Here is a 72,089-nt window from a genome sequence, read left to right as displayed (position 1 = left end):
GGAATGAATGGACTTTGGGTGGAAAAGTAGCACGACAGGACCAGCGGTTCGCAGGGTTTTTCCTTGCTGCCGGAGGGCATCGTTACTTCGGCGTAACAATTTGTTAAATGTGGCGTCTTTATGGAGTTCGCCGTGCAATGCCACGCGCCGAGGACGCGATAATTACGCCCAAGCTGGGAAGGAGAAAATGTGGCACTTTAAGGAAATGCCCATCTTATGAAGGGAATTCCTGGTGATTTAACAAAAACACATTCCAGACAGAAAATTTCCTTCGCGGCAAAAGCGAAAAGAGGAAACGAAAAAGGACATGATTCGATAAAGAAAGAGCGAAAAGTAGGCAACGATTGGACATGAATGAAGCAAAGCCTCATCCCCAGAAGTCTTTAGTGTTGCTTGGATGTTTTTTTTAAATTTTTGTTGCGTTCTCCCAAAAATTTTCCGGCCCACGAGCCCCCGGGCGCTTCAATGGAGTCGCTGCGTGTTGTGTAAATGGTGGAATTTGTTTTGCTGCAGTTCATTAAAATTCTGCACCGTGGTACATTTTGTACTTCGTTCGTTGATGTATTGTGTGAGTTGAATGCTGTGTTTGTACGTTGTTTGCGCTTCCCATTGTATATTGTTTGTGCTTTGGAAAAAACGATAGCGTCAATATTTGAGGAATGTTGGCAATAAGTGCCAGACATATTTTTAACGGAATAGGAATTTACTAGATCACAGCACATTTTTCATGATTTTAAGCCAGCGTGCTTGAATCATAAATAGACTGAATGTTTTTTTATTGTTGATTATTTCTTTTAACAAGATTTACACAAAGGATTAATAGAATACAAATCAAAAAACACTTTTTGTAATAAATGTCAAATGAAATTTTCTCGAAAACAATGAAATAATAGAAGAATAAAGTAGAATTAATTAAATAAAAGGAGAGATCAAAAGAACAAATGGGATAAAACATGGTAGAATTGACAACGTTACTCAAAACATCTCTACAAACATCATTTGATTAACCTTTAAAGGAAATGTATCGGCGTTAATTGCTGTCAGTATCAGATCGTTCCTCAACGGTCGGACAATTTTCCTAACACCAGAGCTTCACTAACAGACACTGCCAATCAGTAACACACCTCAAGCACAAAGGAAAGTAGGATACCTTAATCGGTTTCCACTTATTGGCAGAGTATAAAATAAACATTTCGTCTCACAAAATCCCAATTTTGTGCACCTCGGAAAAGTGGTAGGTTTCGATTGCAGATTCTCAGGCAGTTAAACAAACCGTTTACGAAAGATCCCGATGTGACCAATCTTACCCTTTCGGAGGTGAAAAGGGGGAAGAACCGTATGTGTCTCCTACAGAAGTCTGAAACCATCGATACCGGTGTGGAAAAAGGGGTGGAGAAAAAGAAAGTACTCCCTATGCAAAATGCTTTCGATTTTCCATCGTTAAACTGTGAAGGCAAGGGAAATTTGATGTACTATCAGCAAGCATTTTCCAACTGCAGCACTTTCCCTAGCATTAAACCATCGGGTTGAGTTGGTAGGTTCGTCTGAGGGAAATCTATCGGATGAAAATGCACCCAAATGGGAATGTGTCGTTTGCAGGCCGGAGATGGTAACTGCTGATTTCCGGTGAGTTTCCGTCTGGCCCGTTACGGTGTGTTGAGAATGAAAATCAATACCTCTGCTTCCCATTTTCCCTTTACATTCTTCGACATTTCCAGGACCAATGTGGAGGGCGTGAGGGAAAGATCGTTTGTCGTACGCTGCAGAATAACGATATCGGGCTTGGTCCTTGCTCGGTGCATTGTGAAGAATTTTCCCTAGGAACAACGAACTCGCCGGTGCTGGTGAGTCACGCAATGCCGAACCCGACGATAATCCAAACCCGGGTCGGTGATGATGGGCGTGAAAGTTTTCCCAACCCTTTCCGAGCGGGGGGTTTCATGCAGACGTGCTTCAGGAATGATTCGTGTTGCCATTCTTTAACAAAAAATCTGGCATGGGTTCTGCAACACGTCTTAAACAACACTCGAGCCTTTTTTTCAAGTGAACCGATGTGTACACACTGAAGAGGGTTTCCTTTTTCCTTCCGTATTTTCCCTCGGCCACTTCCTTCCAGGCCGACTGGCATTGACGACTGCTTCTCCCGCTTTTTCCCCACTTTTTTTTAAACTTTCCTCTTCCAGCCGGTCGAAACAGAAGTTGATTAAAATATGCATCTTTCATGATATTTACATTGGGCACCAGGTAGGGTACAGCGACTCGCTGGTGGCACGTAGATTTTCCACCGACCACGACGTTGAACCCGGGTTTTTTATCGGGGAGCGAGCGCACGCCCTGCACACATTGAACTGCCTCCTGCACTTTTGCCGGCGGTTCACCCGAAAGCCCAACACAACATCAACACTTGGCAAATGTGAACTCATTTGTATTACTAATGGGTTTGAGAGGTTCCTACTTACGTGCGCCGTCGGTGGATGTCTGTTCCGTTGCTCCGGTGGCTTCCTTTACGGCAAATATTGGATTTTTCTTCGTTGAGGTGGCGTTCGCGTGTCTTTCGAGTTTAACCCTTGATAGTTGAGGATAAATTAAACGTTTTGCATGTAGGTGTGATGTTGTATTCATTAAGAAAATTTCGATTGTTATTTGGCAAAATATTCATCCCAAAATATAACATACTTTTGAAGTTCAAAACGTTTTTGAAATTTGTCAGTTGGTTGAGTTTAATTAATACAGATATTGTTTATTTGTGAGTTGTTTTAGTTTTAAATGACACAAATAAAAATGAGGAATTTTTCTTCATTCTCTTTTCTTCTTTTTCTTCTTCTTCTTCTCCTTCTTCCTCTTCTTCTTTATATTTACTGTGCTTTATTTATTTCCTCCATCGCGGGTGTAAGAAGAAATTCTTCATATCAGTTTGTTCTAAAATTCACATTTTTTTCATTCTCTCTCTGAATGTAGACTTAGCTGGAAGGGTTAACGACCTTCACCCCAAGGACTGCAATAGGAAACCACCGTTGCATGCGTCGTTGGACCTAGGCTTGGTTTTCCCCAAATCCTCGAACGAAAGTCGTCCCCTCGCCAAGGTTCAGCCTTTGCTTGGTGATATTTGTGATGAATATTTGCTAAAAATAATTTGGGGCTGCATCCATTTCAGCTGCTGCACTTGAGTTGCCACGATGCAGGAATAGGCCCGATGGGTTAGTACGTGCCCCGAATATGGAATAAGGGACCGGGCATTGCATTGCATTGAAAACATCCCTTTTCCCGGATAAAGGATTTCTTTTTCGCACGTGAGCCCGAAATGCGTGGTTTCCTTTCGGGGGTTTTCCACATCCACGGCAAGGCCTCGTTCGGTCACGGGGCTTTTGTTCGGAAGGGTTGAAATATGAAAATTAGAGTATCATACAGACGATTGCAGTTGAAATCGGCGATGTGTTTCTTCCACACCCCAAACTCAAGCGAACCTTGCATTTTTCTGGGAGTGCCTCCCTTTTTTCATCGCCGAAGTTATAAATTGGACCACGTGGCCCGGGGGGGTAGGTTTTTGCAAGATTTATGCGAACCCCGAGGTGGTGATGGACTTGAGATTCGCTGCACTTGCACGCCCTTTCCCAGCGGGTAGGGGAAGTGTTTGGAAAAATCCATCAAGCATCGCTTTCTTCGTGGTGTAATGTTTACCCGACCCGAAGTGAGAGGCCTTCGATGGACAAAGAAAAAACACACACACATAGAAACACACAATTTTATGTTCGCACGTATCGTAGGAAAAAAAGGGGTGGATTAACATTGTGCCATAAGTGCCTGTTCGGCATTGAATAAATCATGGAAGTAGGATAAAAAAAAAGATAAGTTGAAAAACCAAATAGAAAAATGTTAAAGGGTTAAAGGGAAAAATATAATATCCCTCCAAACGCACATTATTACGCATGAAAAGGATTTCGATGCGATGTGCGTATCGCGATTAGCGCGAATAAAATGCGCCGTTCTCTTTGATCTTCTCAAAAGCGCGATGACGAACAAAGGACAAAGAACGAAGAGGAAAAATGTGTAGCAGGGTTGAAATACAAGAATCAAGTGTGAAAGAGACACATACACGTTCACATTCACACACAAATCTCTCGTATGAAAGGGTTACTCCACTTGAGAGGAACGGGATTTGTTTGGAGACCAACCGAAACCGACGACAGGATCATTGCCATAGGATTTTCCAAGTAGGCAGCGAAGCGAAACGGATTCAAAAGTACTTTAAACCCGCGCAAGAAAATCCCTTAACCCGTGAGTGTGTGTGGGTGTGCGTATATGAGCAAGAAAGGGGTTTCCTTTTCGGATATCCCGGTGCGTCATTAAAAGGGTGTATTGTCTTTTTGTTTTCCACCATCCCGGCATTTTTCGCGAACACATTCCCATCGTAATTAAACTGCAGTCGTTATTTTTCGCCTCCACGCTTTGGTTTGGCATTTCGATTGTTGATTTCACAATTAGGTCGGATTATTAGTGCGACACGCCCGGCGGGAAATCCGTGCCTCATTAGCATTATGGCGTGAAAGGGTTTGGAAAATCGGAACGGAACACCCGGGCATCCGATAGAATTGATTTGTAGGGTGGCTTTTAGTCTGCTTATTTTTTTATTTGTAGGTTGCCGCATCGTGAGCACTTTTTTGTGACGCTTTTGTGTCATACAAAAAGATGGGAGCTGAGAGATATAAAACTGATATGCACGAACACATTTTGAAATGGTTGTGGTTCAATAAAAAAGAGTAAATTCATGGACTTTATTTGTGAAAAAAACCATTCACATGCATCACATATTTCTGTGCATACAAAATAAATCCTCAACTTTCCTGCATCATAATTCTATTTTTGTATCATAAAACTTTTCTTTTCTAATAAAAAAATATACGTTCATATGCGATCAGAAGCACAACAACCATGGAATCAACGGAAGCATTATTTTGACAACCGAATGCGATCAGATTTATCAGCGGCGAATAACAAGTGACCCTTTCCATCTATACCACCCATTTTCCAGTCTACCAAAAAACAAAAAATCCTCCAAATTGGCTTCTATTCGTTTAGAACATTCACGCTTTTACACGAGAAAAAAAGCTGACGGAAAAAAACCCGGGGTAATGCAATCGTAAAAGGACGAATAAGTGGAAAACAAAATGCCAGCAAAACATATCTTCAAAAGCGCCGGGCAGAAAACAACCGGTCGTGCTCGTTATTTTCACGTAGCTGTTAACTGAAAGCGCCTCGCCTGGTTAGAGGGAAGGACGAGAGGGAAAGCGAGAAAAACCTAAACAAAAAAAAAAAAGATATAAAAACACACACATACAGCTAAGAGAAAAGAGTTGGAGAAAAACCCGCCGGAAGCAGGGCAGGCACACATTTAGGCCTCTGATGGTGGTTATTTGGTTCGACTTTTACGCGTTTTCCTTCCTGTTTTTCCAACCCCTCCCCTTTCCCAACGAACCCTTAAGGGCAGCCTCCGATATGGGGATGTTTGTTGTTTTTACTTCTGTTCGCTTGCTTTTGCGAGATCAACCCGCTGCAATTCACCCGTTAACAACACTTTCCTCGCGGCGGAAAGAAGGAGAAGTGCAAAAACAAGGGAACCGCAACGCGCCACCCCCAAAGTACTCCCCCCCCCCCCCCTCTGCGCTAACAGGGTGGAAAATAAAAAAGCACGAACGAGCTAAAAAGGCAAATCGTCAGCCATCATCAACCGACCGTTTTGGGGGGGCGAGGGCGCATCAAATTTATCCAATTTATTTTTATCTCCCCGGCCCAAAACCCGCCACGCTTGTTTTCGGCTTTGCCGGTTTTTCCGCACACGGGAAGGGATGATCTCCGGCTTGCGGCCAGCGGGAAAATAAAAGCGTAAAAAGTATGCGGATGCTCGTCAACGTAGCAAAGCCGTGTGTAACAAGTTGTGTCCTTTGTTGGAAACTGCGAGCTTTCCGACGGGTTAGGGGGGCAAAACAAAAGCGGAAACCTTTCAAGATCAGCACAAATCGTTGGGGGCGGGAGAAAACATGAAAACCAACCCCTCGTTTCGTGCTGGGGACAGAAGAAAAAAAAAAAGGTTCACAAGATGATGAGGTCGGCCTTCCCGATTGATATGATTTATGAAACTGATATATATATTTTCTGCCGGTTGCATCACCGTGCGGGTGTCCCTTGGATTTTCCTTCCTGGGGCTCCTTCTCGTCTTGCAAACCGAAGGATTTCCCCCTTTTTGAACAACGGTGATGATTTGGACGCCAACGCACGATCTTGTTGCTCCACTCGTTAGAAAAACAGACCCAGTGAAAAGGGGTTGTTTTCCTTTCCCCAATGTAGGGAGGAAAGCGGAAAATCTCTAAGAGAAACTTCGCAACGGATGAGAATGAAAATCATATTATGTCTTCATTAAAATGAATCAAAATAGCGTTCCCCGTCGCGTCGTAAATAATAATAGATGCAATGGAACGGTGGAATGAGTTGATTTTTCGTTCGTTCGAGGGAAAAGAGGAAAGTAGCTGATAAGTTGCTGCAAAGGAAAACGAGGGGACTTTTCTGCGTGGAGGTATACATCTTTTTTTCATATGATTTGGAGACTAAGGAGCATGGAAGGCAATAGACGACAATGAGCTTTGCAAAGTTGTATAAATTAAAGAAACGTTTTTGTTCGTTGAAAACATTTTCGTTGTATGGAAAATAATTCATGCAATTGAAACATTATAAAAAGTTGTAAAAATACTAAAATTCAAACAAACAGTTTAGGAGTTTATGTTTTTTTAATAAATATGTCGGTAGATAAAATTTGAACAATTGTGGAAAACAAAAACAAATCTTGTTTAAAAATAGTATGTATTGAATTTCAATGCAGATATGGACCAGAGTTTTAAACAGATTCAATCAAATGAACGGGGATTTAATGTTTGCTCGCTGGTGGTATGCGTCGGTGTTTTGTGGTCGGAAATATGTGGAGTTGAGTTTTAACCTCCACATCATCATCATCCTTTTTTTGTATTCCGTGCTCCTTTAATACCACAAACCACTCCAACGGCGTAATCAAATCATGGTGAATACTTCCTCAATGAAAAGCGCAGACGAGGAGAAACTCATAACTCTGCTCTTCCATCAATCTAACGGTTTTTTAATTTGCTAATGAATCGGTTGAAGCGCACAAAAGCGAATGTTTCACCCACGGCTGGGTGGTTTGGTGGTTGATGTTTTTCATTTTTCCGGTTCCATACAAGCACTGTGGAGTGATTTGTTCGTGTCTGTACGCGAAGGAAGGTTCGGTTTTTATCTGTCTATACAGGTAGCGAGTAATATTTTATTCAAATGACTTTCTCGGGATGCTGCGGTGTGTTTTTGAAAAATATCTAGATAGTGGCCATATTGATGCTATCCTTTCAAATCAACTCATCGTAAATTATTTTCAAGAGCTCATTCATTCCAGTGGATGAATTTGAGCAAATTAAAATCCCCCCCCAAAAAAAAGGTAACATCGCAAGAGTTAGACACTTTGAAAATAGCAGCATTATTTATTAATTTATTTATCAAGGATTATTTCAACACCACCTTAAATTTGTTGGATATCAATGTGTTTTTAAAAAAAAAAATCTTTAAACGAAAATTTATTTCAAATGGGTTTTGTTAAATGTAACTTTTGTTAATTGGATAATGACAGGGCAACTTTTCCTATAACCCAATTTCTGAAATTTGCCTTAACACGATGACTGCCATGGCTATCATTTTTGATAGCCAGCTGTCATTAGTTCGTAAAAGTTTTTGCCCCATAAATGAATGAAATTGCAACATAAAAATTATAGCAATATTTAATATCAATTTTTTATGAAGCTAAGTTTTCGCTTAACCTTCAAAAATCGTTGGTTTCATTAATGTTGTAAATGAACTTTATTAACACGTTGACTGCCATGTCACCCAAAAGTGGGTGACAGCAGAAATCAGTTCTAAAAGTTTATGACCCATAAATGAATGAAAATGCAACATAAAAATTATAGTAATATTTAATATCAATTCTTTGAGATGCTAAGTTTTTGCTAGCCTTCAAAAATCGTTGGTTTAATAAATGTTTTAAACAAATTTTATTAAAAAAGATTGTACTAAAAAAGTGTGCTAAAAACGCTTGGCAGCCAACGTGTTAAAAAAGATTATACTAAAAAAGTGTGCTAAAAACGCTTGGCAGTCGTGTTAAAGCTGATAGAAACTAGGTTTCGATGGAACGATCGAAATGGCTGTCAATTTTCCTCCACTCATACAAACGTGCACACACAGATTCGCTCATCATGGAGAAGATCCCGTGCCCGTTTTCGTATGCGGGAAGATAATTCGTGCTCTCCATCGTGGCGACGGTAACGTGGCGAGCGTGACACCGCTTCCGAGGTGACTCTAATGGGAATATAACGTTTTACCCGAGCGACTTCTGCCAAAAGCTAATTAGCCACGACGACGACGACGCCACGATAATCAAGCGTCAACCATCAGGCGCCTCCATCGGCAGAGAAAGATGGCGGGCGCATTCCTCGTTCCTCGAGATGGCCTGCGTGCCGCACGCAGATGGGGGGAATCTGGCGTTGTGTGTGCCCTGTTTTTCCGGCGGCCCCAAAAGTAGGCTAAAAGAGTAGTAACTTCCTGGTGTTGGTATGAACTGCGCCGCGTAGTGGTAATAGTAACATCAGTAGCAGCAGCAGCAGTAGTTGGTTGGGAAATTCCTGTACATTATCAGTAAATTAATCACGAAGCAACAGCCAACCCCAAGCAGAAAGAATAGATGGTATGTTTTTCACCCGGGCCCCAAGAAAAGTGGCGCGAGCGAAAATCAAGACGCCCGAAAGAAGATCCAACGCCGTCGCCGCCTTGGAGGCTCGGGAAAGGGATTACCAAGACGGGGTAAAACTAGGACCAAAGCGCGCGGTGTAGTCATAAATATTTCAAAACGCAAACCGTGCCTCCCGGTAAGGAAGATAATTAAAATCACTTAATTAAAGATAAAGACGCCACTGCCGGGGTCCGCTGGGAAATGTCCTGTTTTCCACCGGTAGCTGGTGGGAAATGTAACCGAAACGGTGGGGGTAAAAAGGGGCGGCACTCGTTTTAAAAGTATCGGCCCTGCAACGCGGCTAGATAAGCTGCGGCAAAACGTGACACAAATTTCACGCAATCGCGAAATTAGACCATGCCTGAGCGAGGGACCACTCTCCCCTGCTCTCCAACGAGGAGTGTTGCCTGGCGTTGGCTTTCCCACCATAAATCATCGCGTGCGTTAGGGCGTGCGGAGGTTGGAGACGGGGGGAGTGGAATTTCACGGCCATACGGAAGTGGCAATTCGTGTAAATTTCTGGCACGGATGGCATTATTGGGAGGATGGGACTGCTTTACAAACTGCTCCCCTGCCCTCGTCGCGGTGAAAAGCTTCACTTTTTGTGCCTCTCTACGGCGAGGAAAAACATACACACGAACCCAGGCTTCCGTTCTTTCGAATCCATCATCTGTTTTGTGTGTCAGCGAGAGTTATTTGTGCGAAAAACCGTTCGCTCGCCATTGTTCGACGGAAAATTGGTCACATATTTCCCTTCTTCGGTGAAGTATTTTTCCCTCCTTTCGCATTCTTCGAGCGTTCGACGCAATGGAAGAGGTAGAAGTTTCTTCGTTACCAGCAGTGTGCGCTTCCTTACTTTTCGTTGTATTTTATTTTTGAACCTCGCTCATTGAATGACAATCGTGGAGAATTTCTTTTGTTGTTACAGCAAGTACATCCCTCGTTCGTTTCAGGGGGGGACGCAAACCTTTCCACCGACCGGAACATTGTTGTGCTTCCACCCCGGAAAGAGTATGTGCAGCATATTTTATGCTAATATTCACTCCCCTTTACACGCTTCTCTATCCCCATTTCAATGTTCACCAGGAGAAGCTTGATGGCGAACGGAAAACGATGTAGGATGGAAAGTCTTCGAACACCAGTGCAAGCGATGAAGATGCACATTGGTCGTAGCGAAAAGAATGGAAATAAGAAAAAAATTAAAATGATCGAGGAGAAGAAAATATGCAAGCTGCCTTGACATCACAGGTTTCCGGACACGAGAGTGAATGCAATAAAAACCAAAATGCACTTTTCAGTATGGAATTTTCCCTTAAAATGTAAAATGTGATGCTTCTTATCTGTATTTTCATTTCCTCGTACGAAGAAAAGGAAAAACTATGAGGAAAATTGTTTTATCTGCGTCGATCATTGGAATGCTTTGATGGGTCGGGGCATCGACGCAGCTACATTCAAGTGATTTCCATTGTGAGAAAAGAAAGACTTATATTTTGAACTTAATTTAACTAATTTAATCACTTAGTGATTAAATAAACATTAAATATAATATTGATTTGTAATATCTTTGTGGCAAGAAGTAAACTACGTGGAGTGGGTTTGTATTATAAACATAAAAGTTGATCGAATCTATTTTAGGAGTTGTAAAAAATTGTTTTAAATTGATTCTAGTAGGATATCAATAGCATAACAAACTTTCTTACTTTTTGATTTGATAATAATAATGGTGCAATGAATGTTACGACCACAAATGCCTTTGGTTACCTCATGCATACCAAAATGTGGTGTTCATATATCATCTAAAACCCATACGAAAACTTCCGCACGAATCAAATATTGTTTATGACCCTTTCGAGAATCAATACGGTCAAAACAAAGCCATTTCGGTGTTTATTTGCCGGAAAACATTGCGCGATTATGTTGTGCCTCCATCGCAACCTCTGAGTGTCCGGAACCACCGAGGAAATAAATAAGAAAAACAAATATGGCATTTTCACGACAGCTCCGCGAAAGAGCGGTGAGAGATTTGGGGGTTCCGGAAAAAAAGCTCTGGTTGAAAACAATTCAAATTTAATTTGCTTTTCCGTTTCGGTCCGGCAGGCATGACCCTCAACCTTCGACTTCGGATACTTTCGGCTCGATCGGTGTTTGTAAGGGTTTGCAAAACGACCGACTCCTTCGAAGTTCTTTACATTTGCCTTCTTCACTTCACTTGCAGGGTGATTTTCCACGCGGGAAAACCCCGTCCATAAAGTGGCGCACGTAAAGCGGTAAACCATTTTCGTGTCACATTTGCATGCAGTAATGTTTTCGTTCCTTGCGTTCTGCGTTCTGCTTCTTTCGGATGTCGTGGCGTCGGGGAAAAGCGAATCTCTCCTTTTTTAGGGAAAGACTTCCACCTTTCGTGCAGTACTATCGACCAAATAAAGTGCCGCTCACCCGAACGGTCATATGCATGATAGCATGGAACGTCGCCGGGGTTCTGCAGATGGACTGGAAATTTACTACCACCTTCCCGTTGAAATGAAAACCTCACGTGTGTGCCTGCTTTCCTCGCCCCCGGTTTCCGGTTACAGAAGCGATACAATTGCCATTATTTGGCGGCGGAATTTATTAGTCAAATCAATCGTCGTAACGCGCGTTTTTATATGCACATTAAAAGCGATGTGTTTTTTCACCTTTCCACACCGTCTTCGTGAGGCTTTTCGCTGTCTGCAGCGTGGAAAATGGTATCCACATGGTTTATGTTTCTTCCCACCCTCCAAAAACCTGGTTACGCCGTCCATCATCTTCTTCGAAACAGAAACCCGTTGAATGGAATATAAAAAGAATCAATTTAAGAAATGCACAATTTTGTCACCCCTGTTGGAGGTTGAAACTGTCTTTCCTTGTTTGTCATTTTCTTTCGCCAAGCATTCGATTGAAAATGTAGAACAGATAAATGGCAGACATAAATAAGCCTTCAGTATACATTTTAATAAACCTTCAAGAAGTCGATGGTTATGTCACTCAAAGTATAAGAATTATTAAGTGATAAAAGCTGGTTTAAAATGAACGATTTTTAATCGAGGAACTTTTAGCTAATGTTAGAGATAAAGTAAAATAGTACATCAATTAATTTCTATAAATGTTTTTAGTACTTCATTTTTTTAAAAAGCTAAAAGCATGTTGAACATAAGGATGACATTAAAAGGCACAATTTTTCCACAACACTTCAAGGGTTAAGGATTACATTATGCATGTTTTCCTGGTTTATTTCTTCACGTTCCGAATAAGCCCGTTTAATATGTATTTATTTCCTCATTTCGTCATCCACCAACCATTCCGGAATCCATTTCACTTGCCCTTCGCCCCCTTTTTCCTTTGGCCTACAGATGTGTCCTTTATTACATCCTTCAGTATCCGCTCCTTCGTAACGTGTGCTATCCAACCTTGTGGGGTGTTACGTTTTCGTTTTCTCTCGCCGCCAACCGCATTTCGCTCACTTCCGATATTATTTCACATTTTATTGCACCTCCACGCATGTTGATGGGGACCGTAAAATCCTGCAGTTTAATGCGTCGACTTGATGTAGTATTTATCCGGCCCTTTCCGGTCGGTGCCGGTCCGCACGGCTTGGGCTCGCGTGCGATTCTTCTGCACGGTGAAGGAATAAAAGCCCACCGACGGACTCATCTATGAGCCGAAACCGGGTTTTGCTGGGTAGTAGCAAAGGTTGGTACATACATATGGGGAAGGCGTTTTTTTTAACCGTTGCTGTTGGCTGGTGGTTTCTATCAGGAACGAAGAGGCAATGTTGGCGAATAACTTCCATTACAGGTGTCGTAAACCAGGGGTAAGAAAGTTTCATAAACGACACCAATTGAGTTCTAATCTACTACATACTTTTTTATGTACGGAGTTCTATGTACACTAAAAACTCGAAAAATATTGAACTGTAAAAGCTGAAACTTTTCACATATATAGTTTAAGCACTGCAGATGTTGTTGAAGGTTTGTTTGATCACTATTTTTCGATAAAATCATCTAAATTTTAAAATTAAGACTCAGTTTTACTAACACAAACAAAACAAGCATGTAAACAAATGTCAAGATGTATGGTTTATACATCACGGGGAAATTGAACAAATATCAAACATTTTAAATATGCCGTTATTGAAACTATTAAATTAAATCGAAATTTCAAGTAAAGAGTAAAACCATAACTCTTTTCTCAACCTCTTCTTCACCGAGTAACGCCGGGGCGTCAAGTTGGTTTCCAATAAAAATAAGGATCTCTAAGGATATAAATAGATTAGAAGTGAAAAAAAAGTTGTTTCAAATGTCTTCATTTTGAATTGCAAAGTCATTTGATTTTCATGAGAATTTTGAAAAATCATTCTCAGAATAAAACGAAAATCTCCCTTTTCCGAAACTCGTCTTTCGGGGAAATAAAAAGTTTCCGAACCCTGTTCACAACCCTCCAAAAGGTTTTCTTCTCTGTAAATCCTGCCACGGGCTTAATGTTTGCTCGAGTTTTTCGCCTTCGTAGGTTTTTCCGCTTCGGCCGATGATGCTTTGACTTCATTAATAATTCTAGCGTTGTGACCCCCGCACCTCCCGCCCGATTCAAAGGTGTTCTGCTCCAGCTTCCGCCAAAGAGTGTTCCGTTCTGTAACAAACGAGCCCACGGCATGTAGAGTTCCACGTTAAACATGCTGCAGGGAGTTGCTAGTGCTCTGATGCGGTTTACCTCGACCGATTCCCGCCTCCAGTTCGGCAAGCCATTTTTCCTCCTGTACCAAAGAAGAAGCCAGTAGGGAATCCAAACAGAAGCCACAACACGGACATGCCTAGCAAAGGACTCACCGCAAAAGCATCGACGGACAAGCATATGAGTTCCCCGCTCACCTCCGGAAGACAACTGGAGAGATGTGGAACAGGATTTTTGCATCTTATACCATCCATTGGGGCCGGGAAAACCTGCGGGAAAGCGTGGCCTCAAAGTTCCAAACTGGTTGCGCTATTTGAGCTGCAGATGGTTCGCTCCAACTCTTCAACGTGACGTCCTTTCGAACGAGTTTTGCAATTGCTAGAAGTACGCCATTGTGTGCCATAGCTCTACCCTCCTCCTTTCCCTCACCTCCCCACCAAACCATCTCTTTATCCCTCTTGTAAGCATCACACATGTAAGCATCATACATTCATCACAATTTGAGGTTAAGGAGACAAAATGTAGCAACAGTTTTAAGGGTACACAGCGGAAAACCCCGACCAACTTCTGCTCCGCGGGGTTCGTCATGGTTCGTGAGGTTATTGCTGGAAATTCTCATAATCCTCTGCGCGCTTTTCCCCCCACTCTCCCCCTTTGCCGAGGTGGATGCAAAAAAAAAGAAAGACAACCCAAACAACAAACTATAATGCACAGATGTTGGTTTTCACATGGCGCACAATGGTGGTGGTTGTCATTTTTGGGGCGGTTTTAATTCGCGAGCTGCTGATGCTGCATACATGGTGATAATTTTTGGAGCGCACGGCAAGTGGATTGTGTGTGTGTGTTTTCATTGCTGTGCGCGAGAAAATATGGAGCAGAGTTTGTCTGCAGGTGGATCGATTTCCGCGCTGTGTTAGGACACGGTTTAAAACTGCTTGGTAACCATGTTTAGGAGTTCTTTTACGTATTGTTTTGTACCAGGGTAGTAAACTGCATGATATTAGTTGTTGAGAGTGAAAGAGTCAAGAGTTATGAAATCTATTGCATAATTTCATTTCATTGATTTATTATTTCAGCTTATGTTGTTCTTACTCCCTAAGGGTTTATCGATATTTTTGAACATTGATACAAATTCATTTCTGAGAAAAGTTCTTTATTCAAAAGCAGAAACCGTTCGGCATGATAAAACAACACAAATCTAAATCCTCACAATCTTGTCCCAATTATCCAATTTGGATGAGGAAAAATACTTGGGTAGAAAAAAAACATCTCAACTTAAAAAGAGAAAGTTCATTCATTTGACGGTGAAAAGTTTCTGCTTTGAACTTGTGGTCGAACCAATTCGTTGTACGTGCGTTGCATGCGAAAGAGTGAAGAAGAAAAACAGAAGCCAGGTGGGGAAGGGGATGCTTAATTTCCCAACCAGAACGAGTCCGATCGCATATAACAGGTTGGCCAATTCTTTTTCCTCCACTTCAGTGTCGATGGTAGACCGGGTTGGAGGAAATCGAAATTAGGTTGATTAAAGTGGAAAAGGAGCAAGGTGAAAAAAAGCCTCATGGAAAGGAAAGGAAAGTCGACGTTGCTCGACTTGCTGGGAAAACGATAGAAAACAAAAAAACAAACAAAGTACACTCCTTCCACTATGTGGAATTTTTCTGTCTGACACAAGCAGGGAAAGATATTTCAGATGTATGTTTGTTTCTTCCTGTTGTGGAGTTGTTTTTTTTTTTTAATGAAGAAAATAGCAGCTTGAAACATATCGCTCAAGCGTTACCTTAACATTTCGTTCCTTCCCTTTGCCAAAAGCAGGAAGAGAATTAATTTAATCACGAAATAAAATTCAATAATGGAAAGCGAACTTTCACTCTTTGCGTTGGGAAAGGAACGAGTCAACCAGTTGAAGTAGAATGAAATGAAGAGAATAGAACAATGCTTCACATACACTGAACAGTTGTTTATCAGTGTTGTTAGAAGAGAAAATGGAGAAAAAACGATCAACGTTATTTGATTGGCATTGTCGTTAGCATCGTTGTTGTTTTTCATACCATCCAATAACATTCCTTTTTCCTTCCTAGGAAAGGTAAAAAGAAAGAGATCTCGACTACAACACATCGTCATTTGGAAGGTCTAATTCCTATTTTATTGAAATTGAACATAAAAAATCGATTTTCCTACTTATTGGCATTCACGAGCACGGGAATGTTTGTGTTTCGATTTCCGACATTTCATTCGACGACCAATCGCAACCGGAAGCTTTCCAATCCATTTTATTTTGTTTCATCTCTATATTTAATTTTACACCAGAAAAATTCGCTTGCATGTTCCGGTTGGCAGGAAAAGGGAACCCCGTTTTCCCAACCCAGCGCGACTTAAACAATGTAGGTTCGGGGGGTTTTCCTGGCGAATCCTTCCCAACGAAAGTTCAAACCATCGATCGTTCGTAAGTTCTGCTTTGGGGTGTTTCTTTTCCTGCGATGGTCTTTTGATAAATTAAGCTTTTCCAGCTGGAAGTGGTTCCGGTGCGTTTGATCTTTTTCCCTTCCCTCAATCAAAGCTTCCAAAACAATCCTGTCCCTTCAGTACCCGATGGAAACCCGATTTCCCGATCCTTTTTTTTCCCGTCCAATGGGGAAAAGGTTGGGGAAAACCCCCCACCTTTCCCGAGCAGTCAGTGTGCGTGAAGCAATTTTAATGAGTTTTCACGCTCCAAATTTTTACTTCGACTATCGACGTTTCGATCGAAAACGGTTTCGCAAAAGTTGATGCCTTTTGCTGTTGAGTCGTTGAGTTTTCGTTCGCTTTTACCTTCGCCCGGTACACTTTTACATATTCTCCCCCACGAAAGGATCGCCGGATATTTGGACAGGATTGCTAATTCGTTCAGGGTAGGGGGGGGAGGTTTGAGAAGAAAACAAAGAGAACCGGGCTCCGTCACAGGTCATTTGGAACGGTTTTCGCTAATGCTTGTTGAATTTCGATTGATTAATTTCGAGCTTGACTGGTGATGGCGTAATTTTTCATCCTCGCTGTCAATTTTTCCCATTTTGGAGTTGTTTGATGTTGAGTTTTTGAAATGTTGTGCTAGTGTAGTGTTTCTTTCGTTACGAATATTGCTGGAATAAGTTTTCTAACATCATATCACGATTTAATTTAAATTATTTAAAAATCTACCAATCTAAATCTCTCAAACTAACAGATGTTTAACATGTTTCATATTTATGATTTTTCTCTCTTCAAAACCCCTTCTCTATTCACTTCAAATGATACGGCATCAGACAAATGTCAATTTCCTCTTGCGTGCGCATATAAATTGCAGAACTCATTGCAAAGGGTGTCGCCTCATACACTAATAACCTTTCACTTGCCAGCACCGCCACCGTTTTATAAAGAACATCGCCTCGGGTTCATCGATGCTGTTAACATGTTTGACACCGGAGTGCATCCATCGGTGCGGAGTTATCTCCCAGCGGCGACCCCTTGCGGCCCATCTTCCGGCAAGGTGTCTTATAAATATTTATTAAATCAGATAATCTGTGACTAGAACATCCTGCCTAGCAGTAGGTAAGATTGGCCGCGATTGCCACCGGCGCAGAAGAAACGACCCTCCGTCGTCGGTGAGATTATTTAGAGGAAAACCGCGAAACTTATGCCGTCCGTAGCGTGGATGGAAAATCGGTTTTGGCAAGGAGGGACGCCGGGTCGAGAGATCGAGAGTCAAAGATTAAACGTCGGTTTTGGGGAGTCTAATAAGGCAAATCTGTTTCATGTGGTTGGTCTTTGGCGAGGGATGTGTTTGGTTGTAGTGCGATGCATCAGTTGCGAATGGGTAGAATGGTTGAAAGTTTACCTTGCATTTTGTTTTAAATTTTTCAAATGAAAGTTTAGTTTTATTTTGAAGTTAAATGTTGTTGAGTTGATTTCCAACTCTTTTTGTATCATTTCTTCTATTTGTATTCTTAAATGTTTTAAATATTTTTCAATGTCAACTTTTGCACTTTACTCTGTTTGATCAAAACTGAAAATTCCTAATTTAAGATTTAGTGAAAAAATACCTGTGTGAACTTTTGAGTAACTTTTTAATTCAGCCACTAGGTGAACGTCCTCTTAATGTATACATCAATTCCCCAGGTACAAGGAAATACTGTTCGCAACGCCTCCAACCCCCTCCCCCCGGAAAGTCGGAGCTGGAATCTGTCACTGATACGGGAAGCATCCTGTAGGCTGACTTTCCCCGATCCACCCCGATGTCTTTCTGCCCCATTTTCAGTCGACTTTTCCACCGCACACGGAAGCAACATCCTGTGGTTTTTCGAAGCGAGACAAAATGCCGAGTCGTCCCGCCATTTCCGAGGTTCGTTCCTTCCATTCTGCGATGCGCGATTCTTTCCTCGTGCGGGAGGGATGGAAACGCATCTTCCAACCTTGGGAAAGCGGGTACCGTCTTGTACATTTTCTCCTAGCTCGACTGGAAGATTTTGCGTGTGCGATTTAGACAAAGTATTATGTTCATTACACTTTTATGCGCCCGAGGGGGGTTTAGGCTCGAACCGGAGGCTCGGCAAAGCGGGAAGAAAAGCGTTCCCTCGGTTTCCATTAAAGGAATATCCTCCTTTGCTTGTTCGTCGACTTCGTTCCTGACTGGAGGGAGCAGGTGGATGCGCCAAGAAAGACGACGGCGAAGTTCTGGACGGAGTGTCATGTTGTTGGCTTTATGCTGCTCGGGGGCACATTACTTGTTTTTCCGCATTTCTGCGTGCTTCCTTTCGCGTCGCCATCTCGCTTCATCTTTTCCGTAGCCTTATTCGTGAGTCAGTGGACTTTGGGACGCTTTTCGCCTAATGGTAGAAGAAAAACCTGGGCATCAACCTGGAGATAGGAGCATTGGCTTGTGTGTGCGTACATTTACGTGATGCATAAATGTAATGGTTTTTGCTCTATCCTCCGGTTGACTCCCTGTCTTTCATTTTATTGCTCCTTTTTGTTCCTACTTCATCCATCCAGTAGGGTATGTTTGGTTGAAAGACACACGGAGATCATCTTTCCCCGTTTTACTTTTTGGACTGGAATAAGTTTCCGGGTGAATGCTTGATGCCTCGCGAGGATGCGATTTTGCGTCCTTCAGTCACATGTAAATCCAAAAGAAATGGTTACAGGAATTTCGCGGAATATTGTAAAGTGCACTCGAGGCGGAAATGCCTATCGGGGTCGAGCTGCGTGAGCAATGCTGATAGATGCTTTCCTTAACGTGCTGTCCTCTTTAAACGCGAGCAAATAAACGCTTTCCTTCGTTGTGCATTGAAAAGAGCAATCTACCTAGAAAGTAGGAAAGTTTCCGGGTGGAATCTGAAACAGATGATAGCAGTAAGGTTTAACCACTTTTCCGTATGGTCATTCCGGGTAGCTTGGTAATTTTATTTCATTGCTCTTTCCTGGACGGAGCTTGTGTTCCCGCGTAGGCCCGCGTACTATATTAAATGGAAGGAGGGTTTATTACCAAGCTCTTGCTATCATTCACTATTTCAAGCCAATTTTGATATTGTTTCTTTAAAACATTTTTTTTAACTAGATTACTTGATAATTTAACAGTACAACATTTTTAAATATAATATATTTTACCATCAATGTAGGCAGTTTAATAATTCTGAGACATAATTTTCTCCATCAATATTGTCACTTAAGATCCGTAAAAACAAAGTGGACACCAGAAATGGAACCCAAAACCGAAAATATTAACAACTCGATCAGCTTAAGAAGAGGTAACCGGGAACGTTTGTGGATTTATGTGCGTTTCCATTTGTTTGTACAACAACAGCTATTCTATTACTCTTGAGGATTGGATGCAATGAAAAGGATAGTATGAAAAAAACCAAACATAGAAAAGCCAGAGATTATTACTTTGCTTTTACTATTTATTTCTCATACACTCAACATGATAGAAAAGTGGTATGAAAACTCTACTTTAAATAATCGTTGAAAATTTCTTATCAAATATATGAACAAAATTAAGCGTGTTTTTAACAGCATTTAAAGTAACTTACACTGCACGTCTGTCTGTTTATTACACTGTTTCTGGTTATTGTTTCAGTTATGATTAGATAGAGCGGTACAGTTTTTTCCGCCCGGAGCGTCGGGATTGAATAAGCAGATTGTGTTCTCCGAGCAATCGCCATTGTTGAATGCACAAGGGTTGTAGGAGTATGGGCACTTGCCAGTTACGAGTGTGATACGTGCAAGTAAATCTATATATATTTTGACATTTGAAGGTATTGCGATGGATGGCTGACGTTCTCCTTCCATGTTGACGCTCTTGATTAATTTACTCCTAAGAAAACAGATTATGTTTAGAATATTTAATTATGTATAATATATAATAATTAAAGTAAACTCACCCGTCTAAAGGCACCCAGTAAAACAATGAATCGGTCGCGGTCAATGAGTGCATGGATTCGTTGGTAGTGGCTATTGTGCGATGCTTCTTTCTGTATCCATCAATGCACCATATCTGACTTGATCTGTCATTCGAATAGCAGAGCTCTCCAGTTTGCATCAAAACCGTGATAGAGCTTATATAACGCTTCAAGTCATGACCGAGTAGCGTTTCGCGGTTTGTACCATCTAAGTTGCTCCATTTGAGTAATGTTTCTCTAAAAGTATCTAATCGAATTTCCATCCAGTAGAGCTTCCCACGATGCGGGTCGACAACCATATCTTCCACATATTCCAATTGGGAAATCAGCACCGTGCGCTTGTAGGGGTCATCCAAGCTGGTCACCTCTATCGTACGTTCCCTATAATTACTCCAGTATAATCGACGTCCGATCCAGTCCACAGCCAAACGAGAGATATAATCTTCACTCCTGATAAATTCCTTCCTATCCTTACCATTGTGATCAACACTGAAAATCACGCCATGGTTCTCAATCCCATAAATGCGTCCTTCTTTGCAATCAAAAAACGCATCCCTCCCAGTTGGAAGATGCCAGTCATAATTATTTCCACTGCTAAGTGCAATGGGAAACATGCCATCAGTTCCACCCAATAACAAGAAATCCCTATCGATGCCATTATCTATCGCGTTTAAGGTGGTGAACTTTATAATCCAGGAAAGATACTTGTTGACATCGGTGAACACAGTGGCTTTTGAGTTTACACATGAACCATCATGCAGTGGGCTTGCATTGAAGGAAACTATTCCTCTCACAAACCAAGTTCCATTCCGCCTAAAAAACATCCCACCCCCGCTGTCGCCGTTGCAGGCGCTGACACCAAGCCTTCCACGAGAACAAAACATGTTACTCGTCAAGACTTGTGATACAAAACGGCGAGCATCCTCGAGACATTTGAGTCCCTCTACTACGGTAAGGTTTGCTTCTTGCAGGTATTCGGACACTGGATCATTCTCGGTCTTTCCAAAACCAACGATAGTCCCTTGTTTGCCAACGATGTAGTGCTGCGCTTCATCCTCGGTCCAAAGACACGCCGGTTGCACAAAATCGGTCATCTCAATGTTGGAGCTTAGCTTTACAATCGCTATATCGTGTGATACATTCTGCTTGCGATACTCAGGATGAGGTAGAAGTTGTACCGCTTTTAACACTTGCACAGTACCAGATGTTGTGTTCAGGTGGTCTCTACCAACATGAACTGATACTCGATCTGCTGGTAACGGTTGACTAGTAACAAATAGACAATGAGCAGCTGTCAAAAAGAAGTGCACAGATGAACACTACGCTAGGAAACCAATCATACCAATCAAACTTACCTGTTAGTATGGTATTTTTATCAACTATCGTTCCTCCACAAGCATACAAACTAACGTTGTTTAATGTGTGATAAATGGCAGCATGCCACGGCCATCTGCTTATGTCGGTAGCCACACCGCGTGTAATAGTATACTGGTAAGGAAGTTTTCGTTTTCCACAGTCGAGGAAATTGTTGATAGCATAAATTTGCGTGAACATAAAACAAAAGATCAGCACAAATGTAAAAAGCACAGTTTTAACACGGAACTTCACTAAAAATGACATTGTTGTACGAACTGTCCGGGTAACGAAACGTTTGTCCAAAGTGAAGAACCAAACACGTATGATGATTCCGCCCAGCATACATCGAGCACAGGGAGCAACTTGCCAGAACGTGGAGGGTAATTCCAAGCAATAATCGCAACTCTCTGTGGTGATAAGGCGAATGGACGTCTGAAACAAAACTTACAAATGTAAACATCGATAGCAGGCCTACAAATGGTGATAAGAAAAATGAAGACCGGAAAGAATTCTGGTTAATTGAAGTCAGAAAAACCACCATGACGTCACAGAAATTAAGAATCGACCACCAAACATCCTAGACTCTACGGCGATATGAGGGTACCGCGTGGCATCTCTACCGCAAGTAATGTCCATTATCAACTGTTAATTTCAGATGAAAAGCAAAGCGGAAGAAATTGGGGAAGTACTGGAGTTTAGAACCGAAAGCATAAATCAATATGGTGGTTATTTATTAAATGACTTCATTTCATTAGATTTGTGTTTGATTTGATTTTCTCAACCCATAAAAATAAAATGCGATGAAAGTCCAGTAGTGCTTACGCAATTTATTCTTATTGTTGCCCTCTGTAATGTTTCTCTTCTATTGAGAACACATTGCATTTTATCTCAATTCGTTGAGTTTTAGAAAGAACGATTTCTAAAAACAATATTAAAAAAGATAAAAAATCACGACAAGCTTACTTATAGCGTCGGTGTTAGCGCCACTTGTTCTCTACGCTACAACTTGCTACTACATCTACGCTACAAGTGCGAGGTAAGATTGTGCAAGATTCCGTCGGTCAGCAACGGCTGGTTTTAATGCATGTTATCCTGCTTAACATACTCCTATCTCCAACCGGTTCCAGCTTCATCGTATGTCGTCCAGAAAAGACCAAAATTGCAAATTTGACCAATTTCGAGCGAGAACGCCAAACAGCCAGCCGTTGACCCAATTAGGGCAACGTGTTGCCCACTCAGCATTCTTGTTTTACTTTTTCTCCGTTTATTTCCGACGGCCTTATGTGTGTTGCCTAACGTGTTCTGGTACAGATTGGACACATTTATATCTCTGTCGTCTGACCACTGGCTTTCATGGACAACGAGTCATTCTTCATCTCTCGCTGTGTCACATGAGTTTTCCAGCTTATTTTCCTGCCGGGAAAACGCTGGGCAGGGCAGGTGGAAGTTAATAAGAAAGGATACTGCTGACTCAACGATGATCCAACGATAGCGATCTGTGTGTTGGCAGTGTTGGGTGAGTTTTCTTCCAAGTTGGGGATACTCCGTAGTTAACATGCGATTACTAGGAGCGAGAAGGAACATTTACATGAGAAGACATCTCAAAGCAGAACACGAAAAATACAAAAATAAGTAAAGGAGGTATTGGCAAATATTACAAATAAAAGAAACTTCATAGTGGAGGATAACTGGGATCCTTTTCCAGATAATGATAATTTAGGGAAAATTAAATCAAAATATACAGTTTTGTGAAGCTGGTCATAAGTATGAAAATACTTATTTAACTGATACTATATTATAAGAGCAATCACTTCTTTTCTAATTCTAAGAGCGAATACTGAACAAAGTCGATACTATGCGGAAAGAAACACATTACTCTTACTAATTAGTATTCAGTGGACGAGGCTTCTAAAACAGTACCGTAAGCCTTTTCTTCCGTATTTTCCAACAGGGTAAACGGGTCGTACTCCTCATTTCAATAGACCACCGAAACTCTAGATATGACAAGAAGGGAAACCAGCAGCTGCAAAAAAAATGCGAAGAAATTCCTGGCCTAAATGAAATGTTTCACGAACATTTTCATAATCATAATAACAACGCCAAAGTTGGGTGAAGAAAACGTGCCAAGCGCAAGTAACATCTCCATATGGAGAGTCATCATGATCCCGAAGACTTCGTCGAGACTGGCCTTCCTTCGTCGTCGTTGGTGTCATTTGGACTCTATCCTCTCCCGTGAGCCCTATCATACCGGAGCTTCCCACGAGTTTTAGCAAGATAACAGAAATCATATCGTAGGCAAAATTTGTGCTGCAAATTACAAGCGTTTCGGGGTGAAAAAGCGGAGGACTGGTAGACAAGCCTCGGTGTGTAGCCCAATCCCAATCTCCTGCTCTGCTTCCGGCACTGAGTGGTAGCTCCGGACTGAAGCAGGGCATCAGCCTCGGTACATTTTTTCCCTCATTTAGTATGCGTGAATGAAGTTGCCACATTTTTGAGCTGGCGTGAATTGGATTAGGAGCCAGTCTTTTCCTCTCCACGTTTTTCCTTCCGCAAGACGTTGTTCTTCTTCGGCGACTCCTCAGAACCTCTAAGGCACAAGCTTTGGGAACCAGGCAATGAAAGGATATTGTTTTGGATTTTGGCGAAGGGGCGAAGAAAAAAGCTTCAGCACGCTGGATGAAGTTAACACCTCCGCAAGGGTTCTCACGTCGCGAAAACTGCTGGCGTAAGGACGTATAAAAAATGATTACATCATTAGCGCACTCGCGGAGAAGCGAGCCTGGAAATGAAACCACTTTGGTGGCGTGGATGAGTCAAGTAGATTTTCAGTTTCGTCGAAGGGGAAAACGGGACGGACGGAAACTGATCCAACTCCCGGCGCTCGATTCCACTGTCAAACCATGTTGAGAAGCTGTAATCTATCAATGCTACATCCTTCTGGCAGGTTAGCCTTCGCTTTTACGAACCCTCTCTGTTAGGTTACAACATCGTACAGCAGCGATTACGCGTTGATGGCGCATACGATGCTGCTGATGATGATGATGATGGAGCTGATTATGATCGGGTGTGGATTACGTGACGGTGATAACAAAGTATATGTAACAAACATACTCGTGTTCCGGAGTGGACTGGGGAGGGTCCTGTTTTGGAAGCTGTAACGATTGTTGTATGATCGATGGATGCATCCTTCGGCATCGTCTGGGCATGCGCCACGAGGTTTGATGGGGAAGACACCCGTTTCGCTCGCGTGAGTCACGAGGGAAGAAGGAAGACGGAAGGGATCTGATGTATCATTGTGCTTAAGATGCTGACTAATGCCGATTTTTAAAGGAAAATCGAGGAAAAAGCAATTCGTCAAAAAATCTATCAAAGCAAATATTTCGGATACACGTGCGCCTAAAGGTATGCAATTGGTAAAACGTTTATCTTCAAATTAACCCTTGAAAGGGAAGGAATTTTCAAAAGTTTAAAATTTTATATTTTTAATCCAATTAAATGAAAATAAAATATTTCAGTATAGAACGCGGGTCCAATTTATCCTCTTGCAGCTCTTTATGTTGGTTTGTGCGTGTAACAAAACAGAAAAGTTGGTGTTCCTCCAATCCCTCACTCCAGAGCTAGGGAAACCTTTTCACATCTCTCCAAAAAAAGGCCATCAGGAATGAAAATTGAAATCTGTTTCCCCAACGGGGATATCAATTCAACAATGCACTCGGCTAAGCCTCCTCCCGCCCGGCGGTTCCACGCGGTTTAGTTTGTTTAGGAAAGAGCCGTCCACCAAAGTGACGTTGTTGCTCGAGCAGTCACTCGAAAACTATTGCCACATAAATGGAAGCCTTGTTAACCGTCATCGAGCGGGACAGCGGGAGCAAACCCGAGTGGCGTTTTAGAGGGTTTTTTTTTTATCGGGAAGAACAAAAAAAAGTCCCTTGCCATCCGGAAACGACCTCAAACTATTCGCCACTGGAATTGTTTCCAATAAGGACGACTTCATAGTTTTCCTCCTGCCTATCCTCGCCAAAAGGAAAAATGTATCGACAGAGTGAACAGCAATAATGTTTCGATTGGACATGTCGATGAGTTTAAATGGCCTTCTGGCTGACCGAAGGCGCCGAGGTTTTTCCACCGGTGAAGCTTCCAACCGAGGGCTTTCCACGGTGCCTGGGGGGGTAACGATTACGCTAATAAAACCGCCAAGCACCGGACGATCAATAACATTTCAATTTGGTCGAAACCGAGCTCGCACAACAATATGGAGTCCCACTTGGCTGTTCCGGGGTTTTCCCTCCCCACTTGGCGCCGGGAAAATGGTAAACAAGCCAACGCAAAAGTGGCCGTGTGCGCGGAGAAGTGAGGTTAGGAATTAGAAATTCGTTTTATTCGCGCTCGGATTCGCGCGCCGCCACGTTTGCAGCGGGAGTCGCGCTCGGGAAAATGGCTGACTGAGTTAAGGTCGGTCGCGCGGAAACTATATTCGACAGGCGACACGAGTTGAACATTATCTATTTATTATTGCCGCTCGCAAAAGGCATGAATTAACGAGCGTTTTCGGATCCGGCGATAACCATTTTGCCTCGCACCACTTATTTCGGACTCAAACAGTTCGGGGGATTTCAAATTCGGAAAAAAGCACACGAAAATCGAAAAGCTACGAAAAACATCGATCGTAAGCCACAAACCGGAATGGAGTTCGAATAAAACATTGGAGGCACAAACGCTTCATTGAGCTCGTTTCGCATAATGCTGCCCACATATGTGGCCCCATTTGGTTTGGAGGGTCGACAGGTTGTAATTTGCTATCCGAAGCACTTAGTCCATTTTACATTAGTGACACCTGCTACGACATTTAACAATTTCCCATTTTCGGGAGGGTTTTATTTATAGTTTTTAGATTCTGTTTGAGCATCAGCATCAGTGTCAATTTGTGTTGTCGGTTTTCCATTTCCGCGATATTGCTGGTTACATTGTGTAATCAATTTAAACGATTTCATAAAAGAGCTGAGTAATGTCCTCTTCATTTTTTCCGCAGCTTACTCTCGAAATGTATTCTAAAAAGGATAACTTATTCCTTATGAACCCATTTCCCTTTTTTAATGGCTGTTAAAACAGAAATACTTTCTCGTGCATTGTGCCGCTTATCCAATACCTTAACATATGTTTGGCTTGTACACTTTGCATGTTCATACGAGCACTAAAACTATTAACTTTAACTATTCTTCTCCGCTGGGAATTAGTAAAGCCTTTTTATGTCTGTTTGTTTTTCCCAATAAAAAAACCCCCAACTGTGATCATAACACACCGTACTTTATTACTCAGCTTGGGCTTTGCGGAACAAAAGGCATAAGGCATAATTCGTTTTCCTCACACCCGAACGGTCGTTAAAATATTTCCACTCGAACATTAAACTATTTCCACCCGGCTCATGTTCGTTCCGAGGCGGAAAACTCGACCATTCAAATGTAAATTAAACGTTTGTCCGGCTCACCAACTCTCGGTTCGCATAAACTTTAATAAGCTGCTAATAATCTCCATATGAATACACGTGCGAATACAATGATCCATAGACGTTTTGGGATGGGAAAAATTGCCTTTCCATGGGAAACCCGGTCCTTAGGTGGGTAAATGTGTCAGCAAATCGTTAAAATAGTAAGTAAGGACCGAACGACTCCTGCGACTTTCTACGGGGGAGGAATAGTTTTCATCTCGCCAAGCTTTCCTTAATTAGGGAACATGGCAGGAAAGTTTGACCATGCAGTTCCACCAAGAGAAACGACGCTTTTCCCGATTACAAGGTGATTAAAATTCCGCCTTAATTGTTTTCCCGTGTAGAACTGCCCCATCGACCCAGTTTTCCCTGTTGCTCGACAAATGTTGATGGAAAGGGAAAGCTAGTGCAACGTTTTCCGAAGACCTAGGCCGGCGCAAGTAACAAACGAAGGAAATTAATCGCAGAAAAGCCCTCTCAAGGATTCCTACCGACGATTCGGTGGTTTGATTCGGCGTCCTTTCCTGTCTTAAGAAATCTAAAGGTTTGCAATTTTCCTTTTCCTTGTCGCATTTTTCCGTCTCTGTTTTATAGCCTTAAACCAAAAAAACGACGCTTAATGAGAGCAGCGAAGGGAAATGATTGGGCTCCGCCTTTTGGACGGAAGGCGAGGCGGCGTTTTTGTGGGCAGGAAATTGGAATCTTTTATTTCATTTTTAATTAGCGGCGAATGGGACAGGAGTGTTAAGTTTCTTTGGCCTACTTTGGTTGGGATTTTATTTGGTCTTAAATTGCTTTCGCTCATCTTAAAGGCTTTTCCAACTGGACCAAAGAGCGTCTTGTTTCATGAAGGAGGAAATGGCATTAAAAATAAAATTTTCAGGTCCTTCTATGTTTGAAAACTGGTTCTCTTGAAAAACAAATGTGTCCATTTAATTTTGCCGTAGGGAAATAAATTCCTTGGGCTAGAAGATTGACATGGCCAAGGATAGTCCTTTTAAATGTTCGTCCGCTGAATTTTTTAAATGTTTCAAAACATGCATAAAAGTTAAAATAAAATATAACATAAAGCACTTCTTTTCCCCTTTTCATCAAACATGGGCATTTGTGTTTGGTATTAAAAATTCATCATCACTTTCACGGACGGGTAGGGTACCTTTTCTATGAGCCCTAGTAATCGCGAGCCTCAAAAGCCAGTCGAAATTGGTCGACCGGAAATGAAGCTCTTAGGACAGTGGCGAAATCGTTCGTCGGGCTGTGCGACGGGGATGTAAATGCTCGGCGCGAGAAAACGCTTCAAACGAACGAAACCATCCCGGATAATCAGCGTGAGTAAGTGGGCATGAAGCGTTCCGGGCTCGAACCGGCACCGGAAATGGACACGGAAGATGAATAATGATAATGAAGAAGAACACTTAGCCTAACGACGCGCGTTCGGTGAAATTGCCAAAGATCGTGCATTTTCCACCGGGCTCCATCCTGGGCTTGGTTTTTTGTTGCTTGTTGCTCCACTTTTGTCCTTAATCGAACGGAAGCACTACAAATGAGCGCCGATGGATGCAGCCGGGTACGGTTTTGAATACGCCCCTTACCTTTGTAAGCGGATCTCGAAGCAAGGACCGCGTGTTGGGTGTTGGGCTTGACTCGAAAGCATGCAACTGCCGCGCTTGTACACCGAGCATTGATTTCCATCGGAGCGCAGCTTCAAGTGCACGGTTCGAATGTGTGTCAGGGCATCCGTCATTAAAATGCAATCGATTGCAATCCAACACATGGCAGATACTTATGTCAACCCTCTTCGGTAATGGTTGCGAACGTAAATAATTATATGCGAACGGCTCGGCTCTCATCTTTCTGCTTATGCATGCTAAGAGCTGAAAACTCGTCACTTGCAGGGTTGGCGCACATTTTACACATCGTCGCAAAATAGTAACAACTGAATGTGACTTCTTTTCAAGTAGGTCAAAACGGGATTGAAGGGATCCAGAGCTTGTACAGATGTTGAAAAAAAGGAAATTTATTTTCAATTGAACATACACACCATTGTGGATCACTCATATTAAAATGAAAAAAAGGAAAGGTAGTTCTTATCTAAAATGATTTTTATTCATGTAGCATTTTATACTATCTTTCAGAATAAACAATTTAAAAGAGTTAAGCATAATTATAAAATCATATAGAAAGAAACGATACAGTATATAACTTTTTGAAAAATGATAAATCAAACAAACCAACAGAAAAAGAAAAATACCTCATGATCAAACTCTTCCTGCCAATTAACATTTTTAACTTAAAATTGTAGTTCAAATGATCCTTAAATTTTTTACAACATACAATTAATTTATTCACGGGAAGGTGACCTCGTTAGAATAACTGTCATCAAAAACTGTATAAACATGAGAAGCAAAGAATATAAGACAAAACTCAGACTCATTTTACTCCCAACCAAAGCAATATAAAACTTTAAATAAAGCCTCATACATCGAGGTTTCAGCTATCGACAACGGAAGTTGCGCTGAGTTAAACATTTTCCATTTATTCCTGAACCCCCCACCCCCTCCTGCTCCCTTTTTCGTTTCTTGCTAATGTCTCAATTTTTGGTTTTGGTTCGGAAAACCGGAGCCCGGCGTCGGATGTTCACCGCGTCCGACCGTGGCAGCGTATTCAACAATTTATTTTAATTGAAAAAGTTAACTTTTATCGTCAATTTTTAGTGGCAGCACATTTAGTGTCGAGCGTTACCGAGCGCGCGAGCGGCTCTGAATGCGGTTCTCTTTTTCTCCTTGTTTTGATCCATTGGCAAGGACGAAGTAGGATCATCCTTGGACTTTGGCCGGGCTGCTGTGGGTCGAGGTTTTTGCCCAACCGGTAATCGCTGACGAGCAACGAACATTTTTGCATACGGGTTTTCGGGGTTTGAAATACCATTTTTCCAACCGTCTGCCATTGACATTGGGTTCGGAGAGTTGGAAACCATGAACAACTCATTTTTTCAAGTACAATTTCCCCCGCGGGACGAACCATTTGCGATAGGAGGATGACCTGGGAGGGGGGGCGTTAAACTTTCCCTCCCGCCGGAGGAATTCATTTTAATGGACTATTTCGTCGACTGGGGGAAAAGGGAATGCAATTTGGTGTCTTATTTTCCCTTGGCTTGGGTGGAAATGTGCCAACGAGACCGTTGGACGGCGATCCCTCTGCTAACTCGTGGATCAGCTTACTTACTTTCACTCTAATGAAATACTCGAGCGCATGTAAGGAAGGTTTAGGTGGACGAAGAAGACTTTTTAATGTCCTCACAGTGTATCGCTCCCGTTCGTTAGCCACTTTCGAAGCATTACCGCTTGGCCATTGTACCATCTCGATTTCCACTGCAAAGGGATCATAAAAATTCATGCAGCCCATTTGATTTTTCCGGCGTAAAATGGTAAACCATTTGCAAAATGTTTTAATGCTTGGCGATTCTGTGAAAGCAGTAGCTCTGTTCCGGAATCATCAAAACCAGGAAATCTGTGCTCTTGTGCGAATTTATCCCTAGAATAACTCCATAGATGGAACGATTCTCTTTTATATCATTTAAAAACAGGAAGAACCAAAATGAATATCAAGAGATGATTTAAACGAAATTAAACTTTAAAGATTACGACGGAAATGGTTGTCAATTCCTAAACTTCAAATTTCGTCCAGCACAGATCAATAAAACAATTTATTCACCATCAGTGTATGATACTGGCAATATTGAACTGCAAAATAAGCATCCTTTCTTGCCTCTGAAGGCAGAACAAGAAGTCAAGACGTAAAATATAGCTCTGCAATAATCTCAATAATCTTTAAACGTCGTAAACAAACACTACACCACAATCTACACCCTTGTTGCAAGAAGTTCTTTCCTTACTTGCCCTCTTTCCTTGCCCCACTGCATCGCCGGGAACCCTGCCAAGGTGGTTTAATTTGCAATTAACACTAACTAATTAGAGCTGTCGATCGAAAGGCCGAAGATTCCAACCTGCAAGGTGAAAAGTACAAGTCACCCAAGCGGAAGCTCAAGGCGATTATCGTTAGTTCGATTGCTTGCAGTTATTTATTTTATTTGCAGAATCTACCTCCAGACTCAGGAGTGGAAAATCGTTAGGCATTTATCTATTGCTCTGGAGGCTCGTTTACGTTATAGCTTCACCCAGGTCGAGGCCTATTTGCCGTCCGGTGTGTTTTGCGGAAAATTGGACCGACAAGCCTCAACTGGAGTTCGGACTAAGGCCTCATTTGCTTTCAAGAAGCCAACGGACAGCCGGATCTCTGCAATGTCTTTATCGAGTCTTGGAGTTCCATTGAACCGGGGATTTTCCAATCGGCTCGAAATAAGAAACGGACACAATCTCTAAAGTTAATAATCGCCGGAATTAACGGTCGGCTGGAGACATTTTCACCGAAAGGAAAATGTTTGCTTCCTTCGAAACAGAAGAAGGAGAACCAGAGTGGAAGGACTTAATTCGTAGCAATGTTGGACACGAGCCCAAGCGTTGTCTTTGCTCGGTCACTTAACTCTTATCGAATCGCTTGCGAAATGGAGCACATTCCTTCCGTTGGTTTTCCACCTTTCCGTTTCCAACGTGTGGAACCAATTCCAGGAAGGTCTATTATCAATAATCGAAATCTTGGCGCCCTTCAAAAGTCATTCGAAAAACGGGAAATGGAAGCTACGGTCCGGGTTTCTTCCGGTGAGATGATTCCAGGAATTTAGTATGACATTCGTGTAACGAGAAGCAGAGCTGGAGATAAGAGCATCCATTTTTGGCAACCTATCTGTACGTCCAGCCTGTGTTTGTCGAAGCAGATTAATTTTCGATAAATTTCTCCTGCTCGTCCCGTTCGGATAAATCTCGCAAAAAGGGATCGGGGTTTGGAGGACAACAAGGAACACAACTTATGGCTTAGACTTAGGTGAAGCTAAAGCAATGTCGCCCGATGTCCCCTCCGGACTTATGTAGTTGGGCCTAAGCAGAGCGCGAACTCCGGGACATATGGGAGGGACAGGAAAATGGGCGTCCAGATGTTCCATCCCGCCCCCGGGGGCCCCCCGCTTCCCGTGCGATCGTAAAAAGGACACAGATTGTGGTAGGTGATTGCAATTAACAGCAATTACACATCGTGCGTTTATTTATTGCTTTCGCCGCTTCGGTAAACAAACGGACATCTAACCCCTCCCGTAACCGGAGGGAATTTCGGGTGGAAGACGAACGGGGGGGGGCGCAAACCAAATCGAAACTATCGATCGACGCACGGAAGCGACCGGACACCACGCACGGCACGGACGAGTGAAATTAATCGAATCGTATTAAAGCGAATCGTCCGAATTGGTCGGAGGAAACTTCTACTCCGTCGCCATCAAACAGGACGCACACTCTCGCCCGACGCCTCGACACGCATCAATTAAGGGGTCGTAATGGCTTATCCGCTACCTTGCGAGACGGTCCGACACCGGGGAAAACCCCTGCTACAGAAGAAAAACACACACACACATTCGGAACCGAATGTCGGACGAAAGGGAATTAATGGTATGGAAATGAATACTGTCGCATTGAGCCGAGTGCACGCAATTGAAATAAATGCACAAAGTTCTGCTCCCGATTAGAGTGAGTTATGATTTTTTCCGACAAACGATACAAATCGTTGCAAACGATGTGCCATTTCTGGAAGGAAAGCATGGTTCAATTAATTTATGAAGCCAGGAAGGTTAAACACACCACTTGTAACACGGTGATTAGGCAATGCGAAATTACGACAATCAATTTTAGTGGTGATAATCCAATCGGATTCAATAAAGTGTAAATATGACTTTGGAATATCCCCTTTAGAAAATTAATTAATTAAAACATACAATAGAAAGTTAACATTGAATACCATACTTACGAACACAGTTGATGAATAGAACATTGAATCAAGAACGAAACAAAAATTGTCCGATCAAAATGGATTTGAAAATAATATCAAAAGATAGGTTTGTGAAAAAATAACAAATATTTAACAAGATACAAGCAAATGAAAGTGAAAAAACGTGTGAAGTTTAAATATTGTGGATTAACATGTTGGTAAAATAATTTCAGCACAAAAATTTGTCGTAGAGGATAGAAACTAATACAAAAAATGAGACCAATGTCTAAAGACTAAAAAGTAATGTAAACAAATATGAATAAACTAAAATTCAAATATATTTTGATAGGCAATTGTTCTCAATTTTAATTAAAAGTGAGTGCATGAACTCTTCCATTCCGTATTTGTTCCTCGAAAATGTTTATCTAATTTCAGTTGTATAAGATAGTTCCAGGATTCCTTCCCACAAAAGGGCTGCACCATCATCGATCATGGGAAGTCTTTACCGGAAGACGCCACACAGCAGCTTAAAACAATCCAAACTCAAGCCATCGTCCGGGTTTGGGGGATTGTTTTTACTTGCTTCATCCAAAAAATTCATTGCTCCTTACGTTTGCAAACTTCCGCTTTGCGAAACGACTTCCGCCAAATGAAAAGGGGGTGAGGATTTGTGTTTTCTTTCGCATATTGTTGTAAAATATAAAAATACGAAAACAACAGTTCCCTCCCAGCAGCTCGGAACATCACGCTTTGTTGACGCAGGGATTTTCTACGCCCGATTTTGTGTCTGTTTGTTGCTTTCGCTGTTCGGTTCCGCACTCCGGCGTTTTCGTATGCGCACAAACATCAGGTACGTCTGTTTCTAGGATCATGAGTCACGTGCTGCGGCACAGACAGTTCCTTACGGCGGAGGGGAAGTCACATAAGGATCCAGCTTGCAAATGGCGCCTTCAAGAAGGGCGAAGCCTTCGGACGATTTCCGGTGGAGCATCTCCAGAATCGTTCGTCCTGGTCGATATCTTTTTCTACCGTCTCCTTCATTGCCGAAGAGGACGGACCGTAGCATATTTTATTTATAGATCTCATATGCTACCAAATTCATTTCTAAGCATTTTTTTTTCTTTCTTCTTTCATTTCTCGTCTCTTATATGCGGGCCTTCGACCGGGCCGGTTGTAACAGATCGGCTTCACGTGCCAACGCTTCGTTTTCCGTGGAGACGCTTCTCGCTTTCCGATCCTGGTGGTTCCCTTTTTTTATGATTCACGCTCCGATATTTATGGTGGCGGCTTCGCATGTTGCGAGCGCACTCAGACTCAATTCACTTTTTGGCGCATTTCCCGACAAACCGAAGCCCCATTTGTCCATCGATTGGCCGTTTGCTTCTTTGTCTGGTGTTGGATGTGCTTCTTTGCTTGTCCCCCAACGCCAGGCAGACACGAAGTTGTATCGGAAAACGACTCCCTACGAATGGAGGGGGATCGATTCTCGACGACATAAACGAACCATCATGATCCGCAATGGGTCCGTGTCTCCGAAAAGTAAAGCATGCCAACCATAAAGATGCAGCATGGCAACCGAACGGTAACCGTCAGTCCGAAAGGGCAAACAAGACAGAACTCTTCGATGGGCAGCATGTTGTGCAATTTTGCTGATAATGGAGATTCACCGGTTCGCTTTATTCACTTCCGTTTCACCCGAACTCACGGAGCTGGGCTCGAACACATTCAGCACATTTTCCTACCGAAGCCCCCCACATCTGGCTCTAGCCTATGCTTTCGGGCTCGTTCAACCTTTAACCAAACCGACTCCACTTGATTCCGTTCACCTTTTTCCGAATTCGAATCTATTTGCATATATTCCAACGTGGGCTGCCTACTTTGTTTACTTTAGCCCATTTTTCTGTGCACGGGGCTTCCCTTCGATACCTAGATATTTTTCCCCGGCATTGTTGCTCCACTGTTTTATTATTTGCTTCCAATTCTTGACGTGTAATTTGCATAGAAAATGGTTGCATACGGCTTGAAACGAAATCCATCGTGGGTTGTTTGTGAAGTTGCTCAAAATAAATACCTCCGTTTTGCTACATGAAAATTATTTTAAAAACAAGCGCGTTTTTCATTCCGGTTCGTTTTTTTCCATTGTGGTAGCTCTTAGTGAACATGTGGGAAATGTAACTGTTGTAATATTTGTCATAACAACTCTCTGCAAATTTTTCAACTTCGAGCTTTTTTCGTTGCCGGAAAATCATGTGTAAAATCCGGTCCGTAGCAACACTTCCACTTCCGCCAGCGCACCCTTCCCGTTCGTGTCACAATGCAAACATCACTGTTGCTGCTTCCCTTCCTTTTTAATATTTATTAGTTCATTTGTTGTACATATTTTATTGCACCGCTGTGCAGTTTTTATTTATTTATTGATCCCAACCAACCAACCAACCAACCAATCGGTAAAAACAAAGCAGGGAAATAAAAAAAACAACCGGTGGTAAAACCCAATTCGTGTGATCAGCGGATGTTCGATTACGTTCGTTCCCTTTTCGCTTGACGGAGTGGGGGGGTTTGCGGGATTTTTCCTTTTTGGGTTTCACTTGCTCGGTATCATTCCCGGCCCTTTAGTTTTTTTGCGCCCGGGTTAACCGTGCGACCCGCACGTACTCGAAAATGAATTTCCCCGGTCCCGAAAGCAGCCCGTAGGTAACGATGGGGAACTGGGTGAGCGAGGGGAAAAGATTGAACACGGAACAGGTGAAAAATCAGGTCTCGATAGTGTAAGTGCGATGTTGGTGGGGGAAATAAAAAACAAAGTATGGAAAAATGCATCCTACCATGCAGATGAATAACAACAAAATAGTGCAGCAGGTATGGTTTCGAAATGGAAAATGCACACACACACGCAGAAAAGAAAAACTCTCATCGATAGGACCAGAGAGGCAAGCGAATTCGAAAAGAAAACACGCAACCTCAATCGATAATTCACAACGTTCCCTTCGTTGGTTTGGAAAGGATGGTGATCGGAAGGGGTGGGGAGAGAGTGGGAGTAAAGGGGGACAACGGTCAGTCCCTTGCTGGTCGTTGCAATGCGGTAGAAGTCCTCTCGGAAAAGCGGAAAACGACGGCGTATCGTATAAGGGCCGGTTATGCGCCCGAATGCATGCAATCCACCACACACACGCGTGTTAAGCGACGTGCTACACGTGTTGCATAAGCCGAAGACGGCCAAGGATGATGCAGTCCGATCCCGGAGCGCTGCATGGATGCATGTTTTATGAGGTACCACACCAAAGCAGCAGCAACGCGCGGGGAAAAGCTGCCACTTCCGTTGGGTTGAGTCCGGAAGCAGATACAAGACAGGCTCGCTGCTAAACTAAATCCCCGGAAGAGGATTTGCGTGCGAGAGCGGGTCGTTACGTGCCCCCCGGGGTCGGGCTCCTGATGGGAAGCAGATAGGGATGCTGCCTGCAGTTCGCCGTTTATCCGATGCAAGTGTTGTGCCGGGGCAAAAAGCGACCGAGCTGGAGCTTTGCGGATTTTGATTCTGCAACACACCGATGGAGAGATCGATTTACGAGCAAACGCCCATTGCGCCCGAAGCCTGTGAGAGATTAACTGGCATACGCACATCCCTATCGCAAGGGAAGGTGGAACACCGATTTGGAGGGGGGTGGGGGGAATGCAAAGCGTGTGATTACATCGAAAGTTGGGTGTTGGTTGGTTAAAAAGTTTTGCGATTTAGCAAAAGTGGTTGCAGAATTGCATCCATATTTGATAAAGCCGCAAACTTTGCTTCGAGTAGGAGTGGAGGAAAGTTGGGAGTGTTCCGGATAAGCCAAAACCTATCCCAACACGGCCCCCTTCCTAGCTTAGCTCTCGATGGATTTATAATAGTTGAACCCGTTGTACCGCTTCCGATACGATTTGACTTGGAACAGGTGAGTTTTATGTTAAATGACTTTTGTTGAGGTTAGGTTACCGTACATTCGATTCATTGGGAAGCGGAAGCCGGTGATTTTTGGTTACTAATCCCTTGAAGTTGAAGGCGTTCAACGAGGCTTAGCAAAATCGGTTTATTGAATTGACGGTGGGAAGAGAGTAGCTCTTTTAACATTTGATTTATGGCATGCTTTATTTATAGCTCATATTGGAGTTTTCTTCTTATGCATGATTAGCCTATCAAGAATTTAATACGAATTTTATTGTTAGAATATTCTAATGGAGTACGATATCGCCTTACTTATATTTTATTTCCTCGAATTTGGTTTTCGAAAGAACTCTTCGGTGTTTCTCGAAATATATCCTTTCCTAAAACAAACCAACCACGTTAGAAGTTCAGTATCATAACTTCCAAATAATCATCTTATCTCAAATTACCTCTATCTCAACGATCAGCTTCTGCCAATTTATCTCGAAAAAGACTACCAAGAAAGAAAAACTCAAATAAACGACAAGAAAAACACTTCTCCGACGCTATTTCCCCACCGAAATTACGTAAAACCTCCTTGCGTAAGGTGGCAAGCAATCCTTCGAAAAAATATCACTCACCACGGACCCAATCGACAGGCTCAGGCGACCGCTCGGTTGCTTTCCTTAATTAGATCCTGATTCCAATCGTTAATTTATCGACTCCGGCTCTCCGATTTCCCGTCGGCCCTCCGGGACGCGGTATGATTAGACTCCCACTCGGCCGCAAACAAGCCGAATCCGTTTGAATTCTTCCGCACGGATGTCCTTTGCCGGGAGAAAAAAAAAAAAAACACCATCGCCATCGGAAGTGGACCGATCAGAAGCGTTCACTTGTTTTCTAATGCCGAAAGGATACAAGCGGAAGGAAGTTCTCGCTCCTGAAAACGGGACAAGGAGAAGCGAAGGGGATAAATAAACGAAATTTATTAAAGCCATTTCGGGCGACAATAAAATAAGGATAACAAGCAGATAAAGCTAGACATTTGGGGCCGAGCTGGGAAAGAAAACGAACACACAAATAACATCATCGCACGGCGGAATGTCCAAAAGGAGTTCGAAAAAGGATGAGCGACACCATGGAAGGATTCGACGGTGGCTTCGTCGGTACCGGGCCAAGCAATTATTCCATCAAACCGATAGCTTCTCGGGTAGCGTTTGCACACAAAGGACACATCTTCTGGGTCGTTCCGGAGCTTCCCTTTTGCCCCGTAGAGAATGGAAAGATTTCTCATAATTATTTTTTATGTAATTTTTCAATCCCAAACACATGCACAACGGGAGTCCTTTGGGAAGCAAAAAAAAGTCCCCAGAGGACGACTCGTACTCCGGGCTGCTCCTATTAGTCAATTTGGACGACGATAATGATGATGATTCGGTGTCCTTTCTTATCTCGGCCGGAATGCCATATCCTCCCGGTCGGCAAGGGAAACGGACAAAAAAAGAAACTCTCGAGAAGTGGCACTATTGGGCGGTTTCATTTCATCTTGCGTCTTGCTTTCGGCAGTGCGCTCTAAATCACTGTCCTCAAAGGACTTCTAAACCGATACCGCTACCGCTGAGCAACTCGTGCACGGAGCGGCATCCTCGACCCGTTACCGATCCGTCGGTTTTGTCAACGGAGCGAAAGAGGAAAAAGGGAAAAAGCGACATCGAAAGAAAAACAACCACACAACAGTGAATAGGACATTTCGGAACACTGGAACTTCTAGCGGCGATCTTGTGGTTCAGAGAATTTTGTTCCCATTTTCCTTCCATATGCTTCTCGAGGTTCTTACTAGGAGCTCCCGTCTTGGGATCTAGAACTCTATCAATTGCGGTCCCGGCTTCTCGATGATGTCCCTTCCCAACGGGCCGGACGGCGGATGGTTCGGCGGCACTTGCGAGCCAAATTCGAATTTCAAGTTCCAAACCGCTCGCAGGCAACGACATCCGATGGCACAATGGCGAAACAATTAGTTTCAACCCGCACCGATTTGTCGAAGCTTTGTGGCGGCCCCGGCGTGTGACGGCCGGATGAATATACTCGCTGCTCGGGAAGGGAAAAGAAAAATGATCCCGATCTCGTGGTGACTTTTCCCCCGGCACGGAAGGCCCTTCCAAAGGATGCCGCTCTGTTGCGCCGACAAAAGGCGAATGAATCTGTTCTTTTTCCACTCCCAGTTGTTGGGCTCTTGAAAGGCAGACCGAACGTTGGACAAGAATGCACACAATTGGCAGCGATAGGTTGCGGACGCATCAAACGATTGGAACAGGACTCGCCCGGCTGGCGTTTCGTTCCGGTTAGTGTCAATATTTGCCGGAGTGCTGAGATGACACTCTTTCAGCGTCGGACGACAGCGTGACGAATTAATTCGTCGGGTCAAAACATGCCGCGCGCAGAAAGGTGATGTTTGATGCTGCGCTAAAAATGGGTGGAAACATCGGGGAGAAGATGTCAACTTCGAGCGGAATGTGGAAATCTGTTAAAGATCCAAGTCCAGTAGATGTCCCTGCCTTTGAAGTAACGCGTTGTTTTCTACTAAATTTAAAATAATCATTGTTCATTCTGTATTAAAGAACCTTTTTATTTGTTGAACCTTATGGTCTTCCTTTCTTCTCTGAATTCTAGGCCTAGATTTTTACGTGTAATTACAATTCTGATTATTGTAATCATTGTTAATCTGTGATGTTAACATGCCGACTTCAGATGGCTGGACGTTGTACGGATTATTGTGGATAATCTTCCAAGCGTCGTTCTGGTATTGAAATCAACTAATCCTTCTCGACGGTATCTTCTACCGTTTTGGAGCAGTGTCGTTTTGTTTAAATTGATATATTCAATACAATATGTATAATTGTATCTTTAGTTCCTGGATTTCAGGATCACTTTCTGAAAGACATTTTATTACCACTAATTACAATTTGTTGCGGAGCTGTATGCTGTGTGCTCCTTTAAAGATGCCTACTCTCCAAAAAGACCTTATCAGCTCACAGTCATTTCGGTTAAGGTGTATAGACGTAGTCACTGGTCAGAATACTTCGATCCACCAATGTTTTGTCAATCCATTCGCGGAAGTACTGCACATTACCATACACGCCGGGGATACCTTCCTCACCACAGCCTATGCCCCACGCTACAATACCGGCCTGATAGTAGTACTCCGGCGCTTCAGCAATTGGGCAGACGAGCGGCGATCCACCGTCTCCACGGCACGTGTCCTGGCCGGCGACACCTCCTGCGCACATGAAGCTCGGATGCAGTCGAAACCGCCTACCGAGTCGGGTTCTACGGAGCGCACCCTGACACTGATTGTTGGTGACAACCGGGAGCTCCACCTTCTTAAGGATCACCTGGTATTTACCCTCTTGGCCGAAGATGTTCTTGCCCCAGCCGGAAGCGAAACACTTGCTCAGATCAAACGAGTATCCCTTCGGTGGCAGACAAATCGGCTGCACGTTCGCGGCCAGTAGGAACGGTTCGGTCAGGATCAGCAGGGCGACGTCGTTAGCCAGCGAAGCTTTGTTGAATTGTTCGTGCGTGATGATCTCTGCAACGCGCCGATCCTGGTGCGCATACAGCTCATTGTGCGTCTGAGTGTCCCACTCGCCAGCACGGATTAGCAGCTGATCCTTCTGCTTGTTGTACACACAGTGGGCCGCCGTCAGGACCACGTTCGGGGCAATCAGCGACGCGCCACACTCGTATATATTATTACTGCTGTCGGCTACCCGCACCTCGCGCAGTACCGCCAACATCCACGGGAACTCACCGTACTCCGATTCACCGTTCACGTTACCAGTAATGCGAAAACCAAGACCGTTGATGTTACGGTAACCACATTTCGGAATCGCCTTATCAGGAAATGGCACTGGAGGTGTTGGTGTTGTAAGAACCGACAGTGGCTTCTCGATGTCTTCTTTCTTCTCGCAGCAGGTCTCAAGGTAGTGCGGACACTCTGACTCCTCCTCCGGATCTTCACCGACACGAATGTCGATAATATTAGTTCCATCATCTACGATTTCGTTGTTCTTACATAGATAATGTACGACACACTCTCCGTTACAAGTCTGTGAAAAGCAAAATCAGGTACAATTGTGTATTGAGGATGACCTTGAGGATGAGGTTAGTCAGGAGTAAACGTAAACATACCGTTTTATTTGCAAGTGGTGCTGTAATCAGAGGGTCGGAAGAAGCAGCTTTGCCATCTTTAATCAAATTCTGGGCTGATTCAATACAACCGAGCGATGCCACCAAGGCAAACAGCACGATCGTTTGCGAAAACATGCTGCTTTATTTTCACCTGTGGATGAAGTACTTCTGTGAGTTAGCATTTTTTGTTAGTAATGGTCGTCAAAAAATATACTCACCAAAACCTTAGCTGCTAACGAGATGCGACGAAAAGTTGCCAACGAAACAATTCCTTTGGAGTGCGCTCCCGTTCAGAGTTGAAACACGATTGAGCCACGCGTTGGTTCGATCGTATGGATTTAAAGTCTTGCTACGTACGAATGATTTGCAAACGCATGTTGATACGTTAATGCCAGGTTTGTCTCTGTCTTAGTATAACAACAACGTCTCGAGGGATCTGTACAATCGCACACGGAAAATACGCGATGATAGTGGGACTTGGTGGTTGGTCCAATGAGTCACAGGAATCGGAGGTCGAGTAATAGCGATAAGCTTGAACCGGAAAGCTGCACAACGCGACCTCCAATTAAGACACCATCGAAAGATTATGCGAAACCTCCCTGATAGATTATGGCTTGTCAACGCCTTAAGCGCCAACGACAGCATGACCTATTAATTCGTTGGGTCAAAACATTTCAAGCGCAGATGGAACCATTACAGGAATGATGGCTCTTCCGAGCTGGGAGCAAAAATCATTAAAACATAGGTTCACGTCGCAGCGATAAGGTCCAACGGGGAAGCCATGTAGCAATGAAGCCTCTATCATGAGATAATGTAAAACTCCCGAACGGAAACGCAATTAAACAAATCTCGAGTAGTCTAGGCACCACAATGCTAGAGATGCATGTCGACGCTTTTTAGCATAGGAATACATGGGAACCCCCTAACCGCCAAATTCCCAAATTAAATTGAACATCAAATACTTTAACTTATGCAATATGCAAATTTGCAAAATGAGAAGTTAAACATGCGTGAAGATTTTAAGACACTTTGAAGTTTGGCATCTCGAGTTTGTTTAAATTAAACTCAAAATGAAATACGGAAGACTTTGACACGTGTGCCTATTTAAATTTTACACAAAACCGTGTTATGGTTGATATACAACAGTTATAGTTACAACTTTCTCTCACTGGAACGAAAAGCAGGGAAGTAAGGAGATGTTTCAGACACTACCGATTAATCAGCCCACAAAAAATGTGTTCCCGCTGTGTGTGCCCACTTCCCTGGTGTTATGTTGCCCTTACGACGCGCCACCTTCTCTGACACCTAACCGGCCATTCTAGCGTTCAACAAACCGCGATCAGAATCGATCTTCCATCGATATCCATGTCACATCTTGTCCGCCCGGTTTGGCTTCCGCTGGTCATAACTCATCGCCGCCGGGACAAAAACCGTTGTTGTTAAACTCCCGAAAAACAGGTCTCCCGCGTGTCACAACAAGTCGCCCGCGAACGGGGCCACCACTATCTCGGTGTCTCGATCTTCGCCAGGCGGTCACGAGCGGTCATCGGCAGGCCGTAATTACATCTTTTCAGCGCGCCTGGTAGCTTAATCAAGTTCTTCCCACTTTCGGCACCCGGGCTCCGGTTGGCCGGGCGAAGTTCTCCAAAATCTCCCAAAATCCAGATGATCGCACCGTGCGCACAAGGCTTGTACGGTGGCAGAGATCATACGGATAAATATCGGCACCGGCTGGACCGTGTTGGACCACGCCGAGGGAAAGACTCCAGGACCGAGGCGGAGGCCCCACGCGGGGAGGTATAAATCATACGCACCGAACATATTTCATCCGCTTCAGTTGCGCGGCGCAGCAAGCCATTTCCCTACGATTATTCCGAATAAATAATCATCCGATGACAGGCGAGATGCGAAGCCAAATGCTCGATCAGCAAGCAGTCCCGGTCGGGAGATCCGGGAGGTCAGGCGGAAACACACAAAGACCGTAAGCGATTCGCTCCATTGATGGCGAGAGTGTGAGCAAACCGACGAACTGCTCGAGTAGCTCGGTTGGAAGTGGCCAGAACTCCGCGGGACGTCAAGAACCCGGTTCCGGGTTCACAACCAAGTGGTTCTTTTGAACTCTTTCATCGGTATCTCGCACTCTCTTTCTTCTTGCATATAAGCCTGTGTGTAGGTCCTGTTCGTGGTGCTGACGGGAATTCTCTTCCGTAACCACGTCGACCGGGACGAACCCGCGCGCGAGGAACTCCGTCCGGTGGGGGTAATATCTAAATTTGAAATTCTTTCAAAACATCCATAAAACGGCAGGATACAAATTGATTAATTTAAATTCCGCCGTTTCCACGCCATTCGCGGTCCGCGGTGCGCTCTGACCCCTTCTGCTCTTTCCCCTTCTTTTCCTCTGCTAACCCTTTGTATAGGTTGGAACCCTTTCCTGGGCATCCCGTGGCTATTACGAGCCGTTCTGTATGTGTGTGCGTTTGTAGTTCGTTCTCGCAATTGGTAGCTAGGGCATTCGGCATTGTTGCAGGTGAGTGACGAACTAGTAGCCCGTAGTTCTGGACCTCCTGCGGCGTGCGGCTAGAATTCATCAGGAACTCTGAGGCTTCGCAATGGCAGGGCAGAGGTGTAACAGTAATCGGGCACCTGACGACAATGCAGATGCAGGGTCTCGCCTCTCATTACGCCCCTCTTTGGTTCTTCCAACCAAATCCCCGTTCGGTAGCGGTTGGACAAATCGAGAGCGATTGTGAACGCAATATGTATGGGCGCAGTTAGGACATCATCTGCATCCGCTCGATGGGACTGATGGAACGGAACCTCCCTCGAGCTCACCGGGGGATCCGATCCAGAATGTCTAGAACCTACCCTTTACCCTTCGAAAGGCTTAGTTTAGAGGCCAGGGGAACGGGAAAGCTGGACGCGTCGGAAGCTGGGAAGTAATTGGATTATAGCAGCGGGCCAGAAGATGGAGATTCCGATGTCTCATGCAGTAATTAATCAAAGTACGGCCATTGTGGTGGGAAGGGTTCGGCAGTAGTGGATGGAAGCCATCTAACTTCAGAAGGATTAAGCCGACTCACGACTTAAGAAAGGAGGGTTGATAAAGTCAGTTCCCCGAGAGCCGTAAGGGTAGCGTGCGTGCAGGATGATTATGGCTATCAGTTAGCACAGTTTATTTTAACAGTTATAGTACGGTTCGGTACTTGGAACTTTTTTTTTTTTTTTTTTTTTTTTTTTTTTTTTTTTTTTTTTTTTTTTTTTTTTTTTTTTGGATGAGGAGGAAATCTTCGATAGACAACCGGTCCCCGCCTGTCAAGGGTCCACGGTTAGTGCCGGATTTTTACCGGCCAAAACCCCCGACGTCTATTGGCCCCTGATTCCTCGCCTGGATCTAACCGGATGGCATTACTACAGGACGAGGGGGATTGCCCAAAGTCAGTTCGACCTGACTGTGCCTGCACTCTGGTGATTATAGCCTTCACCCAGCATATTTGTTTAACGACAGACTATTGGGTGCATGGTGTTATGCTCATGCCCCGTAATATGCGCTCCAGCGACTTTTTGCAGCCTACAACCTACCCCGCTCTGGGTCCGCGGCCTACTGCCCTCTCTGCAGCTTCTTCACGCGCGGCGATTTCCTGCTCGCGTTTCCATGAGCGACCAAGCTCCCCGGTGATCTCCCCCGCCGCGATCTTAATGCCGGCCCATGTCTCGCTGTCCCGCAACATCGCCGGCACCAGGTCCTCCGGTGCGAGCACTAGGCCTCGGCCATCCCTCAGATACCGGTTGCGTGTGGCGTGAAACATTCGGCACTGGAACAATGCATGCCTCGTAGTGCCTCGTCGCCGATAGCAGGAGTGGCACCACGGGGTCGGTCGAAGCTCCTTCAAGTGGAGATACTCCCGGAAAAAACCATGACCGGTCAGCACTTGGGTCAGGCCGAAGTCGATCTCCCCATGGCTACGGTTGTCGGTACTTGGAACTCCTGCTTATCTTCTGTGAGACACTGCGCAGGGAAACCCAGTTAGTTTTAATAATTTTGTAATAGAAATATTATGCCACAACACAGATCCTTTTCGGGAGCTTGTTAACGTTTCCATGTTTTATGTGCTTGTTTATGTTATTGTCCTCCTTCCCCAGCTGAAGCCGAAGAATAGCAAAGTCATTTTCTCGTTCGACAATGATTGCGTTATCTTTAGCTCCACATCTTAAGCCGCCTAAAACCAACAAGCCTCTGCTCGACGTCATTCACGTTCAAAAAAACCCCTTCCTCTCGGACGTATGGTTGAATGGCTTGAATCGGAATCCTTACTTCTAGGACCAACCCATTGTTTGCTTTCAACAGTGTGCAGCAGTTAATTATCCTTTCCGGGCGGGCTGGAATGCACCGACCAGGGTGACCAGGGGAAGGAGTTTCCAGTTTTTGTGGGTGTCATAATCGTAAATTCGGTCAAGCACACACACACACCCATTCGAACCTATTTTCGTCCTTGCCTATTTAGTAGCCTTCACCGCACTCACCGAAAGGGTGGTTTGAATAGCGGTTGGTTCTGGTCGTTATTGTTGATAGGCATATTTTTGGGACCCGCTGTTCTTCCATTCGTTTCCTTTCCCCGCGCTGTACATGGCAAGATTTTTCGTCCACCGGTAAGCCGGTTAATTAATAAGATATTTTTTTAATTAATACCCCGAGTTCATTATGGAAACCCACGACGCCCGAGGAGGGATTGCGTTCGTTCGGTCGATGTTTCGGTTCGGTATTGGGGTTGCGGAGGGTAAATTATTACAATTTTTTCTTCATTCAGTTTTTGAGGGCAGTAAAACAGTTTTTTCCTTCCTATTTTGCTCCCGTTTTCCCTCCCCTTCACCGGTTCTTCGTCCATTCGGAAGGCAATAAAAATGTTACCACCCGGCGCTCTCGACGACTCGGGAAGGAACCGTTTTCCACCAGCCATCGCGCCGGAAGTTGCGACCAATTGTTGCTACCGAATGGTAGCTATGTTAGTTCCCCTTTCCAGCGCACCCAGCGAGGGTCCTGCGATGGTTGGACCTGGTCCAGGGTTCGTCGAACGGCTGGTATCAGTTCACCAACGGAACTCTAGGACTTGGGTTGCATTTTTGCGGCCAATGTTTTCTCCCCCCCCCCCGGACTCCTACCCTCTGCCAGTTAATTGTCCTCATCGTGGGCAATAGTCGTACGTCGTGTTTTAATTTCCTCCCGTACCCCTTTCACTACCCTCCCCACCCCCCTCTAGCTGCTCAAAACTGGTGCAACTCGTGCCCGGGAGCGTTCGCTGCGTTTCCATACCGGTGGTATGAAAAATAATGAAAAGCCTGTCACTCGCTCGGGTGCATTTTATTGTGCGACTCGCTCATTACAGGAAATAAAACTTGCACCAGAACAATTCCGCGCGAGCCGCTAGGGGAAGGGAGAAGATGTACGATTTTGCAGCTGGTGGACGAGCCGGACGAAAACCGCATTCTTCGAGCGCGTGGGGCAGTCAAATGCAGTCGAATGCATTCGTTCGCACAGTGGGACGTCCCGGAGCTCAGTCGGAGACCGTTGGCAAAGATGTGGACGCGTGGATTAGAGCAATAATTTAAACGCATTTGCAGATACTAAGAGCGATGTTAAATCGCGTTTGAAACATGGATAATAAAATTTGAATAATGTGCAACATTGTGTAAGTATGATGGCTGGTTTTTGTATAAAATGTTATGCAAAGTGAATAATAAAATAAAACAAAGAAAAGAAAGAAAAGTATAAAAGACTTTTTATTCATAACATGCACACATTTGATAAAAGGAAAAAAACAAATCAAAGAGAACAATGATTGAAATCTATTTATATTTACTTATTCACTAATAATAAGCAAATTTAATTGTTATTCAATTATCAAATAAATGTATTTAAAAACCAAAATTTAAATTCATTTCCATAGTTCTGCAAAATATGGAGAACATTGGAAAAAGGGATTGAAAGAACCAACCACAATGCAGAACCCTCGATGGTGGAAAATGAAATGAAAATTATTCGAATCACAGAACCAGCACCTTTTTGTCAAGAGTCCGTTTTTTGCATTTTCTTTGAAACACCATGCAACCCCTTTCGGTTCAGAACGTTCGCCAATCGTGCAAGGCAATGTGGCAGTGTGCGTTCTCCTGCCCAGGTCCTCTCATCTTCGCATCGTCCTCGTTCGAAACCATTACGCCATTTCCAACGTTGACAGGAAATGTTTCACGAGCGCGAACGTCCTTTCGCAGGACGTGGAAAACAAACACTTGGGGAACGAAGAAAAAAACTTGCCTCACTCTCAGTCTGGTTTTCCATCGAGCTCCGGTTGCATATGGGATGCACTTTCGCTGCACCGATGCAGCACACACCATTGATTGTCAGGTCGTTGTGGACTTGCGAGTATTTTTTTGTTTGGAACGACGTATGTTCAAATGCCTTTGGGGACGTTTTCCCATCCTGGTGGACCGAATCTAAACCCAAACTTAAATTTGCACACACCAAAACCAAAAACATAACACCCTCCTAACGGACGCTCACTTGTGTTCACTCGAAACGGACCGAAATGGCGGAGGAAGCGGACAAAAGCAATTTCATTTAATTTAATTACACCATGGACATTAATTTTCATATTAAATTAGTTACATTATTTAAACAATTTATTTACTCTCCCTCCACGTCCAATTGTCCTTCCCAGTCTGTGTAGTCCTTTGTAGAGGTTTTCGGAACAGTGTGGTTTACGAACACTCATGCCATGCAAGGGTTTAGTTTCGGTCCTTTAACGTGTTGTTTTCCCGTCTCGATTTAGTTCCGCATGTTTTGTGTGCACAGTAGGAAACTAATCTCGGGGCTTAGGATTTTTCTTCCCCAGTAGCAACATTCAAATCTGTTTCAAGGACTCTCGTTCTTTCGGCCAAAACCCCCCATCCTCTCCCGATGGACCTAGCTGGACTCGACCATTCGAGAAGTGTTCATGAATAATTCCTGCTCGTTTACCAACGGTTCCAGAGGTCCAGGTTTGAACCTTCTGGGTCTCCAGATGGCCAACAGGTTTGTTACGATGGAGACCACCGCGTTCCATCCTTCATACCGAAGGTCCTTGGCCGGAACCCTCATTCGGTCGGACAAGTGTTGTTACTTATTCATTCCCGCCGGCAACGGGGCGTTTTCTGGATGAACGAAAATTAAAAATTGGTTGCCATTTTCAATGAATCCTGTATTTGCCCGGTCCGAGCGACCGGCTCCCTGCCGAAGGTCCTCGAGGGCAGATATTTTATGTATATGATGGTAATAAAGAGCGACCGCTGCTGTTGATGATTTTTAAGTTTGTCGCAGATTTCGGAACCATTGTTTCCCCCCGGCAGGTGAGGGGAAGGGAGATCGAACCCATTTCGTAGCGGATGGGAAAATGCAAAGTAAAAGCCGAAAATAACAACCACGAAAGGTATCGCACCATACGACCCACGAAGCCTTGTAAATGTCATCAGGCGGCCCGGGTGAATTATTAATGCAGGTTAAGCACGGACCATAAACAGCTTTACGGGTTGGAAAAATTAATTTCCCCTCACCCCACGGGTTCGGGTTTTTCCCCGGGCAAATAAAACGTCCACTGCAGCGAAATGATAGCGGTCGAGTCTCCGAGGAGGGCAGGTTGTTTCGGGTGTTCATGCAACTGTCAGCTGCAATCTGCAGAACTGCACCGCAACTGCATTCGAAAAAGGGAACATTCAAACATTCGGGAAAAAGAGGGGAAACTTTGTCAAGATGTTGCTGGCGTCGGGCATTGCCGGGGTCGCCATTTTTCGGGCAAAACACTGCAAATGAGGTTAATCGTGCCTATGGCTTAGGGTTGGGATGAACAGAAGGTTTGGATGGATTTAACTTTATTTCTTTTTCCCGGCAATTTAAGAACGTGTAAATGCAGCGTGCATTGATGTTATCATTAATGTTTATGGCAGGAACACTCGGTGTCGATTTGGAAAGCATTAATGATGCAATAAAGTGATGGTAAGTCGTGAACAGATTTTTGCAAGGTTTTGTAAATATAAAAACACTTTGAAAAGATAAATACGGCATCGAGAAATTCAAAAGTAAATTGAATTTTGGACAAGAACCGTACACGATTGAAATTATGAACTGTTTTCCACAGTGGAAAATAATGTCCTTCTGAAAAACACCAACTGCCATGTTCAATCCCGTACAAACACCATTACCTCCTTCGTAACAGATGTCCTTTTCGGTGTGAATGTAGTGAAAATTTTATTACGCTGCAGCTTTCTTCCCGTCCGAACTTTTCGCCCGTTGTTGGACTCGGACAGTTGGTTGGTTTTATGTCCCCCAAGCCCGATAAACTAGTGTGTCCGTGCAGTTGTCCGGTTGCGGTCGCTCCTAAATCTGCGCTGCATCCTCGGGGTCGGCGTTTCCTCCTCCATCAGAGAATCCTGTCTTTCCGAAGAAAACTCTGCGGTTTGAGGGAACCGGTACCGAGGTTTTGGTGTTTAAATTTCCAACTAAATTGCCACCAGCCAGTTGTGTGTGTGTGCCTTCGGATGTGCCCTCAAATTCAGGGGGGTTTTCCACCCGAAATCGACGTCGACGGACGGTCGTAAGTTAGCGCTTACAAGTGCAGGGACATGTGTTTATGATTTGTAAATGACTCCCAACCGATCAGAAGGGAACCGCTGTCTGCGAAAAGGGGATTGGTCCCGCCTTTCGAGGAAAATCACTGGCTTGGGGTTGACACACACCCCCACAATCCCTCCGTTGTAAATCCTTTCGTGCGTTTGGTCAAAACCGAGACCATAAGGCGAGTCTTTGACTCGACCGTAGAACCATTTCTTTTTTGGTGTGACCAACCACAACCGGTTGGAAATAGTTCGTGGCTGGCTAACCACTGTGGAAAACTCCCTTCTATATGCCATCCTCACCCCTCGAGGTGGCCGGTTTTCCGAATCCCGCAACGATATGATTGTGCAATCGCAAGCTCAGGAAAAAGGCTCCTCCGATTCGCATCGAAACGATACACGCTTTCCTCGCACTTTGTCTTATGGTTTGGGTTTTGGGCGATTTTTCAGCCCACCCCCCTGCTGCCCTAGACCCAGGACCGTTATGCAACGTGTTATGTAAACAATGGCATGCAGGCGGAACCGAGCCTAGTAATTTTTCATGCTCCCATTAAGCGAAACGAGACGGACGCAAAACTGAAACAAATGTGACCACCCCCCTGGAGAAGAGTGTGTGTGTGAGAGAGGGGATGGAGGCACACAACCCCCCGGTAGGCAAGGATTACGATTACGGGTTTAGGAAATCACCCAACAACAGCGAGCCGATGTTACGACATGCCCCGATTTCGACTGGTCAGTCCGCTTTCGCTTGGGGTTTTTCCGGGCCAAATGTCAAAGGATAATTTGAACGGGAAATCGGGGACTTATGGTCCAGGGTCCCGGGCCTTGATTTCATGACATCGTTTGTTTTATTCTTAATGATTGTGCAACTTTTACGGGAGCCTTTGGGGGTTGGGTGCGTAAAAAGAACAACAACACGCTGTGTAACATGTTGAAAAGCCACTGAAGAGCTTGTTTATTACTGTCCATTCAATGAAAACACGCACACAACTGAGGTGGCCACACATTGAGGACACTTTTGTGGTTTTGTTGAATGGAATTTATGAAGAGGGTATCGCTTCAATGGGGAAAACGTAAATTAGTTCCAGCGTCCGATAACGTCACGAATTTTGATACTTGATGAATCTCTCCAGTCGAGAAGACTCTTACATTTGTTATCTTTTCCTTTCAAAACACATACTCTAAATCCTTCTAAAAGTGCTTCAAGGAAGGGGAAGAAGAAATCCCTCAAACCAACTCGAGCGGCATAAACATAGTTTCCCTGAGGGAAGGGAAGCCAAGCCGAACGGATATCCTGTCATTTGTCACGCTCGAGTCGTGTGCTCGCGGGGGATAAATCCGGCCCGGGGCTTGGAAAATGGCCAGTGGAAACGATAAAAGATAAGCCACCACACAGTTAAGGGTGGTGAGGACGGGAACACCGAGCGCTGGATGTCGGATGGAAATTAGTTAACTAAACGCTCGGATCACGCTCGCATTATAATGACTGAACAATGTGGCCGACCTTTTGACCCCTACCACGGCAAATTTTTGCGTGCTTGCAAGTGTATGTGTGTGTGTGTGTGTGTGAGGGTGTTTTAACAATCTGGGAAGATTATCCTCCCATGAATTCGTGGTTTGGAAAAGCGAAAAACAAAAAAGGCGCTCCGAGAAAAGTGAGAGAATACTTGGACTTGATTCAACAGCACTCCGTCCAAGGAGGTGCTATGTATACATCCTCTAATTTATACACCCCGTTCCTGGTGGACAGCGGTGGCCGGATGCTAAATTTGCGGTCCGGTCCGACTGGCACATGCGAGATAACGGACGGATATGCGGATAATTGGCCCGAAATGGCCCGGATAGCGATTTTTAGCGAGCCAGCGAGCGATCCGATAAGCTTCCGAGGAAGGAAAATGGACCCCCGGGCGGGTGACGGGTGAGTGCGGTCGTAAAATAAACGCATTGCAATCATGGCCAAGGATTTTCCTTTCCCGGGAAGCAAGGGAGGGAAACTGATTTTTCGCCCAAAAGTCACGTCCGAGCCATTTGTCTAATTTTCCAACTCCGTCAGCTTAGGTAAGTGTGTCCAATTTTGTCCTCCCGTTTTCCCGTGCATGCTGGCTTCTTTCCGGGTACCGAATGAGAGTTGCCGAGGGAAAACTCATTAAAGGCAAGGAAAAAGATTACAATCACCATCGCCCGGTGGTGATGGAAAATTTTGAATATCTTTGAATAGTTTAGAAACCATCGAAGCCGGATTCATTACATCCTTTTTCCCACGTCCTAGCGATAAAACGGGAGGAGGAGGAGGAGGTGGAGGAAAATATTATCCGTAAATTCATTAGCTTTTCCCCCGAACGCCCGAGCCCGCAGCCGTTTGTCTTTCGCCTTTCGGTTTTGATGGAAAACAGAGTGCGCCTTCGAGCTAATTCGTGTCATCCAATTTTCCACCAAGTAATGAGTGAAACTCGAAGCACACCGTGTGGGATTTTCCACCGGCAGGACTAAATCCCCCTCTGACGATCTGTTTATTCTCATCCCAACACAGATCCTGCGACTGATCCTTCGAAAACGAATGGAAAAGCCGTGGGCTATACGATTACGAAACACTTAACCCACTTGTGGCCAACAATAAATTACGCACTGTCTCTCACTCTCTCTCTTCCAAACACACCTTCCCGGGGCCGACTCGGTGGACGAAGCGCCTGTTTTCCCGGGGATGATCTTTGCCGCTTGCCCTTGCCGCGTTCGGTTTGTTTTGGACGGGCCGTAAATTATGCTGTCATCGAAGTTAACAGGATCGCTGGACATGGTAAGAGTTCAGGGAGAGAGGGAAAGAGTGTGGAAGGTGTTAGGTGACAATTTATGGTCAACCATTAATTTTCCACCCGTCGGACGCGCGAACCAAGCCTCGTTTTACCCCTTTTTCGATTTCAATCGAACCCCCTTTTTGACGTCGGGTGGGGAAGTTTTACCTTTCCGGTGATTTCAAAGTGACCGGAAGCGGGTCAGTATCGTTCTTATCAATGGCGCTTTTTCTTTTTTTTAAATAGACTTCTCAGAATTATATTCTTAGCAAAAGGCAAGCTGTTCATTGACGAAAGAATTCCAATTTCCTTCGTAACGAGAAAAGCCTTCCCGAGAAGTCACAAACAAACACAAGCAGCTTCCCAAAACAATCCGGAGTCAACCTCGTCAAGGGTCGGTGCTTTATGGCCGAGCGTTCCAAGGGCTTCATAAATAACGCTTTGTTTAAAATTACCCTCCAGCAAGGAGGCCTGGAGGTTTCCCGTTTAAACCAATGTCTCCCCAGGGATGGATCATCCACCCGAAATTGCTGCCCGGAAGAAAAACAATGCCAACCCAAAAGGTTTTTGCAAAAGTTTGGGGCTTTAAGCGCAAGTTTGTTTCTTTTACTACATTCCTTTCTGGTCGGAAGAAAGTTTCGGGTGGTTTTATTATACGCGTTTTTATTACTCCTCCTTCGGCGAGAGAAAAGAAAAAGGATCCCTCTAGAAACCACTTCAAAACCCCGTAGCCTTTACGTGACCTTCGAGGTCCAAGTTTAGCTAGGCTTCTGTTTCCCATATTCCTTTTTATAGCACGCGTTTTCCATTGATGATGACACACCTATCCGGGAAGGTGACAGGCAAAATGGCGACGAATTGCCTACCTCGGGTCGGGTCGGCTATAAAGTGATAAAAATTGCATACATTTTGAAGAATTCCAAGTCAATGTGCGGAACGTTTATATTCCCCAATACTTCCAGTGCGCGGCGACTTTATGGTTTCATTTGAGGATCTTGACCTATTTTTTCGGTCCTCGGACTTTGGTTGATTGAAAAAGGTAGCAAGCGAACGGCCCGTACCCATAGAAACGGTTACCCCATAGGGTTGTATGCGTTATAAAAAGAAATAAAACGTCCGGGTGCATAAAGGAAAAATATTGCCCTTCCGACACCTTGGCTACCGGGAAACCGGGCGGTTAAACGATGGAAAACCGAGCGGCCATACAGTGACCGGCAGGGAAAAGTGCCCACTTCGAATTTTGTTGATTTTCGCTCAATATTTTTTTCTCAACCCAACTAAATATACTGCAAGTATTTTTCGTAAATTGTTTAACATATTTCATATAAGATCCACTAATGAGTAAGCGAAAACAAACATATTTTGATTTCGAGAAAAAAATAATTAAAAAAAGTATCTAAAAAAACAGTGACATGGAAAAGTGCCCACTAAGGCTATTTATTAATATACATAAAAACAAATAATAATAAATACATCTTAATATTTAATGTGCCCTCCTTTAGCTTTTAGCACTTGTGCAAGGCGCTTTGGCATGCTCTGCACTAGGTTTTTAAGGTGTACGGGATTTAATTCATCCCAAGCGCGCAAAAGAGCCTCAAAATATTGATTTTTGTTTGAAACACCAGTCTTGTTCACCCTGGAATCAAGAATTGCCCACAAATTCTCAATCGGGTTGAGATCCGGGCTCTGAGGAGGCCATTCCAAAAGTTTTATACGGCAAGACCGGAAGAAAGCCTTCGTCTTCTTGGCAGTATGTTTTGGGTCGTTGTCCTGCTGAAAAACGTACTTCTCTTCAAGGCCCGTCAGGATCAGTGAAATCTCCAGATTTTGTTGCAGGATGTTTATGTTTATGTTGTAATCTGCAGTTTTAACACCGTTAATGTTCCCAAGGCTCCTCCCCCCCCCACCGGACGAAAAACAACCCCAGAACACCATATTGCCTCCTTCATGGCATACTGTGCCCTGGATGTGGCGAACCTGCAGCATTGCCTCCTTCGATCTGCGCTGTATACGTTCATGCCATCTTCGATTAAAAAGTTCAAATTTTGATTGGTTACATCACAGAACCGTTTTCCAGTACTCTAGAGGCATAGCAGCATGTTCCTCAGCGAGCTTAAGACGCTTGGCCTTATTGGTCATGCTCATATAAAGAAGCCTCCTAGCAAGTCTGCTCTGTAACCCGTATGCAACAAGCCGACGACGGATAGTTCTTTCGAAAACTGATGAGTGAAGTGTTTCCATGACCTCTCTGACAGTTACTTTTGGATTTTTTTGATCTCACGAATGATCTTAGTGTCCATGCGTGCATCTGTTTTGCACATGTCTCCCCTACCAGGGCGATCCGCCTACGTTTAAAATTTCATTGTGATTTTTCCTACCGCTGCCTTGTGGATTTCGTGCTTTGAGTGAATTACTTTAATGTAAATGAGTGTCATAAAACATATTTTATGCAATATAATTTCTTGAAACACTTAAATTAATTAGATACTAAAACCTGATATTAACAAATTGTATATCAACAACCAAACATGAATTAAACACGTGATCATACATGTATAAACATCAGAAATGGTGCTAACAAACCTAAAAAATATTAAAACACAATAAATTGGTTGACCCTCAATGGAAAAGTTTATGCAAAACTCGAAATTTCAAAGTGGGCACTTTTCCATGTCACTGTTTTTTTAGATACTTTTTTTTATTATTTTTTTCTCGAAATCAAAATATGTTTGTTTTCGCTTACTCATTAGTGGATCTTATATGAAATATGTTAAACAATTTACGAAAAATACTTGCAGTATATTTAGTTGGGTTGAGAAAAAAATATTGAGCGAAAATCAACAAAATTCGAAGTGGGCACTTTTCCCTGCCGGTCACTGTATATCATCGCGTCACACATGCAAATGCGTGGCCCACATGGGAATGTCCGTGCGGTAGGAAAAATGTGTCTGAAGATTTTCTTCTGGAGCTATCGACAAAAAGTAAAAGACGGGAAGCTAGCGAAGGAAACGGAGAAAACGAAAGGCAAACGACAAGCCGGGAAGAATTTGTTGCCAGCCTTGAAGGTTAATCGAATTCTAATTTGTAAAATATGTCCCCACCAGTTGAAGATGGCATTTCTTAAAGGTTCTTGCGCCGAAGAAGTAAGAGTAACAGACAAAAAAACAACCAACGCCAGAGAAGCGCAAGGAATTCGAAATGTTTGTCCCCAACTTTTCCAACAATCGATGAAACGGCGTTTCGCCTTTCGTGTTCGAGTTCCGAATCTAATTAAAAGCATTTCTCCAAGATGGTCCCACACGCCGAAGCGCCTTTCCGTGGTGGGAATCTTCGTTCCCGGAATCCCGTGGAATCGAAACGGAGACGGTGTCGGATTTCAAACGGATTGGAGCTCGATGGATTGCCACTTTTCGGAAGCCGCCGTTTTGTCTATTTTTCGATCGGAAAATCGAAACCATGTTAGGATCGATTTTTTGGACCATCGCGCGCGGCATTTATTTCCAGTGAAAAGAAATTTTTCCACTTATTGTGTTTTTTTCCTGACCCTCTCAAAATAATAAATTTTCTTTGATGACGAGCGCCCAGTTCTCTTAAACACATCGTACGCGTTTTATTTGTTCCAGAAAAAGAAGGAAAGCAGGGTTCTCTCCATAACTTAAAGTGTCAGTAAACAAATTTGACTTTCACCTTTCGCCTTTTTCGCTTTCGGTGGTTGGAAAGAAAATAGTCCCTCCATAGTTTTCCCCACGTTGGGGTTTATTTGCCCCGAACGATTTGTTGCATTTTCTGTTGTTTCACTTCGGCTCGATTTCAAACGAAACCTTAATTAGAGACACGTGGACAAACCGCCGTGCGGTGGAATGTTTCTGTCCGCAACGTTCTCAGTTTCCCCGTGGGATCGGGAAAAACTCCCTGCCACCCACCCGCCCCCTGTTGCGGTTCAGGCCGGGCAAAATGTGAGACTGTTTATTTTAATAGCGCATCATCGCGCATCATCGTTCAGAGCTCAAATTTCCAAACCAAACGGTTTGCTCCGCTTTTCCGTGACCTTTTCCGTGGGCCGCAAAGGTTGGTTTTGGTTGCATTTGGAGAACTAAAAGGCGCACCCGGGAGAACACGATGAAAGACACCCTTTATATGCGCTCGGTTACGCTGACGATCTGATTTCGGAGTAAATTAAAAATTAATTCACCATCCAACAACAAAACCACAACAGCGTCGGTCGTTTGGCTTTCGCTCGCGTGTCAGATTGGTTGTGTAAACATTAACTGGAAAAACAGATTTCCACTAAGTAGCGTTCGGCGGGCTCCCGTTTCGAATGAAAGCGAACATCGAAACATGCCAAAGGGATGGGAATGTGATATCTTTTCAGCGTCGGTGGAAACCGAGAAATGTTTCCAATTTATTTATTAACCGTTCGTTTACGGGAAAAAAAGGAGGAGGCGAACAAGATGAGCTTATGATCTGCTTTGGAAGATGAATTAATCCATTTCATTTTCGGAAGCGTGTTCAACAATAACAAAGGCATAACATGAACCGGTTCAACACAACATCTGAGGCGTCCTCTTTGAAATAGATTATTTTTATTAACTGGATTAAATGAAGTCGCGTTTCGTTTGAAACTAATTACATTTGTAGCTACAATTGTCTGTTTTCAAAAGAGAAGAAAAGGTTCTTTCCGAAAAAGAGATCTTCTGCCCTACTGACATGGAAAATTCAAGAAAAAAAAACACCTCCTTGGCCGATGATTGACCTCATCCCATCATCATTGTACCCCTAACCGAGGCAGAGGCTTTTTAAACGATGTCTCGTATATTTGCTGATCGAATTTGCGAAATTCCACCGAGGGCATGCCCCGGGCCGAACCTACCCAACATCATCGATTTATCCTTCCTTCTCGGAACCATTTGGGCACCGAGAAGGAGAAGAAAAAAAACGGAAGTCTTCATTTCATCGGAGCATTCGGGCTCTGCCCTTTGAGAAGATGGGCCATTATTCAACCGGATCTCGGAGTATTCCCTCGGAGAAGAAAAAGAAAAAGCAACCCCCAACAGCCGGCCGAACGGATCAAACGGAATTTTAAATCAAACCCGATTACCCGAAAATCCTTTGCCGCATTCGCTTAACCTGCCCGCGAAGCCTGGCGACGCTTCTTTCTTCCCTTTTTTTCAACCTTGGACTTGGAATGGTTGGCGCGAGTTTGTGAATTTGTGAAATCCCCCGAACCGAAGTCCGGCCCGCGTCGAAAGGCCCGGGTTGCGTCTTGCGGGAACGATCCATCAGGAATCCGGGCCCTCCATTCGAGGGGTTTGGCCCAATTCCGGTAGCTATTAAATTTCAATTGGCAATGTAAATTGATTTACCTTTCGAGGAGGTATTCTGCGCGCGCGCCGGGTTGGAATGTACGCGTCCCGTTTCGTTACTTTGTGGCCGCTACGGTATGCTAATGAGTTCGGGGAGAGACGGCCTGGGAAGCAGGTATTCCTCGAGGACGCGGTCCGTTACCTAACGTTGGAAACCGGTACCTGAGGTGAGGGCGCTTCGGGAAGGTGATTAATTTCGTCCAGTAACCTTCATCCGGAAGCCACAAAGACCCGTTCGGGTCGAGCAGGTGATTATGCGCTCATTAATTGCATGTCCGACAACCGGTCCAGGAAGATTCCTCGCACTTTCTCCCAATCGAGAAATCGATGCACTTTACCCACGGTGTCCTAAGTTCCCAATCCTTGTCCTCCTATTAATGCCATCGATTATTCTTTCGCAATCGGTTAGTTTATGCACCCTTTTAAGGCACGGCTTAGGCAACATTTCCCAACACCGAAGAGAGTTACGAGGATGGTGAAGTAATTCCTAGAGATTGTCTATGCCATTAGGATCGCCTAGAACGGACCCTCCGGGGAACGGGTTTATTTTTACTCGAACGGTGGGGATTGGTTTTCGGTTCAATTATTCATTTACATTGCATAGCCACACGGCAAGTGCATTTTTAATGCCGGGAAAAGTCATACGAAAAAACTCCCTGCCGGTAAGGATGGAGATATCCCAACGTGTTAGCCTTTTGCAGAAGACAATTTCTTATGGCAATGAAGGCTCTTCGTATGGAATAGAAAACTGTTTCCATTTAGACTTCCCACCCTTAGTTGAGTAGAGGAAATTGCACGCAGCCATGGAAAAATATGTCCCCTTCGGAAAAAAGGCTCCTTACCGAAGAAGCAAAGAGTCGAAGGGAAGAAAAACAAGCTATCCTGCAGTGCGCCTTCAACACATTAATAAACCAAACGCAATCGCCGGGACCCGGGTTTGACACGAACTCGAAACGGGGATGTGCCTTTATTAAATTCGAGCCATCGTTAAAACGCACACAGACCGATGGTTCCCTAACTACGGTGGGGGAGGAAGGAAAAACCCACCCTTCGGGCTGCGTGACTTTTGGATCAAGGATCAAAACATTCGACAGGGAGGAGGAGATGGAAAAGCAACATCTATCGGTATCACTACGCAGTTACATCAAACAAACGGACACGCGCAGGAAGTGAAGAAATGATTTCCTCTACTGCCTTGCTCTAGTTTTCCTGGTCCTGGTGGAAAAGATTTTCTTCTTTTATCGTACACACAGTTTTCTCCACATTCTGTCCCCGATGTAAGGAAATCGGTTCACTCCACCGGAAGGGGACACTTTTCGCACGCAAGGATTTCCTTTGTAAGATGGCGTTTAATCATCGGAAAAAATGATGCAGCCTTTTTCATCGTCTTCCATTTTCCTCTGACGTGTTAGGTTATTTTTTCCTCAGAATCGAATGTTTATTTCTATCTTTTTTAATCATTTACTTACTGTGTTTAATGTTTGAAACATGTTTAGGATTTTTAAAAGGTGTGAAAAACTATACCAATCTTATGAATCCTCCTTGAACTATGGCGATCAAATATGCTACCCGAGGAAAATCACTACAAAATGTGACCCTTGCAAAATGTGTCAATTTCTGCGAAATTATTCGTTCCTGTCCTTTGGGTGTGTCCTTTTTTCCTTGAACCTCATTTTCCTTCCCAAAAGCACCGTCATAACTGGACATAATTTTCCCTGGTGAGTGTTGCTCCTGCTTATAATCAGAAATGAATTTTCCGGGTAATAGTGCGAAATTGAACATGAAGGTTTGATCCGAGGCTCGATCGAAGCCCGTCCCGGGGCCGGAATGCCGAACGACTCCATCGAGATCCATCGCATCCCAGACCTGTTGAAATATTGATTGGATTGTCGGTTTCACTTTGGGATTCGGGGTTTTACTATTCCCACCTGCCTTCCGGTGGAAACTGGGCCGATGCGTGTACAACAGAAGCTGTCCGAGGTGTTTTTCTTTGAGCTTTTCCCCTTCTGGTTTTCGTTCGAGTCCGAGTCGCGGAGCACCAGAGCGTCCCAGACACGCACCAATCTTCCCCCGGAACGTGGTGTGTGTGTCGAGACGAGGTTTGTTTCAATTTTTCACGATACCAAAGCACAGGAATCTCAATGGCTTCTGCCCGTGTTCCCCATTTGTATTCTCACCTCCACCTAGGTTCCCTTTTTTTTCCTTCCTTGCACGAATGTTTTCTCGAACGAATCTTTTTCCATCCGAATTTTTCCTTACATCCACCCGGTTCGTGTTCGCTCGTCGGGCGTAATCGTAAATAAAGATTTCCTCTGGGAAACACCACCAGGCGGTCGACCGAACCGGAAGGAATCGGTTTTGAAGGATCGGTACGCCAGCCGCCCGTCTCGTTATTTTCCCGGGGAAGGATGTAAAACAATTCCGAGTTTACGTTTCCTCTGGAGCAAAACCCCGAGCCCACCAGGGGGAGGGAAAACTTTTGAGTGTCGGGTCGAACAGTTGGTCGAACGGATGAAAAATGAATCCAGTCGATGCTCCCCAAGAGAAGGATAAAACGGTTACCGCGATGACGTCGGCCTTCCGTTTTTTTTTATCTGAAGCAGTATTTGTTAATAGTTAAGAATGATTAACAAATTTATCAGTTGCTTTCAAGTACCATGGGATTACTTTTGTGTAAGATTGAGGAATTATTTTGTTATTACGAACTTTAATCGTTGGTAATATAAAGAAGAAAATTATAATGTTTAATTATTTAAACCAATTACTTTTCTTTTTTTCCTTTCAAGTGTTTTAAACTTTAGGTTAAATAAAAATAATAAATTGAATGTGGAGTTCTAACTTTTTTTACATTTTATGTCACTATATTTAAATAATTTGTGGGTTTGCTTCAACGAACACTTTTATGTTTGATGCGGTTTTTTCTCATTCATTTTTTTATGTATTGTATTGATTTGTTCCAGTTCATCTCTCTTTTTTGTAACATATTTCGACGCGATACATAAAATATGACCGGTGAACATTGTCAAGGGCTACGGTCCGGAAGTTTTCCGTCATTAGCAACATTGACACAACAACACCCGGGTTTGCGACAGCCGGTCCTGAACATGACGAGGGCGACAACATTCATGCGGTGAGGTCCATAATTGCACTAATCGATATTTCCACAGCCAATTAAGCGTCCGGGTATTTGTGAAGTCCCAGTTGCATTCGAATGCATATTTTCTAGTTTGACGCGAGCGGAGGAAAAAAGTAACCTAAAGTTCGTTCGTACATATTCAAATTCCCGCCCCCTCCCAGCGTTTTCCCAGCTGCCGACAAACTCATCGTTTTTACTGGTGGTAAGGAAAAAATATATATTTATATTTGCATGATAATGCAATGTCCGCCCGCAAATTGGCCGTAGATGGACGGAATAATTCCGACCGCAGCTGGAAAACCCTCACCCGGGCGCTTTTGTGCTCCGGCATATTTCTCTTTTTTCGCATTTTCACACCAGTCAGTAATTTTCCTAGCAGCGAACAAAAAAAAGGAGGAAACTGCAGCACATCAAATGCTAATCAACTGAACTCTAACCGACGTCCCAACCGATGACACGTGTTTCCGCGAGTTGAGTTGATTATTGGAATTGCATTTAATTAGGCGTCGACAATTAGAGGACGGAAAATGGGAGGTTGTACCTATTTTTCCGATTGCATCACGGTTTCTTATACAGAAAACGGGTCGAGAGAGGTTTTACAAATGGTTTTATTGGGTTTTTTTTCTTGAAAGGGCAATAATTTGTGGGTTAGAAATTAAAAGAAAACGAACGAAAAAGAAGTCAAATTGCATCCATCCAGAACGGAACACCATGGAACGGAAGCAACATCGGAGATGAAACGAGAGTTGAAATAAAACAGAACGAACTAAAATGTTGCTCTATAAATCCAACAAATTCATGGCATTCAATCACCGTGACCGTCACTGACCGGGGATCCGGTAGACCACCGTCGGTTGCCCGGGAAATGGACGAAAAAGGAAAGGAAAAATTCAACCCTCCCGTGAATTAATTACTGTGACGTTTGAGTGAAAAATTCCTCCCCATCCACGGAGTGAAACGGAATGTTCTCCCATTTGAACGGCTGTTAGAGAATTCGTGCGTGTGCGTGTGTAAATAGAATGACGAAAAATATAAAAATTCGAAAAAAGAAAATCGACAACGACCAACGACATGACCTTTGGCGAGGGAAAAACTCCCCGCTTCGAAGCCATTCGGGACAGGCAGCTTTGGGCAGTTTTCATCGCATCTCCCGTTCTGCCACATTTTCGCTTCGCGTGCATGATTTCCTCCTGTCGGGCGTAACAAACGTCATATGAATGTCACGGGGAAGGGGAAATATTTTTAAATTATGGACCCCAAACCAACCTCGACCCCATGTGATGCACCGATGCATCACGCATACGCCACCGAAGTTTGTGTCGGTGCAATAAAGTGCCCGCACGGTGGGCTCCGGGAAAACTGACCTCGGTGGGGAGAGAGGTGATCGATTGGGTAGGTTTTCGAAGGCAAAAACGGAAACGTGGCACGCGGTGTGCAGAGAGGTCGAACGGCGCGTGTGTCCGCTGGAAAAACTATTAATGGGAAGAGCTTGGAATGGAGAAAAACGAAAGGTGACACTGTTGAGGTTATTTCATTTTCATTTGTTTACCTTAGCGCTCACCACGGTGTCCAGCAGAGGGTGGTGTTGACCTTGAGGACATCCCGCAGCCACTTCTCGGAACGGACACCTTTCGTGGCGTGCGTATTATCCTTTTGCACACACGCAGCATCAACTCCAGGAAATGTCGATCGATATTGGATCGAAGGACATTTCGAGGCAATGTCGAAGGCTTTGCAGGAGACCACGGTTGGGTCGTAAAAGCGGAACAGCGAAGCAGGTCGTAAACGTGTGTACACGCGTGTGCACAAACACGAGACCACGAGACGGACATGAAAATGGATACTTCCAGCGGCTTCCCAAGGACCATCGGGTCGTGCTCACGATGAAGAGGAGTCACACCAAACCGATCCTTGCTGTACAGTGAAGGCCAGCGTGATGTGATGTAGCATCTCTGAAAGGCAAACCAAGATACATTTCCCATTCGTCCTTTTATCGACAAGTGTCCTTCCGGGAGGACGTGCAATTCGAGGCGAAGAATAACATGCACTTCCCTTCTTCGGGCGGAAATAAACAGCTTCTTCGCTTATTCCAACGCTGGCACTGGGTGTCTCCTTAAAAGTCTCGCTCGTCAAAGCCAACGGATATTTCCAACCCGGCCTGTCGTAAAGGAAACACGTGGCCCGGGATCTTCGGCTTCCGTCAGCTTTCAATCTCCCGAAGGAAAACACTTCAAATTAGTTCGAATCTTCACACGAAGCCCAGTTGAGGATTTTTCCAAGGGTCTCTCGAAAGATGGCTTAACTGCGACGGCTGGAAAACTCAAGACGCAAAAGAGGCAAAAAACTGTATCATCACGGGACGGTTGATAAGTTGTAAACAACGGCCAGCGTTAAATAAGCAGCCCGATTTGGTGGCGTTTGTATGACATTTTCCAGCTGCGGTCGTAAACTTTGAGATTTTATTTCCTCTGGGAGAACTTGAAGCAAGTGGGCTTCTTTCACATTTTCAACCATTCGAAGTGTTTGAGAGAAGATAATAACGCCAATTATCGCAATTAAAGATATTATGATGCTTAAACTGTTTTTGCTGTTTTGTTTCGGGGTTTTCATCTTTTTCTACGAACTAATGTTTATGAAATTAGAGAGTTTTTAGTTGCATAGTTGATTCGGATTCTGATATATTTGTTACAAATTCTTTTAAAATTAATTTCTCTTTTTATGAATAGATTGTAATCAAAACAGAAAAAAAAATCCCTTTTTTGTTGTCAATTATACAATAGTTAAAAATGTTCCTCTCTGTAATTTTTTGATATACTTCTCTGCAAAAATCTCCATAATCTTTATTTTTGAAATTTTATATTTATTTTCCCTTTATATTTTGTCTGTTGATCATTTTGTAACGATGTGTTTTCGTTTGCGCTTCTATTTTTCCTATCGCAAATCTGCACACATCGTGCGGATAAATTAAAAGGAAGAATTATTCGGCACGTCAACCCATTCGGTGAAGTGTTTCCCTTTAATTCCCAAAACGCACAGCTTCGGCACGAACCCATGAAAGGAAAGGAAAACCCCGATCAAAATATTTTCATCTTTTCTCCAATGGCAAACGTTCGACCCCTGGATGTGTCGATCATTTATAACCTTTTTGTTGCACTTTATGCAAAATCATCCGAAAAAAAAACCCTTTTGCGAAAATTTAACCACAACAGCTGCCGGCGGAGGAAAATTCAGCTTTGAAAAATGGCGAACAAAGACAAACCTTTCTCGTTCACTTTCCACTACCGGATAGTGCGTACCGGAAGCAACTGGCAGCAAATTTCGGTGGTTTTGTGGCGGAAAGCGGAAAGGTAATGAAACCGATCACCCACATATTACTATTATTGGCCACATTAAGGGTGTCCTTGCGGTTTCTCGGGGGGAAAACCCTTTTTCCGTTCCGTGCATCTATCTCTCGGGAGAGTATTTATTTATGTTTCGCGTATTAAAATCGCACCACGAGAGGGTAACAGTGTTTCCGCAAGCGGGCAGATGTGTCGGTAGGAAACAGGATAGCGACTATCATTCAGCGGGAGTAGAGAAAGGCATTCCTTTTCCGTAGTTTCCTGCCCTTTTGTGAGGAGTGAGAAGGAAAGCGAGTGGCTCTCGAAAAGCCAGCGCTAACGCAGCCTCCTGCAGCACAAAAGCACAAACCTTTCGCCAATAAAGGAGACAATATGAATTCAGGAGAACGCACCGCACCCGAAAGGGGCAATCGGGCTGGTACATGTGTCCGGCGAGCGAAAGGACACGATGTCAGCGATTTTCCGAACACGTTCGAAATGGTGCGTGAGTTGACAAATTTTTACCTGACAAATTTGATCCCTCATCCTTCAGGAATCTATCATCTAAGCCAAACCCGTGGACGAAATGCATCCGGGAGGACGGGGAAAACACCAATCGCCCATCGGAGGCAGAAAAGAGCATCATGCAGGCCCTAATTTTTATTTTCATCCGACGGAGGACATCGAAAAAGGGAGACGGAATGGATCGCGAGAGAGTCCTTTTCATGGCTTTCGTTTTTGCGAGTCAATGTTGGCCCGTTCGCCCTCGGTAGTAATAGCAGGACAATGCCGCATACATACCAACGCCTAATCCTGTCGATCAAAATTTTTTTTTCGCTATTATTGTGGTGTTTTCTTCTCCATTCTTTCTATTCCTAGGTTTTAGAGGTTTTTTTTCTCTTCATTGTGTTTTTCTTGCTCTATCTCTACTCTTTTCATTTGTCATCTACGGGTTCTGTTTCTCATTTCCACTATTTTCTATTGCACTTTCATCTTCTTATCCCGATCAGTTCTTCGGCTATCCGTCCACTTCATCGTATTGTTGGTATTTATCAGGACTTAGGAGACATTTTTGGCGTTTTTCGCCAAACCCTATGCCAAGCATCGCTTCCCCTTGCCGTTTGCCCGACCAGCCGGCCCATTATCCTGCGCATCAGATCGGATGATCCTCGCGCCGGAGATCTCCGAAAAACCATCGGCAAAAGGCACCACACAAATCACATAAATAAATGAAAACAAGGACCTTCGGCGTTGGGTTCGTATAGGCATGAAGGACCCCGTGCATGGCCGGGTCGTGTGGCTTGATGGGACAACTCGATACACACACACTTCGGAACGAAAAGAATCTGGAACGCACAAGGATCACGACTTCTCCGCGGGATATTTCTCCGAGTGCGGGTGAGGCCGACTGAAAATTAAAGGAGAAAAAAGCAGAACCGATCGTTTGCAAGGTTTTCCTCCGCAGGGCGGCGTCTGCCATCGCGAGGGAAATGAAACGAAGCGACATCTTCAAAACCGGGGAGAAGGACGAAATCGTTGCTCGTTGTTATTTCAGGCTTTCCGTGGGAAGAAAGAAAACCCACAAGCGCAAAAGAAAAGACCCGAATGGGACACGCTGCTGCCTTTTTTCCCGGTAAGAACCTTTTGCTGTCCTCGAGAAACGTGTGAGCGGGAGGAGATGAGTGGTGTTTTTCCTTTTCCACCAGGGGAAACGCGCAGCATCATCACTCAACTCCGGCTCGATGGCTCTGTCAACAGGATCCTCACCGGGGGACGAAGACGACGACGAAGGCTATCGCTGTGCCGGCGAGCAGATAATTTCGAAACGATTGTAAAAATTAGATACGATGTCAATTGAAAGACGAAACCGACCTTCTCGATGTGCTTCGGTTGTTGTTTTGTTTGGCATTGGCGAGAAGATGATGGAAGGAGAGAGAGCATTTTTCCCAAGAAGCCATCACTACCGTTTCGTCCTGTGCAAAAGATGTGTTACCAAACGAACGAATCCCGTGGCATTCTTTTTGCAGCAACTGTACGCGATGGTTAGCAGTTGATAAAAATGTTGTCCACCCGGGTTTCACCGGGAGTGATTTTCCCTTCTATTGCCATTGTCGCATTTCCCGGTATCAAGGACTCTCACCAAATCGGTCATATCACGGACCAAAGATCGTATTGGGAAAAAAAGTTGCGGGCTACAAATTCAACCATTAACTCACACAACGATGGACACTTTCGTCAGCGTTCACGGATAACGAGCTGATGTTTACAATTTTAAAGCGTTACATGCCCGGAGCCTCGGATTTCAGCGAGCAGAGAAAATCATACTTACCACCCCTTTGACTATGAAAAAACCTCGGCCAACGAAGGGACAAAACTCAAAACAAGGAGAAAAAAGCAAAAATAGATGGAACTGCACAAAATAAAGCATAAAGCTGCTAGAAAAAAGACGCCCAAGTTTAGGGCACAGATGGTAAAGCAAGCGGAGTAGTGTATTTTTTCATCGATGGAAGGGTGAAACAGCAGTAATTCTCAATTTTGAAATTTTCAGTACTAACAGTTTGAACTTTTTAAGGTTAATTCTGTATATGCTTATTTTGCATCAATGATATGAATGATTTAAAATATATTTTTGACTCTTTTCATGAGCTTTTCAATATTATTATTTCGTAAATTTTAATTCAAAACAATTTTATTTCATGAAAACAAAGTTGAGGAACACTGTTCTCCACCTTCGCAATTGGCCTGCGGAACTAAACAAAAAAAAACCTAAAAAAACCGTTACCACCTTCCCCATCACCTTATCAGCTGGATGGAAGATGAAACAGCTTGCAGGAAAAATAGGGTAAAATAAAATAAAATAAAAGGATATCTCGTCTTCGTTATCTGCAACCAAGCAAGGAAACAAACACACACACACACACTAAGGGCAACAACACGACAAGCACGCTGATGTATCCTTTCTGTCCGGCGGCGTTTTCTTCCCTCTTTTGCCGAGGCGAGCTTCTTCCATCTGTTTTTCAGGCAAACTTGTGGAGGGAAAGGATTTTCACCTTTCCAGGTTGGTTTTTCGTCCTATTGCTTTCCGAGGCGAAGATAAGCGAATTCTAGGCGATGGAAGTTATTCATGCTCGCAAGGGTATGAAATAAGCCAAATGGGGGTCCGTACCGAGAGGGAAAACATCTAAAAATAGAGAAAAAGGGATATGTGCTGGTATTTTATTTTATACTTCACGTTAGAAGCAGTCAAATCGACACATGAAAGTCCGTCTGAGCTGGCATAACTTCGAGCTCGTGCCCGTTCCGACAGGAAAAAGTGAAAGCGAAAGCGATGATGGAAAACGGAATATTTGTCCCTTCCGAAAGGCGTGCGTTTGTGTGTTTGTCCGTTCTCCTTCGATGACTCAACTTAATCGATCGATTTGGTAGCAATGTCGATAATTCTGTCGATTTTATTACCTTCTCCGGTAGACCCCGAATTCCCTTGTTCCGTTAGGACCTCCCATTCCTTTCGCCGTCCGTCGCATATGTCGCGCACTGGAGACATATTTTACCTTCCGCAATGATGCTTTTTCCAGCAACCGTCGAAACCGTAAAGGTATGGCAACGCATATTTCGGTTTCGGTCCCATTTGTGTCATGTGGTTTGCGGTGGATTTAGAGCTCCTTGGAGTAGAGGGCGGGTCGGCGAAGGTGGCCAACTTAAGCCGGGTCCGAGAAAAGCCATCCAACCGTCCCAGCAAACCGGTGCCAGCTGCACTGGATGTGTTATGAGGTTTTATTTCGCCCGAAAGAACGCGTGCTTCCAACACTTCGTGGACGAAATAGAGATTTAGATCGAGAGATTTAAAGTTTTGAAATCCTTTCCAAGGTTTCCTTTCGTCCCCGCGGATGGTGTTGGCGAGATGTCGCGCACATTTGGATCACCGTTCGGTCCGGCTGGCTTTTAAGATTGATGATGGGTTAATCGAAGCTGCAGCGAGTGATTAATGATGGCCGGAATGTGGCCTGCGAGTGATGCAATTGTTGGTGCGGTTTGATTCCCCGCCAGTCGCCGTCCGACTGGAAGCGTTGAACAAGGGGTTCTAGGGTCTTGTATTTACCGATAGTTTAAACGAGATAAAAAGGGGTAGCGCTAGCTAGCGACAACAAGGACGATAAATGTATACGAACAGTAGGGACGCATTGAATAACAAAAAAACGGTAGGCACCTAAAAAGGATAAACAGAAAAAAAGTCCTGCTTCATCCTCCAATATTAAACTCTTCTTTATATTTAAAATAGTTTCTACCCTACGGGCTGCGTATTCCCCGACACACACACACACCGGGTGGAAAGTATTTACGCTCCTCAATTAATCACTTTTCTTCATTAAATTCAACTTATCGACAGCATATCGTTATCGTTTTGCTCCTAGGGATAGGCGAGCGCGCAGAAGAAAGAGTTGATTCCCACGCACGGAACGGCGAGCGGCGACGCTCCGACAGTGTGACTTCCATAAACTCTAATAACTGTAATCCTTTCAGCCCATTCGCACTGTTTTGCCAATAGATCAACGCTTCGCCGAGCGTGCATGCCCACGAGGAAAATCTAAATTCGCCAGAGTAAATTTGAAACTATCGGCTTACATTCACAACCATCTAATCCTTGGCACGTGGACAGCCGCTGGTCGGTGGAAAATATAACAAAGCTGTGCTAAGTAAGTCGAAAAAGCGTGTCAAATATTGAACATTCAGCGAGTACGCGGGGCGTCTTTTGCCACCGCAGGGCTCATCATGCCACGTGCCCACTAGTTCAACCCCTTTTTCGGGCGAAATGCAAGCCACAAACCGTTTGCGGCTCGTCCGATTTTACGATATAAAACCCTCATTTGCCTCCGGAAATAAGGATTTGCACAGCCAAACGCCGGCTGTTGTGGTTGCTGGTGCCGGTACGATACGGGCCAATAATGTTCCGTTTGGCCACCGGCGGCGCGATATGATCCAAAAAACGCCGAATTGGAGTATCATCCTCCGAAGCGGACCAACACCGGCGAAAACCGAAATCACCTCAAACCCGTTTAAAGTCACGTTCACAAGCGGGCCCTCACCCTACCAACGCTCCCTTGCTTCACGGCTTCGGCACAGGATGGTATATCTAGCGGCAATATGGCCGATTCATGCACTATCGAACACGAGAAATTCCCAATCGAAGGGCGCACGGTAGTGTGGGGCTGTGTGTTAATCCTTTCCGCTCGTAAATCAACTCCGTGTTCGTGCAACCAACGTGTTGTTTCTGCCGTGCCGGCTGATTTACACCGAGTGATGCTTCGCGGGAGTCATCTTTCTCAGTTACAGAATAAATAAAAAGCCGGTAGTCTTTACGACTCATGGGACGATAAAAGAGGCCACATTGAGAGGACTATCGGGAACTGAGCTGTTTTAATCCATATAAGGACAAGAAAATTACGCAAGCGAACCAAAATATAGGCGAGTTAGAAATCGGCTTTAATTTTACAGTTTTGCCAGGCAAGACCAGTCGCGTCTGATGGTCGAAATGCGTCTGACGGAGTGCTCGATTTGAACAAATGAGTGTCAAGCTTTGTGAGTGACCATTTCATGTAAGAAAAAATGTGCAATGAATGTGAAAAACACAGATGCTGGTTTAAGATGCAAGTCTATAGAGATCTGCCGTGGGGATTGCAATTTCCTAGTTGGCTTTTCAAAGTTTGAAACGAAGAACATTTAGAAAAAACAAGGGATATGAAAGAAGAATCTAGCGGTAGCCAAAAACGAGAGAAAATTACAAAATGTTGAACGATATTTCATCTCACCACAACTCAAATGGTAGTGAGCAAATGGAAAACCCGAAGTGAGCAGTGAGATGCACGTGAAAACCCACGAAGTGATGAGAGATTGTCGTGAATTTATCTGAGTTCCAGTAGGGGAAGATGAACACATCGTCGTCTCTCGCTTTATCTACCAAACCAATTTCTATTCCCTTTCCACGGCAAAAACTAGGAAGACCGGCAACATAATTCTCATGCAGTGCATCCGAGTGAAGGAAAATTTTGCACGACATATGGTTCAAGTGCAGCGAAGGATGTTTTTCCGAGGGTGCCTCTGTCGTTTGTTTACAGTGGGTTAGTTTTATTATTTATTGATCCTTGGGAAGGGCTTTTACGAGATTATCGATACGCTTAACTATGGCAGTTTACGTCAATCTGAATATTAAATTAAATCAACCATGGCGATTAATTAATTAATATAAGCCTTGTGGGTGTACAGTCAAATAAATTGAAAGGAAAATATATTACAAATTGGTGCATTTCATATGATTCGGTGAGGGTACTTTAATCCTAAGGCAAATTCTCATTCCCATACCGTAAGGTGCTGCACTCTGGTGGACCGATTTAAGACCTTAAAGTATGGTCTCTGTGAGTCTCGTCGCCTTCCGACCCCGTCTGGCGTATGGCCTTTTCATTCCCTCCTCCTATCCATTCCATTCCATCCATACATAAACCCAGCTTCCATTGGGCTCGCCATTCAAGCGGCTGATTTGAAACTTTAGAAAAATGTACGACAATGCTGAACAACATGCTCGAAGCGCGCCTTCTCACTCTCTCCTATCGCCTCACGCACGTCGCTCCTACTCGCTCTCTCACACACGAAAAGGGCATCAAAGACACTCAACGGCGTGGACCAAACAACCAGGGTTCGACGAGCTTGCCGGAACTGGGTTCAGCCGTTCCTTCGCGGTGGAACGGTTCGGAACTTCGCTCGTCGGTGCAGTCGGGAACTCTTGCCGACCGAGTCTTCAGTTCGAGTTCGATCGCGGCGCAAAGCGGACGCACATTTCGCTATCCGTTTCCTCCTCCGGAAGAAAGTTACAAGTAGGGAAACGTACAGAGCTCCTCTTTACACGGGACGGAGTGCATCAGTTAGAGACACAGGGTATCGTTTGCAGTTAGGACTTGTGTGTGCATTTACGAGTGCAGCCGCGTTGAAACAGAATTATTAAACGTCGTGGAAAGATAATCCTCGACAGCAGAAGTGGTCGGTTGGTCGGTCGTTGCAGCATCGGTGGAAAAGGAAAAAGCTGCATCATTAGTCACAAGACCGTGTGTGTGTGTATGTCCATGGAAAAGTGAAGGGAGCACCACAGAACGGGGTGAAGAGAAAAGAAAAGAAGCATAACGAAGCATTTATAAAGTGTAACAGCAAGTGTGTTGTAGCGCTTCGGTTAGTTTTTTTTCCATCCTTTGCGCAGGAGGAAAACCGATTTTCTCCCGTGAAGAGAGTGAAGTGAAGTGAAGCGGATTGGAAAACGAGTTTTTCCCTTCCACACCCGGTCGCAGCCCCTATTCGGAAAGCGGAAGGGACAGTGATAGTATACGAAGCCAATAAACGCGCCTCCGAGTGTCCGTTGCAATGTCCAGAGGTGAAATAAATGGACTTTAACAAAATTGGACGTTGCGCTAGCGTGTGAGCGGGTTGAAGAAAAAAAATAAAAGGAAAACTGCGGACTCTGGCGCAATATCACACCGCATCGAGCAGGGTGTGAATTTTTCGTGCCGCAAACGAAGGAAAGAAAAGAAAAAAACTTCGCACCAACAACATCTCCTGCGAGCGTCAATTATTGGTTGCGAATAATTTACGTTTTCCTTGCGGTTGGTTTTCGTTTCGAAATCGTTTTCCGTTTCGATTTTGTCGGTTTTCCCAGCACAAACCCACGGGAAAGAAAATATCAAGTGTGCTGCGTTCTTCTCGTTCCGTTGCCCCAAGAAACACGAGAGGAAGCCGTTGTGTGACACGTTTGAAGCAAAAAGGGAAAAAAGGAAAAAGAAGCTATACAGCCTACTTCGGTGTGTGAAGTGAAAAAGTAACCAAATCGCTCCCGCTGCGTTCCCGGAAAATAAAAATCGATACGCAAATAAAACGGCCCCAGAAAAAAAAAATCGTGTGGGACGGAGGTGAAAAGTCAAAAAAGTTTCCCATTTCCGCGTTACACCAAACAGCAACAACAACAGCAGCTCGGTGTATATTTCAAAAAGTTGAAGTGAAAAGCTCCCTCCGGAAGCACACATAAATCATAACCCGATGCGCCCCATGCTCGCGCCATTGGTTGTTGGTGG

General features: G+C 44.1%; 1 protein-coding gene across 1 annotated transcript; it reads right to left on the bottom strand.

Annotated features, from left to right (window-relative positions):
- Positions 1-39,586: 39,586 nt before the first annotated feature.
- Positions 39,587-40,868, bottom strand: LOC131286485 (phenoloxidase-activating factor 2-like). The gene is made up of 2 exons (XM_058315446.1): positions 40,734-40,868; positions 39,587-40,651 (listed from the first exon to the last, which is right to left on the bottom strand). Exons 1-2 carry the CDS (start codon positions 40,866-40,868, stop codon positions 39,587-39,589), a joined length of 1,200 nt encoding a protein of 399 aa, XP_058171429.1.
- Between the last annotated feature and the right edge of the window lie 31,221 nt (positions 40,869-72,089).

This window comes from Anopheles ziemanni, chromosome 3, assembly GCF_943734765.1.
Source record: "Anopheles ziemanni chromosome 3, idAnoZiCoDA_A2_x.2, whole genome shotgun sequence".
Classification (NCBI taxonomy): Eukaryota; Metazoa; Arthropoda; class Insecta; order Diptera; family Culicidae; genus Anopheles; species Anopheles ziemanni.
This window is presented reverse-complemented; position numbering and strand designations above follow the sequence as displayed.

What these genes read in the sequence shown, in the direction of transcription:
- LOC131286485 (XM_058315446.1), bottom strand. Translation starts at nt 40,868, where the DNA reads ATGTTTTCGCAAACGATCGTGCTGTTTGCCTTGGTGGCATCGCTCGGT. An exon ending in CACCACTTGCAAATAAAACG is followed by an intron (nt 40,652 to 40,733) that starts GTATGTTTACGT and finishes TGCTTTTCACAG; the next exon opens with ACTTGTAACGGAGAGTGTGT.